Consider the following 53,355-nt stretch of genomic DNA (forward strand, 5'->3'; position numbering starts at 1 on the left):
TTATAATAGACAAGCTCTTTTGCCCGTCAAAGGACGAGTGTATATTGCAGTAAATGTGAAATACTCAATAGAAAAATAGTTCAGCTCATGATTATTAATGAGGGGGGGGGGGTTGCCCCATGTGGAGTGACGTCACCCGTTAATGGTTATTGTGGAGGGCTGCGGCATGTGGAGTGACATCACCCGCTCAGGATTATTGAGGGGAAGGGTGGGCATGTGGAGTGCGCGACCTTGTGCGTTAGTGTAAATTTCCACACAGGCATGAATATTAATGAAAGGGGGGGCCTCTTTTGCAGTGACGTCACTCACTGTGCTGCGTATTAATTTTTTACCGTCACTTTCTGTAAAGAAAAGTCATATTTGAAGCGACTTTGCGTATTATTTAATTCAGCTCGACCTTCCTCTGCGTTAGTGTAAAAACCCACCCACTCATGAATATTAATGAGGCGGGGGGTGGGCCTCATGTAGAGTGACATCACGCGCGGGACACACATTATTGGCTGATTACACTGGTCAACAAAAAATTGTTTTTCTGGCCTCGACTTTTGCAGCTGTTTTAGACTAATTTCAGGGTGCCGATTCCAAATCTGATCTCAGATTTGCTCTATCACATCTAATTTTATGCTATCGGCATACCCCATTTTCATTGATTTTACCCGAAATTAACTCTGTCACTTATGATTGCAAGTTGTTGCGAGTCAGTGACTGCTTTAGTGTTAAAATTTGGTGCTGTATTTTTAGGATAGTGTGTTTATAATATCATTTTATGTAGATATCCACATTTCGTTAATATTTTTCTTCTGCAGTTTTTATTGAAAATGCAATATTTGATTTGATAGACAAAAAGTGATGCCAGATTTGGAATCAGCACCCCAACATTACCTTAAAACCGTTGGAATACCTTATGCCAGGAAAAGTATGTTGACCAGTGTTATAGTAGTATTCAAGCAAACGCAAAGGGATAGAAGAGTGAGATAAAACACGTGTGCGCGCACGATCCAGCACTAGGTGGTACAAAGACTGAGTGGGGGGGGGGGGGCTCGCTGCTGCGGCCGCTGTCACCACTGCCGCCCGCGACGCGCGTGTTGCCTCCTCACCCTCGGGTACTGTACTGTACGCGGGAACGTGGCGGAAAATTTCGGCTTCTGAAAAATCCCACGAACAAGGGTGTAAAATCGTCGAGCGCGGTGATCGGGCGTCTGCCCCTAACTTTGTAAATCGTTTGTGCCAAACGGATTCGCGATACACCGGGGACGACTCGTGCATGCTGATGGTGATTTTGGCCGTAACTTACATAACCATTTGCCGAACAAAAACATTATAATAAAGGTCGCCGCGCTCATTACACACTAAGCGCTTGTCACAAATGAACCACAACAATATATCACTGTTCTCGTCAAGGAACATAAACCAACATCACGCGAATTACGGTCATTCTCGCAGCAGAAGCGGTTTCGGGCTAACCGTCGAACAAAGACGGTCACTGCATCATGCACTTTCAGAAACGCTGTTTCTGCGGCCATCTGGAACGCTCTTCCTTCAGGTCGCCGCGCTCATTACACACAAAGCGTTTGCCACAAATGAACCACAACAATATATCACTGTTCTCGTCAAGGAGCATAAACTAACATCATACGAATTACGGTCATTCTCGCAGCAGCAGCGGTTTCGGGCTAACCGTCAAACAAAATGGTCACTGCATCATGCACTTTCAGAAGCGCTGTTTCTGCGGCCATCTGGAACGCTCTTCCTTCGGATATTAGAAAGCCACTGGGAGCTATGCACTTTTAAATCTACATTGAAAACGAATTTCTTTAGAACTACTTTGTGCGTTTATTGTCCTTCCCCCCCCACACCTCCGATTTGCGTGGTTGCCTACGTACGGTGCGAAAGGAGTTCAACGTACACACACGTACGTACGTTCGTGTACGTGACTTGGCGGGTGTTATGGAACTTTACGTGGCCGGTCTCATTCCACAGCTGTGGGGCAACGGCTGGAGAGGCCAAATTGTTTTTTTGTCACAACAAGTTCGCCACGCGAACGGGCGGTAAGAGGCGGACGCGTGCTGGCATGAAGATGCACGAACTCCGGCTCTATGCTGCTGTGGGATGCGAGCGACATTACCACCGCGTGTCAGCCCAACCAGCCAGCCGGCAAACTGTTTTTCAAATTTTGGGTTAAATATCGTATTTCAGCTCTCCGTGCCGGCATCATTTCTCGAACATGAGAGGCGAGGGACTTCTCCGAACCGCGAGCGCGCTTTCACTCTCGGGGCTTTTCCTCCGCGTGGCTCCTCCTGTGCGTTTTGAGCGCACCCGAGCGCTGGAATGCCTTCTCGCACAGGTCGCACTTGTAGGGCTTCTCGCCCGTGTGCACCATCATGTGGGCGCGAATCCCCCCGGCGCACGAGAACGCCTTCCCGCACGCGGCGCACTCATACGGCTTTTCGCCCGTATGGATCCTGTTGTGTATGCGTAGGGCCACCGGCTCAGCAAAGGCCCTGCCGCAAATGGCACATGCGTACGGCCTCTCGCCCGTATGCGTCCTCTTGTGCCCGAGGAGGACCCTGGCCTGCGCGAACGCCTTCCCGCACACATCGCACACATACGGCCTCTCGCCCGTGTGCCTCCTCCTATGTATCAGGAGGTACTGCGACCGGGCGAACGCCTTGCCGCACACCGAGCACTTGTAGGGCTTCTCGCTCGTGTGGACACTCTGGTGCCGGACGAGGGCGCCCGACTGCGAGAACGCCTCGCCGCACTCGGCGCACGCGAACGGCTTCTCCCGCGTGTGCGTCCGCTGGTGGCTGCGGAGGTGGTCCGAGCGGGAAAACTCCATGCTGCAGACGGTGCAGTGGTAGAGCTTCTTGCTGACGTGCGTGCTCCTGTGCGAGACGAAGCTCGTCGCCTTCGCGAACGTCGCGTTGCAGACGCCGCACCGGTAGGGCTCCTTGCTGGCGTGTGTCCTCTGGTGCTCGTCGAGGTCCTGCGACCGACTGAATGCCAGTTCGCAACCAGTGCACTTGTAGGGCTTCTCCTCGGAGTGCGCCGCCTGATGCTCACGGAAGACCTCGGCGTCTATAAAGACCTTGCCGCACTTCCCGCACTTGTCCGACGCGCGAGCGTCGTGCGTCGCCTGGTGCTCGATGAACACGTTCAGCTTGTCCGTGTTGAACGGGCAGTGGGGGCACCGGAACAGCGTGGGCTCGGTACACCCCCTGTGCCGCTTCATGTGGTCGTCTAGGGCGGGCAAGCTGACCACGAGCCACTTGCAGATAGGGCAGAAGATCTTCATCTTTGCTCCGTCCGTCCTATCAGCACTGGGACACGCAGGGCAAAGCACAAATAAGGAAATCAATTCTCTCCTCGTGTCTTCACGTCAACCCTTTTCCCATGTCCAAGGCGACTGCCAGTTCAGAATCAGAATCAATGTTTAATCTGATGAGCTATAAAGCTATTTTTTCACAGATGTCCAGTAGGAGCACGGGGTCAGAACTTAACAACAAACAATACACAAACACAATAGGAGTGCAAAGTGTAGAAAAGGTGGACAGCCAGATGTGTCCGCCTGATGATGCTCGTTGTTGTAATTACTGGCGAAACGGCACAGTACTCAGATTGTAAATCTTGTGGATTTGCTCTCCAACACACAACCGGTGGAGTACATTATACACTACACTATATACTGCAGACTATACACTACACACTATGCACGACACTATATACTGCACACTATACACTACACACTATACACTACACGCGATACACTATACACTACACACTATACACTACACGCTATACACTGCACATTATACACTATACACTACACGCTACACTATATACTACACTGTACACTACACACTATAATATACACTACACAATATACAGCACACACTATAGTTGTAAATATTGTAGATGTACTCTCCCAACATACAACTGGTGGTGTACTACGCTATACACTCCACTGTACACTCCAATATAGACTACACTACACACTACGCTGTACACTACACACTACGCTATACACTACACTGTACACTGCACTATATACTCCACTATACACTACGCTGTACACTACACTATACACTACGCTGTACACTACACTATACACTACGCTGTACACTAAACTATACACTACGCTGTACACTACACTACGCTACGCTGTACACTACACTGCTCTCCAACACATAACCGCTGTGGTGCTGTACTAGTAACGAATTGGCATGCTCTGTTTGTGTGACAAACCTTACTAATTGGCCGTGTCGGGTGGTGGCGGGTTTAACAACATAACAACATTTATATATTTACGCGATCTAACCCACAAACACATTCCTGTGGAGGGAGCTGGTGGTAGGAACGTTGGGTTGCTCGGTCAATGGCCAGGGTCAACGGCGGCGTGGTGTATTCCGCAAATATGGCCGACTGTGAGGGCGGGCACAAGCCGGCGTGAGTAGGTTAAACGTTGAGTTTTATAAGGGCACCACGGGGTGACCAGCCCCTCCCCACCCAGCCCCACCCCTCCCACCCCCCACCCAGCCCCACTCTCTCCACCCAGCCCCTCCCCACCCTCCCCACCCAGCCCCTGCCTCCCCACCAGCCCCTCCCTGCACGACGGACACAATAATCCCCTGTGGGCTGGTGTAACCAGGAGGTTCCTACCAGTATAACCCTCTATTCTGGACTCCTACTACGTATTAAACCAATTGTTGTTTGTCGAGAAACTCACTCTCCCATTTTTTTTTGGGGGGGGGGGGTGGTTAGATTCGCGTAAATATGTTACATTGAACGTAAATAATATATTTGTTATATTAAGTATAATAATATTTTTTTATTATATTTTATTATAAACCAAATCTGGGGTTGTCCACTCACGCTCGCGTCTGCTTCCGCCTCCGATTCACAAACATCCGGGCGCGACGTCACTGTCGCGATGAGGGGTGACGTGACGTCACTGTCAGGATTAGGGAGAACGTGACGTCACTTGCAGGATAGGGAGGGACATGACGTCACGATCAGAATAGGAAGAGACGTGACGTCACGGGCACGTACAGTTCTGCTTGCGGCCTTACAAAGAATGCAGTACTGTACGGACAGTACGATACATGTAGTACTGTGCATACAGTACGCACAGTACGATACATGTAGTACTGTACATACAGTACGCATAGTGTGGTGCATGTAGTACTGTACATACAGTACGCAGTGTTATACATGCAGTACTGTACACACCGTATAGTGCTGTGAGTAGTGCTGTACAGTACGTGCCGTGCTGTATATACAAGAGGCGACGTTTCGGGCAATGACCCTTCTTCATGGCACGTGATTCGAGGGGGCTGAGGTGGCTAGGAGATGTTGACTACCTCGCCTGGTGTGCAGGAGTGCGTGGGTTCGATCCCAGACCCTGACGATGCCTGCTGCTGCTGTGGAGAGGCTGGTGGAGTTCCCATAACTCAATTGAAAACTAATTTCTTTAGATCTGCTTCTTGTATGTGTTGTCCTTTCCCCCTGCACCTCCGATTATCACGGTGGGCTACGTACGGCGCGAAAGAAGTTCAACATACATACACTGGACTTTACACTGCACAATAATATACACTATACAATAATATACACAACACAATAATATACACCACACTATACACTACACAGAAAAAAATTGAAAACTAATTTTCTGCCTAAAATATTACAAAATTCACTAACACATGGGATGGAGTCTTTATTTATTTTTTTAACAATGTCAGTGTATTGTATTACATTGCTCCGTTTTTTCTTTTTTACCTTTTCTTGTTTCATTGTATGTAATGGCAGAGATTATGGATTAATAAAATAAAACCATAACCACAATCATATTAACATAAATCTATGCATTGATTTATATGAAGTCCAGATATTGTGGCCAAGGTTTAGCAAATTGTTTTATTTACATAGCATAGCAATTATATTTTATAGCAATATATTAGGGGGGGGCATTTTGTGATAGGCAGGGTGGCTTCTAACGAGAGCTACCACATTGCTCAGTGGGGCCTTACCTGGTAACAAAAAATATATAGTTTAATATATGGGTCTCTGTGGGTCTCTGTGTATCTCTATGGGTCTCTGTGTATCTCTGTGGGTCTCTGTGGGTCTCTGTGCATCTCTGTGGGTTTCTGTGTATCTCTGTGGGTCTCTGTGTATCTCTATGGGTCTCTGTGTATCTCTGTGGGTCTCTGTGTATCTCTGTGGGTCTGTGTATCTCTATGGGTCTCTGTGTATCTCTGTGGGTCTCTGTATCTGTGGGTCTCTCTGTATCTCTATGTATCTCTATGTATCTCTGTGGGTCTGTGTATCTCTATGGGTATTTGTGTATCTCTATGGGTCTCTATATCTCTGTGGGTCTATGTGTGCCAAGGTGTCCACTCCATCATTAGACCTCCTTTGCCAGTACCAAAATATAATAATAGGGCTTTTCCCCTTTTTTCTGGCAATAAAACTGAAACCTCTTTACGAGGAATCATGTGTGCATTAACCACAATACTTGTGGTCAAGATGCAAACAAAGAACACTCTGATAATAGATGCACACAGTGTTGGTGTACGGTGCTTTTTCTGCAATATTTCGCTGTCTTTTCTTGGATTTTCTGTTTGCCTCGACGGACCTGGTTTTCACCTGAGGACGGCTGCTTGCGTTGTGGCCGAAACGTCGTGAGAATTGTTTTATTATGTTTTATTTTTATTATTTTATTACTTCCCTTCTACGTGACTTTACCGAAAGAACCAAGAAGATGTTTGCACATAGTCACTTTGTTCATGTTTTTTTGTTTGTTGCAGTTGCACCCGATTCAAGAGCCGAATGGCTCACAGGGCTATACCTAATAAATGAACTTGAACTTTAACTTGATAGGTCCACACCAGAGAAACATTTTTGACGCGGAAGATTGCCCTGGCGGTTTGGGTCTTCCGCAAAGCTGCTCACGGTCCAACCTAAACCGCATCGTCCACTGCACAAGCCATGGCAAGCGGTCGATGTGGACGACACCAGACGATGCACAAATCCTCACACAGGTGTCTTCACATTTCATCGGCACCTCGACGTCGCTTGGAGTCACGCCGCAAGCCCCTTTGGACCCCATGCGCTTCATCTTCAACGGTGCGAAGTTCAACCCCCGATGAATCTTGGAGACCGGAATGGAGTTCAAAAGAACTCGCAATCAAACACCTTGTCGTGAAAGAAACCAACGCAGAAGATCCCCTGGGTTTGATCTTCCACCTTAGCTCATGGTCCACTCTCAAGCCGCATTCCACTGCAGAAACCGTGGCAGCAGCCGATGGGGATAACCTGATGCACAAATGAAAAATTAAAAACTCTCCAGTCTGTAGTGGTGCGACTGTGGTCAGGGGCCGTCCATAAATGACGTCACACACCTAGGGGGGGGGGTCAGACATTTGTGACGAGGGGGGGGGGGTTTGAGAAATGTGACATCACATCAAAATGCGCAACTTTAAATATAGACAACACGTTCTACTTAATTAAATAGACTTTTTAATGTTTTCTCCTACAACATCAGAGTGCAGCAGCACATTAAATACGCACTAGTGACAATAGTTTAAAGCGATTTGAAGCATGTTTTATAATTTTGGGGGGGGGGGGGGGTCAGAGCTTTGTGACGTCATATTTGAGAGGGGGTCTGACTTTTTGTGACGCCGTGTGACGATGGGGGGGGGGGGGTCAAAAATCGCCCAAAATCGCGTGACGTCATTTATGGACGGCCCCAAACACGTAGTAGAGTGCACAATTCTACGTGCGATTCAACACAGGTATGCTAACATCAGCTACACAACGAATAATGAATTAAAGTTTGTCCGTTAAGTTGTATATGATATACAGTGGTACCTCGGTATCCGTCGTTAATTCGTTCCAGAAGGTAGGACTTAAACCGAAAATGACGTACACCAAACGAATTTTTCCCATAAGAAATGAAGGTAAAGTAAATAATCCGTTCCAGAGGAAAATAATTGATATTTTACGTGGCATATTATACATTAATGGGGTTGTATAAAATAATTTAGACACCAATTACTAAAATACGGAAGCCACGTGACCAGCGCTGCTGCCAGCTGCGCTGGTCACGTGGTGTGCCTCAACCCCACACGTCGCGTGCGCCTCGACCCGGGGCTCCACCCTCCATGGGGGCAGCCCCCCACGTCCCCCGCCCCTCTCCCCCACGTCCCCCGCCACTCTCGATTTGTTTCAGTCGTGAACGGGGCATATGCGGGTACTGTACGTGGTGACTCATCCCGACCCATACAAGTTCTAGCAAGCGCGTCGTATCCCAAGCAAGACGTCGTATCCCAAGCAAGACGTCGTATCCCAAGCAAGACGTCGTATCCCAAGCAAGACGTCGTATCCCAAGCAAGACGTCGATCCCAAGCAAGACGTCGTATCCCAAGCAAGACGTCGTATCCCAAGCAAGGCGTCGTATCCCAAGCAAGACGTCGTATCCCAAGCAAGACGTCGATCCCAAGCAAGACGTCGTATCCCAAGCAAGACGTCGATCCCAAGCAAGACGTCGTATCCCAAGCAAGGCGTCGTATCCCAAGCAAGACGTCGTATCCCAAGCAAGACGTCATATCCCAAGCAAGTGCGTCGTATCCCAAGCAAGACGTCGTATCCCAAGCAAGACGTCGTATCCCAAGCAAGGCGTCGTATCCCAAGCAAGACGTCGTATCCCAAGCAAGTGCGTCGTATCCCAAGCAAGGCGTCGTATCCCAAGCAAGTGCGTCGTATCCCAAGCAAGACGTCGTATCCCAAGCAAGTGCGTCGTATCCCAAGCAAGACGTCGTATCCCAAGCAAGGCGTTGTATCCCAAGCAAGTGCGTCGTATCCCAAGCAAGACGTCGATCCCAAGCAAGACGTCGTATCCCAAGCAAGACGTCGATCCCAAGCAAGACGTCGTATCCCAAGCAAGGCGTCGTATCCCAAGCAAGACGTCGTATCCCAAGCAAGGCGTCGTATCCCAAGACATTTTTCTCTCTCGAAAAAAAACACGTGTACCAAATTCGACGTATTCCAAAGCGGTCGTATACCGAGGTTCCACTGTACTATATATATACACTTGGCTCTGCATAACTCTCGGGTACTTTATGGCTCTTGGTCTGTTACATGTTGGCCACCGCTGCTCTAGACAAGCGATTATGGACATTTGTTGAAAAAGGACATTCTGCGTTCCAAAAACTGCCGCTGTCAAAGCATGGAACGCCTCTATTCATACTCGCCTTTGTACTTCCTCTGCATAGCCATAATGATGAAATGCGAATGTAGAACTGCATTGCGGAAAGAACAAATTACTGGCTTTCTTTGAAAGAGCTGTATTTTAGAGATCAACCATACAGACTACGAGCATTGAATGGGTGCGAGGTCAACCTGACAGACCACGAGCATTGGGTGTGAGGTCAAACCTACAGACCACGAGCATTGAATGGGTGCGAGGTCAAACCTACAGACCACGAGCATTGAATGGGTGTGAGGTCAACCCTAACAGACCACGAGCATTGAATGGGTGCAAGGTCAACCCTAACAGACTACGAGCATTGAATAGGTGCGAGGTCAACCCTACACATCACCAGCATTGAATGGGTGCGTGGTCAACCCTACACATCACCAGTATTGAATGGGTGCGTGGTCAATCCTACACATCACCAGCATTGAATGGGTGCGAGGTCAACCCTACACATCACCAGCATTGAATGGGTGCGAGGTCAATCCTACACATCACCACTATTGAATGGGTGTAAACCCCAAAAAATGAACCGTTCCACCCCAACTCTATACGAGTTCTGCCCAGGCCTATGTGTTGCCTCTGGCGGCGTCAGCCTGCCCGCGCGCATCTGCCCGTCGCAAGGCTCCACCGACTCTGCCAGGGCCTTTTGCCGCCTCTAGAAGTCCACCCCTGCCTCTGAGCCATCTGTGTTTGCCCGCCACAGTACTACTCCCCCGCCTGCAAGTGTAGTTCTGACAAGCCTGCTACACGGGGTGCCTCCACAGCCGGTTTTCATTTTGACGATGGACACTGCCATCATCGGAACGGAATCGTAAGGAAAAATAATCCAATGAGCGATGAAGCTCTTTTTCACATATACAACTAGTACTATTTTGTTTATTTTACCAGGTAAGGCCCACTGCACGAAATAGCTATTTTTCAGAAGCAACCAATCACAAACTAGGTTGTGCGGGGGCGCCAACCACAACCTGTAGCGTCCCCGAACAGCCACAGCGTACGGCGGCCCCAAACAACCACAGCCTGCGGCGCCCCCTAACAACCACAGCGTACAGCGGTCCCAAACAACCACAGCCTGTGGCGCCCCCCAACAACCACAGCGTACAGCGGTCCCAAACAACCACAGCCTGCGGAGCCCCCCAACAACCACAGCCTGCGGAGCCCCCCCAATAACCACAGCCTGCGGCGGCCCCCAACAGACTGGTCAAGTAAATCCTTACGATCCACTCGCACAGCTTGCGATGGGCCTTCATCCAGCAGTGGATTTAAGCACCAAAAAAACTCGAGTACTAATGTAATGGACAGAGCACGGCTCTCCCTCAGGGCAGCAGTGGACGGAGCATGGCTCTCCCTCAGGGCAGCAGCGGACAGAGCACATCTGGCTCCCTCACGGCAGCAGTGGAGACAGCGCGACTCTCCCACAAGCCAGCAGTGGAGAGCACAGGGGTCCCTCAGGGCAGCAGTGGATGGAGCACGGCTCTGCCTCACTCTCACTCACCCGTCTCCTTTGAGCTGCATGCGATTGTGAGTGAGTGTGTGTGAGTGAGTGAGCCGTATGTGAGTGGATCGACCGTCAGCTTTCTGTGGCTACATCTCCGGCGCTGTGGCCGTCATGTTGCTGCTTCTCGGGCCTCCGAGGTGCGGGGCGCACCACAACACGAAGTGGGCAGCTCGCGGTCATGTGACGCACTTCAACCAATCCGGGGGGGCGCGGTCACGTGACGCACTTCAACCAATCCGTGGCGCTTTAATCACATAATGAAATAAATAATGACAGGACAGATCTGGGCTATTATATACGTGTATGATCGCTCAACGAAGTGGCTTATCATTATGTGGAAATGTACAGCAGCCAAATATTCTCAACGCGCGATGTCGATGCTAAATATGGAGGGAAAAATCGGAGGACCAGGAGAAAAAATCGACGCGCCAACAGGGAGAACATGCAAACTCCAAATATACAGCAAGCGTCAAGGTCGAGATCAAATCCACGGCCTGTATACCAGGCAATGTAGTTAACATCTCATAGCCACCGTGGTTTACACCCAAACTCCCGAACGCCTCCCACCGTGGTGGCTAAACCATCTTCTACCATTTACGTATTCGCCATTAAGAGACATCCAAAACAAAGTCAAAGACCCCCCGTATAGCCTTAATAGACAATTGGGGCAAGTGCTGTTAGCAAGAAGCACCTATGAAGGCCGGAACAGTACGAATTTGGGGGTGGGTGGCCAGCACCACGCCTCGACCACCTTTGTCTCCCCAGCGGCGATGTTTACTACTACACACTCATTAGCAGCCGAGTCGACCTAGGAGAGGCCCAGGACCGGTTCAGATAATCGCTGTCACCGGTGGCGGTGGTGATGGTCGTGAGTGGGAATTTGAACTCGGGGTCTCTGTGCTGGTACTTAATTTTGAGCTTTCGTGACTGCAGGAATTACTCTTTGGTTCTTTCGGTAAAGTCACGTATGCTAAGTATGCTTGTATTTAATTTATTATTTTCTCTTTATACGTGACTTTACCGAAAGAACCAAAGAGTAATCTCTGCTGGGTTCGTAGCGCAGCGCACTCAACGCTGCGCTACCGCTCCACACAACAACAGCAGCCATTCGCCACTAAGTGGCAGTGACGTCACCACGGTGCTTGTGCCAGGCTAGGTGCACTTTGAGGCCACGTGAAGTGTGGAAGTCTCTCGCTGCTGGCAGGTCACAGGACCCAGGTGGGTTTACTGCTGTGCCAGGCTAGGTGCAGATGCACCAACCGTGCTCCCCACTGTACCACCTCGCTGCGCTTTACCCACCTGGCACTCTGCACCAGGTACTAATTTGAGGCCGAGTCGACCTAGGGGAAGCCCAGGACTCTTTCAGGTAATCATCACCGATGTTGGCCGTGAGCGGGAATCGGATTCGTAGCACTTTGCGCTAACCGCTGCACTGCCGCTCACTATTAGACCCACGTTCTTGAGCTCCAGGCTGCTAACCGAAGGTCTGGTTCCAACTCTCACTTATCCCTTCTGTACAGAGAGTAATATACAACTTTTCCGAACCAAGTTCCCTGACCTTCTTGACCCCATCATCGTCTGCGGTGAACACCACTTCATACTCTTTGGTTCTTTCGGTAAAGTCACGTAGGTAGAAAAATAATAGATCACGACGTTTCGATCGCAACACAAGCAATCGTCATCAGGTGGGACAACCACAGCAAGAAAAAACTGATGACGATTGCTTGCGTTGCGATCGAAACGTCGTGATCTATTATTTTTCTACCTACGTGACTTTACCGAAAGAACCAAAAAGTATGGATTCCTGCAGTTTTGAAAGATTAAAATCAAGATTGAACCACTTCATACGTTTTCCAGATTGCCAAGTTCAATCCCTGCTTTGTTTTAACAGATACTGCGTCTTCTTATTCTTTCTTCTCGTCGCACGGTCCCTGATGTAGATGCAGAAGAACAACTACAATTTCACATTCGGATGGTCAAGACCGATAACGGTCAGGAGCAGCGGAGTGTGTCGCCATGATGTGTCCTTCGTATTTGTGGATCGAGGCATTGCGTCGTTGTTATATGTTGTACGGTCCTTTCCTGGATGACCAGTCACAGACTGGAGAGTTTCTAATTTCACATTTGTGCATCAGGTATCCGCATCTGCTGCTGCCGTGGTTTGTGCAATGGATGCGGTTTAGGGTGGACCATGAGCTTCGTGGAAGATCAAACCCCAGGGATCTTCTGCATTGGGTCTTTCACAAGGTGTTTGCGAGTTCTTTTGAACTCCATTCCGCTCTCCAAGCTTCATCGGGGGTTGAATCGCATTGAAGGTTAAGCGCATGGGTTCAAAAAGGGCTTATGGCTTGACATCAAGCGACGACGCGGAAAGTTATTGAGGTCCCGATGAATGGGAAGATACTGCGTGAACATTGTATACTTGTATCTGTACTTAAATTGTATTTCTTGATGCATACGACTCATCTATATTTTCCTTCAGCCTTATCCCTCGTTTTTGTGATTATCACTTCGCTATTAGGTTCTGCGGCCATCTGGAATGCTCTTCCGATATTAAGAAGCCACTGGAACTGTGCACTTTTAGTTTGTCGTCCTTCCCCCGCACCTTCCATGAGCATGGTTGGCTATACACGGTGCGAAAGAAGTTCAACATATGTACACAACAGTATTGCTTAGCCGGTTCCATTTGCTTTCATGTCAAATGTTTGTCTCCCGGTCAAATATTGCGCGTCAGAGGTTACTTTTCGGCATGTTATAGATCGTCGTTTGGGTTGGTTTACATCAGGGCCTCCGGATCGCGAGTGCATTTGAAAGAGGCATTTTCACCCCTTTAGGCCTTTTCCTCCGCGTGGCTCCTCCTGTGCTTATTGAGCGCCCCCGAGCGCTGGAACCCCTTCCCGCACAGGTCGCACTTGTACGGCTTCTCGCCCGTGTGGACCATGGTGTGCGTGCGAAGGGCTCCCGTGCACGAGAACGCCTTCCCGCACACGGCACACACGCACGGCCTCTCGCCCGTGTGGACCCTGTTGTGTACGCGCAGGGCCACCGGCTCGGCGAAGGCCTTGCCACACACGCCGCACGCGTGCGGCCTCTCGCCCGTGTGCGTCCTCTGGTGGCTGCGCAGGTGATCCGACCGGCCGAACGCCCTCTCGCACACGGTGCACTTGTACGGCTTCTCCTCCGCGTGGGTCCTCGTGTGCACGAGGAGGGCCCACGACCGCGCGAACGCCTTTCCGCACTCGACGCACTTGTACGGCCTCTCGCCCGTGTGGATCCTCTTGTGCCCCAGGAGGGCGCCCGACTGCGAGAACGCCTCGCCGCACTCGGCGCACTTGTACGGCTTCTCGCCCGTGTGCGTCCGCTGATGGCTGCGCAGGTAGTCCGAGCGGGAAAACTCCATGCCGCAGACGGTGCAGTGGTAGAGCTTCTCCCCCGTGTGGATCCTCTTGTGCGACAGGAGGCTCGCCGACCAGGCGAACGTCATGCCGCACTCGTCGCACCGGTAGGGCTTCTCGCCCGCGTGGCTCCTCTTGTGCGTGAGGAGGCTCGCCGACCACACGAACGTTACGCCGCACTCGTCGCACCGGTAGGGCTTCTCCCCCGTGTGGGTCCTCTGGTGGCTGCGGAGGCAATCCAGCCGGGTGAACTCCGTCCCGCAAACGCCGCACCGGTACGGCGCCCCGCCGTGGATCCTCTGGTGCGCGCGAAGATCTTCCGCCCGGCCGAACGCCTCTCCGCACGCGGCGCACTTGTGGGGCTTCTCCTCGTCGTGCATCGCCCGGTGCTCGCGGAAGACATCCGCGTCGACGAACACCTTGCCGCACTCGGCGCACTTGTGGGACTCCCCCGCGTCGTGCGTCGCCTGGTGGGCGATCAGGACGTTGAGATTGTCCGTGCTGTACGGGCAGTGGGGGCACCGGTACATCACGGGCTCGATCCGGCCCTTGTGGCGCTTCATGTGGTCCTCCAGGGCGGGCAGGCTGACCACCACCCAGTTGCAGACTGGGCAGCAGATCCGCTTCACTTCCTCTCCTTCTTCTTTCATGTTTCCCTCGGCGCCAGGGCACAAAGGGACAGTCAATCCACTTCAATTCTGCGCGCAGAGTACCGCCGATAGCTACGAAACCTAGAGGAGAAAACACGGACGCTCCCTATAACATACCATGCAGCAATACCGGAGAGTTTCGGCGCAGGGCACACAGTGACGCACACGGAGGGAGCGAGAGCTGATGCCTTGTCAATCCGCCGCTGTTATGTGTGCGTGCTGAACTTCTTTCGCACCGTACATAGCCCACCGTACTAAATCGGAGGTGCCGGGGGAAGGACAACAAGCTAATAACAATCAGTTCGAGAGAAATGAATTCTCAATGTAGCGTAGTGGTGGTGTATATTGGTGAAGTGTGTATTGGTGTAGTGTGTAGTAGTGTCGTGTATAGTCGTGTAGTGGTGTAGTGTATAGTAGTGTAGTGTATAGTGGTGTAGTGTATAGTAGTGTAGTGTATAGTGGTGTAGTGGGTAGTAGTGTCGTGTATAGTGGTGTAGTGTGTAGTGGTGGTGTGTAGTGGTGTAGTGTATAGTGGTGTATAGTGGTGTGGTGTACAGTAGTGTACTGTATCGTAGTGTAATGTATATAAGTGTATAGTATTGTATTGCATAATAGTGTAGTGTATATTATTGTGTAGTGTATATTATTGTGTAGTGGACAGTCCAATGTATGTATGTTGAACTTCTTTCGCGCCGTACGTAGCCCACCGTGATAATCGGAACAGGGGTGAAGGACAACAAATACAAAAATCAGTTCTAAAGAAATTAGTTTTCAATTGAGGTGTGGGAACTCCACCAACTTATCCACAACAGCAGCAGGCATCGTCAGCATTGGGTTCGAGCCCACGACCTCCTGCACACCAGGCGAGGTAGTCAACATCTCCTAGCCACCGTGATTATGAGAGACGCAGACTCCAAATATACAGCAGCAGGCGTCAGGGTTGGTGATCGAACCCACGACCTCCTGTAGACCAGGCGAGGTAGTTAACATCTCATAGCCACCGTGATGATAATGAGAGAGACGCAGACTCCAAATATGCAGCAGTAGCAGGCGTCATCAGGGTCGGGATCGAATCCACGATCTCCTGTATACCAGGCGAGGTAGTCAACATCTCCTGGCCACCGTGATGATGATGATGAGAGGGAGACGCAGACTCCAAATCTACAGCAGCAGCAGGCATCGTCAGGGTCTGGGATCGAACCCACGCCCTCCTGTAGACAAGGTGAGGTAGTTAACATCTCCTAGCCACCGTGATGATGATGAGAGAGACGCAGACTCCAAATATACAGCAGCAGCAGGCGTCGTCAGGGTCTGGGATCGAACCCACGACCTCCTGCACACCAGGCGAGGTAGTCAAACATCTCCTAGCCACCGTGACAATGATGAGATAAAGAAACGCAGACTCCAAATATACAGCAGCAGGCATCGTCAGGGTCAGGATCGAACCCACGATCTCCTGTATACAAGACGAGGCAGTTAACATCTCCTAGCCACCGTGATGATGATGATGAGAGGAAGACACAGACTCCAAATCTACAGCAGCAGCAGGCATCGTCAGGGTCCGGGTTCGAACCCACGACCTCCTGTAGACCAGGCGAGGTAGTTAACATCTCATAGCCACCGTGATGATGAGAGAGAGAAACGCAGACTCCAAATATACAGCAGCAACAGGCATCGTCAGGGTCAGGATCGAACCCACGACCTCCTGCACACCAGGCGAGGTAGTTAACATCTCATAGCCACCGTGATGATGATGAGAGAGACGCAGACTCCAAATATACAGCAGCAGCAGGCGTCGTCAGGGTCTGGGATCGAACCCACGACCTCCTGTAGAAAAGGCGAGGTAGTCAACATCTCCTAGCCACCGTGATGATGGGAGAAAGAAACGCAGACTCCAAATCTACAGCAGCAGCAGGCATCGTCAGGGTCCGGGTTCGAACCCACGACCTCCTGTAGACCAGGCGAGGTAGTTAACATCTCATAGCCACCGTGATGATGATGAGAGAAACGCAGACTCCAAATATACAGCAGCAACAGGCGTCGTCAGGGTCTGGGATCGAACCCACGACCTCCTGTATAAAAGGCGAGGTAGTCAACATCTCCTAGCCACCGTGATGATGATGGGAGAAAGAAACGCAGACTCCAAATCTACAGCAGCAGCAGGCATCGTCAGGGTCCGGGTTCGAACCCACGACCTCCTGTAGACCAGGCGAGGTAGTTAACATCTCATAGCCACCGTGATGATGAGAGAGAGAAACGCAGACTCCAAATATACAGCAGCAGCAGGCATCGTCAGGATCCGGGTTCGAACCCACGACCTCCTGCACACCAGGCGAGGTAGTCAACATCTCCTAGTCACCGTGATGATGAGGAGGAGAGGTGGTTCCTCACCACCGCTCACCGCAGCGAGCCTTGCGGGTGACGTCACTCATTTGCACCCCCACCGAGTGCGTGACGTCATCGCATCCGACTATGACTGGATGACGTCACTCCTTTGCAGCCCCACCGCGCGCGTGACGTCATCGCGCCCGAAGATGGCTGGGTGACGTCGCGCGCGGGAGGGGTGCGGGGCGGGGGGAGGTTTCAGGGGTTGTGGTTAACAAGGGGTTGACGTTGTCGCTCGCGCGTGCGTGCGTGACGTCATGTTACCACTCCCCGAGGGGGGGGCGTGGACGACTTGAGTGACGTCACGCACGGACGAGGCTGAGTGACGTCACGCACGGAGACAGAGAGTCGAGGTCTCCGTGTTTCTGTGGTGTGAAGTTGGGAGAGACAAAGGCGGCCGGGCGTGGTGCTGGATACCGACCCCCTTCATAGGTACTGCTACTCGCTACTAACAGCAGCACTTGCGACTGCAGCCTGTGTGAGGCTACCTGGGGCATCTTTATCTTTGTGTGCGGGCTTGCTCCTGTGGGGAGCGGTGGTGCAGCGGTTAGCGCTACGAACCCGGCGACCCGAGTTCGATTCCCGCTCACGGCCAACACCGCCAGTGACGATTATCTGAACCGGTCCTGGTTCTCCCCTAGGTCGACTCAGCCTCAAATGTGTGCCTGGTGCTGTGTGTGTGGTAAACATCGCCACTGGGGGAGAGACAAAGGCGGCCGGGCGTGGTGCTGGCCACCCACCCCCTCGTGTGCCGCTCTGGCCTTCCGTAGGTGCTCGCTAACAGCACTTGTCCCTACAGTCTGGTAAGGCTACACGGGGGATATTTAAAATTTTCGACACTTCACGTGACGGCCTCAAAGTGCACCTAGCCTGGCACAGGCGCCGTGGTGACGTCACCGCCACTTCGTGGCGAATGGCGGTTGTTGTTGTTGTGTCTGCGCCGGTTTACAACTTGCAGGCCGGCCATGCCCACGATCCATCGTGGGTTTAACCTGTCGTCTGAGTCGCAGTGTGAGGAGCTCACAAATCCTTGAAGGATCGGGACAGGGTCCCTATCATCGGCGAGCTCCTCCAAGGCTGCTTTGGCTGGGCCATGTAGCCCGCATGCCCAGCCACGGCATTGATCGAGGGGGGCTAAACGGGCGCGGCACGGGCTGGAGATGAGATGGCGCTGATGCGGTACGGGAGGATGTGGAGCTGAGTGGACTTGACGATGACTGGTACCAGCGGTGTCAAGATCGGCCTCTGTGGAGGAGGAGGCTCGTGAAGGACGCTGCTACTGGGCAGTTGGAGGCAGTCGCCCTCCAGCAACAACGTAACGCAGAGGAGCGACGCTCAAAACAACGAGCAGAGCGCTGGGCTACTAAGAGCATCAAGTTTGCACAGTAGGGGGCACAGGTGGTGCATCTGCCAGTCATCTCTGTCAGAATCAGAATCTTTATTGGACTGCAGGAGGAATCCGATGAGCTATTAATCTCTTTTCTACAGATGTCCAGTATAGGCATGGGGAGTCAGTGATTTTCAACGGCAAACACACGATACACACAAACACACTATACACAAAAACACGATACACACAAACACGATACACACAAACACGATACACACAAACAAACGATAGGAGTGCAAAATAGAACAAAAGGTAGGAAAGTTGCAAAATGGAAATTCATTGTTTAAGTTCGATTTATCAAGATTGGGCAAGGCAGCAAGAATAACAACAGAACAAGTAGCCAACCGCGCTAATCGGAGGTGCGGGGGAAGGACAACAAATTAAACACAACAACAAGCAGCAGTTCTAAAGAAATTAGTTTGTCAATCTAGAATCTAGATGATGATTTAAAAGTGCATCGTAGCTCCCAATGGCTTCCTGATACCGGAGAGGAAGAGCGTTCCAGACGTCCGCCACAAGCAGCAGCATCTGAAAGCGCCACGCGACGCAGCGACGACCACTGCCTTTGTTCTACAGTTAGCAACCGGTGTCCGTGGTTTCAATCTTCACGCCTTGTTTGCGATACTTCACAGGGGTGGGGCAAGGGAGATTCATTTTCCTTCGTGTGCCTCACTCTTTGCCCCAGTCCCAGGACGGGAACGGTGAATGAGGGAGGAGAGATCAAGATCTACTGCCCGATCTGCAACTGGGTGGTGATCAGCCTGCCCGCCCTGGAGGACCACATGAAGCGGCACAGGGGCCTGACCGAGTCCGTGCTATACCAGTGCCCCCACTGCCCGTACAGCACGGACGAAGCGGCCACGCTGATCAGCCACCAGAGGAGCCACGCCGACGAGAAGCCCTACAAGTGCTGGGTGTGCGGTGAAGTTTTCGCAAATTCGGGAGACTTCTGCTCCCATCAGAGCGTGCACATGAGGCCCTTCGCGTGCCCCACGAGCGGGAAGGCCTCCTCCGCGTCGGGGAGCCTCCGGGCGCGCCGGCAGGCCGGCGTGGGTTCAAGCGTGTCGACGTCGCCGGCCCGTCCCCCCTTCCTCAGCCACTGCACCCGCGGGATGGTAGGGGGCGTGACTGCCACTGGGCAGGTCATGTCGAGCCTCGGGGGCGAGAGTCCCGCGGCGATCCCCTCGGTGACCCCCTCGGCATCGCTAACATCAGAACACAGAGAGACCCTCAGCTTCGAGACATGGCCGGGGGTGAAGATGGAATGCGACGGTGAAGAACCTTCCACCACACTGCGGATCGTGAAGCGGGAGCACGGAGGGATCGCCAGCTCTGAGATGTGGCCAGCGGTGGAGGTAGAATGTGGGGGGGAGGATTCTTCCTTTAAGTGCTCGGTGTGCAATGAAGTTTTCGTGAATTCGAGAGACTTATGCTTCCATCAGAGCGTGCACATGAAGCAGGCGCGAAGCGGGAAGGCATTCACCCCATCACCAGGAGACATCTCACCGGACGAGAGGAACCACGCGGGTGAGAGGCCCTACTGCTGCAACGTCTGCGGGGAGGACTTCACTCAGTCACACCACCTCCTCAACCACCAGAGGATCCACACAAGCAAGAAGCCATACGCGTGCACCGTGTGCGGCAAGACGTTCGCTCACTCGGCCGTCTTCCTCGCCCACAAGCGGGTCCACACGGGCCAAAAGCCGTACAGGTGTGCCACGTGTGGCAAAGCATTCAAGCAGTCGGGGACGCTCTTCAACCACGAGAAGACCCACGCGGAAGAGAAGCCCTACGGGTGCGCGGCATGCGGGAAGCGATTCGCGCAGTCGAAGGGCCTCGTCAGACACGCGAGGACCCACACGGGCGAGAGGCCTCACAGGTGCGCCACGTGCGGCAAGTCCTTCGCCCAGTCGGACACCTTGCGCATCCACAAGCGCACCCACACGGGCGAGAGGCCGTACGCGTGTGACGTGTGCGGCAGCTCGTTCACGCACGTGGGCACCCTCCACGTGCACAAGAGGACGCACACGGGCGGGAGGCCCTCCGCATGCCCCACGCGCGGGAAGGCCTCCTCCGGGTCGGGGAGCCTCCGGGCGCAGCGGCAAGCCCGCGTGGGCTCGAGCGCATCGACGCCGCCGGCCCATCCCCCCCTCCTCCGCCGCTGCACCGGCGGGAGGGCCAGGCTCCACGAGGGCGTGACTGCCGCTGGGCAGGTCGTGGCGAGCCTCGGGGGCGAGGGTCCCGCGGGGACACTCTCGGCGACCCTCTCGGCGACCCCCTCGGCGACCCCTTGGGCATCGCGAACATCAGAACACGGAGAGACTCTCAGCTTCGATACATGGCCGGGGGTGAAGATGGAATGTGACGGTGAAGATCCTTCCACCACCCTGCCGATCGTGAAGCGGGAGCACGGAGGGATCGCCAGCTCTGAGACGTGGCAAGGAGTGAAGGTAGAATGTGGGGGGGAGGATTCTTCCTTTAAGTGCTCGGTGTGTGATGAAGTTTTCCTGAATTCGAGAGACTTATGCTTCCATCAGAGCGTGCACATGAAGCAGGCGCCACGCGGGAAGGCATTCGCCCCACCGCCAGGAGACGTCTCACCAGACGAGAGGAACCACGCGGGCGAGAGGCCCTACTGCTTCAATGTCTGCGGGGAGGACTTCACTCAGTCGCACCACCTCCTCAACCACCAGAGGATCCACACAAGCAAGAAGCCGTACGCGTGCACTGTGTGCGGCAAGACGTTCGCTCACTCGGCCGTTTTCGTCGCCCACAAGCGGGTCCACACGGGCAAAAAGCCGTACAGGTGCGCCACATGTGGCAAGGCATTCAAGCAGTCGGGGACGCTCTTCAACCACGAGAAGACCCACGCGGAAGAGAAGCCTTATGGGTGCACGGTGTGTGGGAAGCGATTCGCCCAGTCGAAGGGCCTCGTCATACACACGAGGACCCACACGGGCGAGAAGCCCTACAAGTGCTCCACGTGCGGCAAGTCCTTTGCCCAGTCGGGCACTCTGGGCATCCACAAGCGCACCCACACGGGCGAGAAGCCGTACGCGTGTGACGTGTGCGGCAGCTCGTTCACGCACTTGGGCACCCTCCACGTGCACAAGAGGACGCACGCAGGTGGGAAGGCTTCCTCTGGGTCGGCGAGCCTCCGGGCGCGCCGGCAGGCCCGCACGGGCTCGAGCGCGTCGACGCCGCCGGCCCGTCCCCCCCTCCTCCGCCGCAGCGCCCGCAAGAGTGCCGGGCTCCACGAGGGCGTGACTGCCGCTGGGCAGGTCGTGGCGAGCCTCGGGGGCAAGGGTCCCGCAACGACCCCCTGGGCGATCCCCTCAGTGACCCCCTTAGCGACCCCTTCGGCATCGCTAACATCAGAACACGGAGAGACCCTCAGCTTCGAGACTTGGCCGGGGGTGAAGGTGGAATGCGACGGTGAAGATCCTTCCACCTCCCTGCCGATCGTGAAGCGGGAGCGCGAAGGGATCACCAGCTCCAAGACATGGACAGGGGTGAAGGTAGAATGTGGTGGGGAAGATTTTTCAGTTCCCCTCTCGATTGTGAAGCAGGAACGGGAAGAAAGCCCCGGCTGTGAGACGCGGCTGGAGTGAAGGTGGCACACTGGAGGCCGAGTCTCTGTTTTAGGAATGGATGTTGAGGTCTACGTGGGAAGAGTGAAGGAGGAGGCTCCAAGCAAGCATGTCGAGTGAGAGCGAGTCCTCAAATGGGACCTTTGTTAATTTGGTGGCTCTGGTGGAGGATGTGGGCTAAGCAGAGTGGGCAAGCCTCATGGAGCAGAGATTAAACACTCGAGAAGCTCATTGTTGTATATATTCCTTTTCCAAAAACATATTAAGAGTGATATTGCCTATTTTTTATTTATTAGATTTTCTTATAAAAATGGATTCAGCGCGTTAAAAAATGCAGTGATGCATACCTGGGAACTCCTCCCTCGAAAAAAAGGCCAAAAGGAACCACACTTAGGGGAAATTAAGAGCATCTGTGTCCACAGGCCATGAGATGACTGCTGGAAGAAGGGGAAAGGGGTCGGGCCTTGATGTGATTTAGGGAATGACTTCAAAAAATTAGAACAGACAGACACGCACGTACACCGGACAAACGGTCACAATCAAATGGACAGTTCTTCCGTCGTCAAAGGAAACCGACCAATCACAGACCGAGGAGCGAAATGAAAGGAATTCCGGTCCTTTGTGAGAAGACGAGCCGAGGTGAAACATTTCGGAAATAACAAAGAAGCCGAACCATCCAAATCAGTCTTGCAACGGCAAGCTACGGGGTATGGTCCTCGATCATACATGGGTGTCGAGTCTTGCAGAGAGGGGCAATGTGTTGCTAAATATTGAGTTCGGCGCTGACAGACGGAGTATCGCTGAAAGTTTTATTCTACATTTATCCTTGTTTTTAGTCGCTTGCAGAGTCAAGGACTGCGATAAGTTGTATTGTACTAAGCTATAAGAGTTGTGAGAAGCTAAGAGGTGTAGAAATACATTTTATGAGTTTTGGAGAGTGAGGAGCAGCCGACGAGCAGCTCACAGCAGGATCCCTCCTGGGGCAAGGGTGGGGGGCACAAAGGATGCTCGCGCGAAGCAAGCTGCCAAGACGAGGAGCGACGGGGCCACAGGCATTCCAACTGTTAATCGATCTGGGCGCGCAGTTAATCCTTGGGCGTGCTTAATCGGAAGCCCCGAGCACACTCCAGCAAAGGTCGAGCTCAAGGATCAACAGTGTCTGGAGCCAAGGGGGTGACGCGCTGCCACCCAGCGGAGGAGCTGCGAGCGCTATCTTGCGACGGGACCATCGCGCACATCAACGCAGTAGGAGCCGGACCCATCATTTCTGCCAGCACGGGCACTGCCGCCAGCATGAGCAGCGTAGCGACTCAGCAACCACCCCAGCGGTGGAGAGAGACTGACGGCGCAGCCGAGAACGCCGTGTGTTCGAGACACACACGCTGGGAACCTGACGTATTTTCGGTACAAGGAACGCTGCACTACGAAGTTCACCTTTGACCTCAGCAGGACAGTTAGCAGGAATAGTATGTGGATAACTCAAACCATACTGCCCGCTATAATTATTGGACCTCGTGGTGACTGTGGTCCAACACACACATACAACGCGCATATCGGTATGAATAAGATTGTTCCAAGAAGTTTTGTTTCGAAAAGGGTTGCCATCCCCAGGTGGTGTGTTAACTATTCGCTAGTCGTGAAAAGCATTGTTCTGTCCTTTGAACCGCATGAATACGGTCGTTTAGAAGTATTTTGGTCATTATGAGAATAGGTTTTCCCCTTTTTCTAGCAACAAAACAGGGGTTAAGATGTTAAAACACCAAACTGAAACCTTTTACAAGGAATCATGTCATGCAAACAGAAAACACTCTCATAATATATGCATGAATACGGTCATTTAGAAGTATTTTAGTCATTAGTTTTCTTTTATCACGTAATATTACCAATGAACTCATTGATGACACACTAAACATTTATAAGCATCTATGTTACGAATCTACACACACGAATACTATTGTTTTGAGATATTTATTTTAATCACGGAATTTTGCCCGCGAATTCATTGATGTCCCATTAGTCAATTGATAAGCATCTGTTAGCCAAACACACACTCATAATCTTACCAATTAATTCATTGATGTCCACTTTTGCCATTGGGCACATGTTTTTTTCGCGCGGTTCCGTATGAATACTGTTATTTTTAAGGACTTATCCTATCGTGTATTGTCGCGCTACTATGAAGAGTTAGCCTATTGTTTTATTGCTCAGTCTAACAGAAGTGACCTGGCCATCACAAATGATACCTCAACGAAGTGGCCTATCATCACGTGGACACTTATATCAGCAGCCAAATACTCTCTAAACGCCTGGTGATGTTGATTCTAAATGTCGGGGGGGGAGGGGGGGGTGGAAACCGGAGGACCTGGGGATAAATCTACGCGAACCACGGGGAGAGAGACACGTGCAAATTCCAAATATACAGCAGGCCATGTCAGAGCTGGGATTGAACCCACGACCTCCTGTATACCAGACGAGGTAGTTAACATCTCGCCACCATGTCACCCAAAGGCGGAGAAGGCACCAAACCAAATTTTGAATCAACACCTTTTTGGGACCTTTGGCGATCTGGAGGTGTGGGCGACGCAACAGGCATGGATGGATAACGTGCAACGCACTTTAAACTTTGGTAAACACTCTAGAGCGGTGGTTATTAACCTTCACTGCACCCCGTTGGTTCTCAATGGTAAAAAAGTATGTTAATAAATATGCAGGGCTTGATGGAACAAAGTTGTTTACTTACGTGCCCGTGCTTAATTTGTGTTTTTGATTATTTACCGTCTAAAAATAAACCTGCCCATTTCTCGCACACCCCCAACAAAGGGAATCTCGCACCCTCAGGTGGTGCGTGCACTCCAGTTTAATAACCACTGCTCTCATGGGATTGGACAGGGGAATAGGTGAGTGGGTGAATGAGTGTTAAGTCTGTAGACAGTGTTGAGTCTATGGGTAGTGTTGAGTCTGTTTCGATGATTTACCCTTCTTAAAAAGATTCTGCCATGTCTCGCTACCCCCAGAAAAGGGCATCTCGCACCCAGGTGTGCACCGCAGGTTAAGAAGTAAAACCACTGGTCTAGACTCATTAGAACTTACACGATTATGGTAGCGTATGTGTATTCGACGAGTAACCGGTGGTGCACCTTGGGGAGGCTTCACATCACGCACTTCAGGGGAAGGGAAACAACAACAAATACTAAATAAGTTCTCAGAAGCTTGTGGCAGAGCCGGTTGAGATTGCAGCTTGTCCAGCGAAGCAAATTTGCTGCCACTTAATTTTTCTCGGACGACTCCGTTGGTAATTCACAAACGGCGCGGTCTCGCGGGCGGGAGGAATGCATTGTGGCCACGTTCGGTCGTGCTCGACCATCGATAGAATGTCCTACTCCACGCAAGACGCCCGTCCCCCCCTCACTTCACACTCAACGGGGAGACGGTCGAATCTCGACCTCCGCTTTTTAGTTTCACGCCCGCGCCGGTCTCACAGCCGGCGCCTTCCTCGGTTTGCTGCTTCGCGAGCGACTGGGTGAGAGGCCAGGATCTTCGCCGCAGGATTCCATCTTCACGCCCGGCCACAGCTCGCAGCCTGAGCTCCCGGCTTCTCGCAACAGGGGGAAGAGGCGCATGCACAAACGTCCGTGACATGTCGGGTTCCACCGAGTCACCCCTCTGCCCACCACCTTCACGAGCTCCATCTGACCCCGCCCTCCGTTTGTAACATTGCACGGTTCGTAAGTCGTGTACAGCGCCATATTTCAATGCCCGCATGGTCGGTGTTGTGAAACGTGTTACGGTTCAACGCAACAAAAAGGTTAATGCACTGTTAACACCTCGTAAATTAAGAGGAAACGTCGTACATTTGCATGTAATACTGAACTGTAACAAATACGATCAAGTCAATTGTTTTGGCTGTCTGTCTCTCTGTGTCCATGCCTGCCATGTAACGCTTTTTAACTGACAAACTATTGGGTTTACGTTTCAAGAAAGTACACAAATACAACAAACTAAGCCACCGGATGAACACTTGCTATTTGTTTTTGCCCTTGGTCCAATCTAAACTAAGAAAATCACACTTTATACAACATATGCTAATCATCACAACGTTGAGCCGCGTGCCAAAGCACCCATTTATAGAGTCACCTATCTAGCCAGCACAGGAGGTCATAAAGGTCATGTAAACTCATCAGCGTTGACTGATGTTCATCTTTGTTGGGCGTAAGTCACCACCACCATGTCTTGCCTCCCATTGATGAAGAAGCAAAGCCCACAGTAGCCTGGGGTTCACAGCTTCCCACACCTCACCGCCATGCCCCAATGCCCCCATCATTCTAAGAGCCACTCTCTGTTATTTTGTCCACCCCTCAAGTGCTTGGAGGCACAACCTGGCCACTGACGTCACTGACGTCGTGTCGTCAATCGCGCCTGTGTGCGTTACGTCATGTTACCACCGCCCGGGGGGAGGGGCCTGTGGACGCAATGAGTGACGTCACGGACTGGGTTGGGTGACGTCACGCACAGATACAGAGAATCCAGGCCTCCGTATCTCTGCGTGGTTGTGCGTCTTTTGTAGCGTTGTGAAGTTCAACATCGCCACTGGGGGAGAGACAAAGGCGGCCGGGCGTGATGTTGGCCACCCCCCCCCCCCCGTGTGCCGTTCTGGCCTTCGTAGGTGCTCGCTAACAGCACTTGCCCCAACAGTCTGGTAAGGCTACACGAGGGATATTCTTTGGTTATTTCGGTAGATACAAAATAAAGATTTAAACAATAAAAACACAAGCGGTCTTCTTTTCTCTCCGCCTGATGAAGACTGCTTGTGTTGCGATCGAAACGTCGGGGGTTTTTTGCTTTTATTTTTAGTTACATTTTTAGGGGCCGTCCATGAATGACGTCACGCGATTTTGGCCGATTTTTGACCCCCCCCCCCCGTCACACGGCGTCACAAAAAGTCAGACCCCCCTCAAATATGACGTCACAAAGCTTTGCCCCCCCCACAAACCATCTTTACATTTTGATAATAAAACATGCTTCAAATCGCTTTAAACTATTGCCATTGTAGTGCGTATTTAATGTGGCGCTGCACTCTGATGTTGTAGGAGAAAACATTAAAAAGGAGGCGTTGGGAAGCTGAAATTTAGCATAAAATTCACTTGAAAATATTCAACGTCTAACTAAAACTGCAGATGTTCAGAATATGATATAGAAATTCTCTTATTATAAATTATTAAAAATAATTATAACTATAAAAAAATACTTGAAACTTTGTGGTAGAACGAAGCAAAATGGAGAGTACAATTATAACAATCACACTAATTCCACAGAATGAAAAGCCCTGGTAGAATAATTTAAATCAAAATGTTTAATTACATTCATTAAAAAAAATTACAAAATTTATGCTTCTCCATTCTCCCATGCAGAAGCAAAATGCTCCTTCATGGAATAAATAAAAGGTGACCTTAGTAAATGTAAATAATCAAATAGTTAATAATGAAAATTAATCTAAATTAGTGTTTCGATTTAAAGCTTTCGTGACTGCAGGGATTCATCTTCTTGTTTCTTTCGGTAAAGTCACGTAGAAGGGAAGTAATAAAATAATAAAAATAAAACATAATAAAACAATTCTCACGACGTTTCGGCTACAACGCAAGCAGCCGTCTTCAGGTGAAGAATGAGACACTACCAAACTAGGAGCTTATATATAAGCTGCATTGGGGGTTGAAGAGCGCCTTAACAAAAAGAATGTGCATGTGAAGAGGGATTTAGCATATTCATGGAAAATGCGTAGGCGTTGGGCGGGGGGGTGTCAAAGTCATATTATGCCCATGCATTATGCAGGATCAGCAGCAACCAAGGGGGGTGCAGGGATTAGCAGTAACAAAGGAAAGGAATGTTAATGATATGTAGCTGCAGTTACTCAACAACCACGTAGAAAACTAAAGTATAAACTACATAAAAAACTAAAGTATAAACTGCATCGCACCATCAGTATACTTACTATACTCTATAATAAGCTGAGTTACTAACAGCAAGTAATACATTACAATTTTACCTCGTAAAAATTCTATAATACGCTTCCATCTAAACCTTATTCTCTTACATCACACGAGCATATACCGTACTATATACTGCCATAGATAAACCCAACATTAAATTATATACTGTATTGCTGTAAACCAACCTATATCTTATACATTCAATATCACACTATGTATTATTCTACACACCCTAATGTGTATCGAAATGGTTTATTACGTCCTTCCAATGATTGCTGAGCCAGAATCCATCTTCTCGGTTAAAGTTGTCTCTGTGTTTGTATATGTGGATCGCCTCATGAACGAATCTCTCATGATAGCCAGATGGCTTGCAGAGAACCTCTGTCTTGGAGAAGTCAATATCATGTGAGCCCACTGAGTTGTAACAGTGATCTGCCACGGCTGAGGTGTTAGTCCTACCGTGTTTCAGGTCAGCTTTATCATGGACAAAATAGAATACAACAACAAAATTCAAGAACTACTAAACGATGGCAGCTATACAAAAATAAAAAGAGACCCCACCAACAGCCTCGTCTCCAAAACCAACAACATCATTTCTGCTTCAACCGCATTAATTGATCAGACCAAACAGTTCTCGTTGAAACCTTCTGCAGCCAGACCACCAAGATTGTACGGTGTTGTATATGTTGGGTATGAAAATTTGTTATGTTGTATGCGTGCGTGGGTGAAATTATTATGTTGTATATGTGGGTTATGAATATTCAGTGGAAATAATAATAATTAAATGAAATTTGGCCAAATGTGTAATTACCCGGAAATATGTTAATTTATGTAATTACGCACATTTTAATTATGCCAATTCGAGAGGTAATCGTATTAATTATGCGAGTGGGTGTAATTATGATAATGCAAGTCGTTATGATAACCAGACCCCGGTTCACCCCGTTATCGCTTTAACGTTTACTGAGTATGTATTAGTGTGTTTATTAAGGTCACCAAGTTCAAATCTCAACGCAGAAACAGATCTTATGCATAGATTTCAGGAAAGAATCACACAACCACTTCTGTATTGATCAATTTATTACTAATTCAACTATAACTATGATATAGTATGCGAACTCTCAATCCCGGAACGTCAATACGGCATCAATACAGTATCATCAACGATTGTCTGATTTCACTTTGACAACGGCACATGGATCCCGCATAACGCGATGGTTCTTAGTGAGAGAGAGTCGTTAAAACATGCAAATATCATGCTAAGAAAACCTTAACGTTAATGAATGATTATACTCAATATTGTTCACGCAGTACCGCACTCCTTATTGATCATACGCAACCCTTATCACGTTGTTAACACCTTGGGTCACGGAACAGTTGAATATTCTGTAGAGGATGCGAGTACGTGCGGCGATTATGACTGAAGGATACTTGAAAGATTATACGGCGAAAAAAAAAAAACACAATCAAAACAGTTACTATTCTTAAAGGCACCAATCTCAACAGATACATCGGCAGGTTATCTGACAGCAGAACGGCTCGGAGTAAGGGCCTGCGACGGTGCTCCTTTTCCGAAGATCGTTATCTTATACCAAGTTTACTAATTGGGGACCAGATCACCTGATAAGGATCCGGTGGGCCACCACTCCCCACGTGAGCGTGGCTCGGCGGAAGGAGGTGCCAAGAATCAGTTCGTATTGATGGATCTGTTGGGAATTTATGCGATTAAGAGTACAGCCCACTAAATATTAAAGATAAAAATTAAGAATACTCTTATACGACGGATGGCCACCACTCGGTCTCGTTGTGATGCCTTCCCAGCCACGGATGACTTATGGGTTCGAGTGTTTGAGTGGTAAGAGTTGTCTTGAATAGTCAGTGTTCGGAGTCGATTCTTTATGTCAAACAGACGCCTGGTGGTCGTGTGGTGAGGGGGCGGTGCGCGTCATACGTATCAGGCGCTCCCCTGTCACCGTGGTGAATTGCTCGGATGGCTGTTGATACGCTGTCGCAGTTCGGAACCCGGTCGGTAGGTGGCGCCCACAACTCGCTCGTAGCGTGCAGCGCTGGATCGTCGCCAAGTCGCGACGCTCACCACCGGCGGCAGCGGAGATCTCCGGCGGCAGCAGAGATTGACGAGCTGAAGATGAGTCGAGCCGACCCGCTGGTCGCAGCTCGCTCCTGAGTCGACCCTCCCGGTCGAGCTCGCTCCTGGGTCGACCCGCTGGTCGCCCTCGCTCCTGAGTCGACTCTCTGGTCGCACTCCTGAGTGGACCCGCTCTGGTCGCACTCGTTCCTGAGTCGACCCTCCCGGTCGAGCTTCTGAGTGGACCCTCCCGTCGCACTCCTGCTGAGTCGACCCTCCCGGTCGAGCTTCTGAGTGGACCCTCCCGTCGCACTGGTTTCCAATGTTCAGGATCCGTTCCTTTATGCTGAAAAATCCCCCTGGATCCCGCCCACAAGGCGGGGCTTCCGATTTTTGCTGTGTCAGGATCTGTCCGTAGGCAGGTGTGTCCATGTGTGTGTCCGTATGTCCTTGTGTGCATCACTGACGGTATATTCCGTTGTCAACTCCCTCCATAAAACCCACGAGCAAACAACCAGATGTTACAAATTGTCTCGAAGTCGTCTCTCTGTCTGGGTGCAATTTATCTCTTGTCTGGCCTTCTTCATGAACCCAAAACACAGACGTTACAAATCGTCTCATAGGCGTCTTTGTTCGTGTTGCACAACCTGGGGGGAGGGGCAACACTCTCTCCGACCCGGCGCACAAAGAAATGGTTAAAAGTTTTAAGTTAACATTTGTCCCTTACTATTTCACAGTTATGATTCTGTATGTAACCTAAGGTCTGTCGTTTCCCATCGTGGTTCCCGACCCAAGTGTAGGTGTTTCCCCGAGCGTACACACACTCCTATCCCGCGCTGCGGGGATACAAAGACGGCCGGGATCTCCCTTTCTCTCCGACCCTGGGTTTAACATTGTTTTTTTTTTTATTATGTATTTATATTCGACCTGGTGGTGATTCATCCCGTTATCCTGGCTTTTCCATAAGTTTAACTTTTGTCTTTCATGCATATACTTATTACTATTAATTTATTTCCGATATCTTAGGTTAAGGGGTAAGTTTCTTGATCCTAGGAATTCGTATTCCTTGGTGCCTGGATGGTTATATAAGCGGAATATAGTTTACGGTGAATAGCGTTAACATTGATGTTATGTGCGATATTATGTATTGTGATGTCTTTAACTTAACTTGTTTGTCAGGGCTTTACTGACACGAAGTTGCATTCCCTAGCCCGCAGTCTTTGCCCCACCCTATCTCTGCTCGCCGTTGTTGTTGCCTGCCGTTAATTCAAGGCCTCATTAATTTCCGTCACCCCTGAGTAGGTGAGGGCGGTTGAACCTTGGAGTCAGTTCTGGTTTTTGTCTGCCTGCTTCTTCTTGTGTCCCCTGACCCCGGGAGTTATTATTCTACTTTATGGCCTGTCGAAGCCCCACTCGCTGTTGCTGGGCTGGTGTTGTTCCCGGCTTTTTGCTTACGTTTGCAGTTCGCCGTGCTCTTGATTTCCTTCCCTCTTCAACCTTATATTGACTATTCGCTCCTGTCTGGGTGCGATTCAATTTTGACTTAGGAAGGTTCTGATTGTCATATGCTTCGGGTCGAATTGTATAGAAAGTATTGAAGTATGGAAATAACATTTCATATTGACTTAATAATGGTGATGGTTCAGTAGGCGTAACTGTGACCTGGTTTAATTGGAGTGGGTGTGAATATCAAACTTTAGCCTACCCTGTTGTTAAATTCCGACTTTAACGTTACTTTAATAGCAATACAGAATAATTGAGCTTTTTGTCTTAACTAGGCGAATGCGAACTTCTGGTGACCCCGCAGCCTTGTTGTTCAGCTGGGTCTGCCTCCTTGAGAGATATACACCACTCTTATTCTCGTCTCACTGTGGTCATCCAACCTTCTGCTCTGGGAGTGTTATTCTTACTTTCAGGTCAAAGGCCCCCTCACATCCAGACGCGCAGGGTTGTTTACATCAGCTCCCCCCCTGTGCACGTGTTCTAACTAGCTCGGAATTCCTGAACACACAATCAGTGATGATTCCTGGCTTTCTGTGGTTGTGATTTAGACAAAGGCGCCTCTGTTTTCTTCCATTGCCTTTGAGTCGACACTGCCCTATTATTTGCCCATGTGCTGAGGTCATAGAATTCGTTTTGACTTCAGTAATATTAACATTCAGTATTGGATTAGCAAATGGGCAATGGTTCATTGATGTAGCTCGCAGCCTGGTCTCCAGTTTGAGCGAGCGCGAGGATCGATAATTTAGCCTACTCTGTTGTTGAATTTCGAATTTTGACGTTACTTTAAAACCATGCAGGATGATTGGGCTTTTGCCTTAACTATGTCTGGCTGACACTCCCACTGTCTCTGCCGCCTGCACGGGTGACATGTGCCCGTTCATCAGGCCTTATCTTCCCTTGAAGCAACGTTGTAAATTCTGCCATCCTAACCCTCCTCCGGTTCATTACTTAACAACACCTGGTGTTTTGCAGTTTGCTGCGCTTGGTGTGTTTCACTCATTAAAAAAAACAAGTAAAAAGATAATATATAAAAATCATCAAATATTATTAATCTCAATTATGGAAGAAGGGTTAGTATACAACATTCCGCCCTTTTAAAAATGACCAGTGGTCAAATGGCCACGGGTTATTTTTAAAAAAATGTATACCCTTCTTCCATCATGAACCATCGATTGTCCTCAAGTTTTGCTGCTATTCCTTACAACGCGCGCGTACGTGTCACAACTTAACATGGTTATTTTGAATTGAGCAAAGAAAATTAAACAAGCGTTAAACATCGATATTGCGTTACATCGGTTCTGATACATCATGACTCCGACGAATATTCATTTTTGTTTTTGTTAAATCCTGGGAAACGCTAGGTAGCGGTTTCGAACGCATTTATGCGTTACTTTCCTCATGTTGCCTCGTTCACCACTTATCACTTCGATAATTCGATCACGGTTTTCGGGGTTCGTTTTTGTAGTTTCTTCTCTCACTCTCTGTGTCGTGGGAGTGTGTGGTGAAAAATTGTGCTGCACATAACCAGAATTCGCGCACCCGACCCACTTTGACCCTTGGTTCGAGGCATTCGCTCTCTCTGCGATTACATGCACATTTGCCGAGTCCGTGTGTCGATTTAATTCTGTCCCTCGTAATGTTGCCCTCTTTGTTTTTACTAGTGTGTTGGATTTCAACACCATTCCCGATACGTCATGGACATTCGTCTCCATTTTAGCACTCCGATCCACATAATTTTTGGTTTCCCTTGGATATTTTCCATTCAAAGGCTCATGCCTGCGCTCCTCAGGGCGTGTCCCTGCTGTCTGTTTTTGTACTGTCCGATCACGCTTCAATGCAACCCTGTCCTTGTATTCGATCCGCGCGTCATTTACGGGAGTACTGTCCACGTTTTTGCCCGCCCTGTCACTTGCAGCCTGCCTGTATTTCACATTGAGCGCCGGGTTTAACACCTCGGCGGGTGTGGCGCGTATGGGCTGCCCGCTCTCAATCACTGTGGATGGTTCATCACGTATTTGGACCGTATTCTGTGTTATTCCTCTATTCCCTCCTGGTATAGCCGGTGGAGGAATTGGTCGGAATTGTATCGATTGTGTTTGACCTCCCATCCTGCGATTCTCGTGAATGTTCGCATCCATACCTCCGCGGTATGTGTAACACCTTCCCGCTAGGTGGTTATCTTCCCATCTCTGTGCGTAATTTGAACCTTGCGTGTGTCGTGGGATGGGGTGTTGATATGGTTCTGTTCTGAACCTCCCCCTCCTACGATTCTCCTGCACCCTTGGCCCAGTGTTTTTCCCATTTGGGTGCCAAATTTTTCCTGGATTGTTACTTCGCCATCCCTGTGGGTAATCTTGACCTTGCGCATGTCGGGGCATGGGGTGTTGGTATGGTTCTATTCTGAACCTCCCCCTCCTGCGATTCTCCTGAATGTTCGGCTTTGTGCCGCTCTCATTCTCGTGCCAACCTCTCTCTGGGTTATTTTGCCATGTGTGCGTGCGTTTCTGCTGCTCTCTGCATGGTGGGACTGCTCGGTGATTTTTATTCCTCTCTGAGAGGCTGGGTTCCTCATCCCTCTCCCTGTGTTCTGGATCCGAATTATGATTCTTAGCTCTGTATAACCATGCCATGTACGCCTTGCTCTCTATGCGGCGTAAGGATGCGGTTTCTGGATTCAAAACCATTCTCACCCTTTCTGTAATCTCTGGGCTCAAGGATTCAAAAAACATTATTTTGAACATTTTATCCCCTTCGTGGTATTGATTCACATCGCCTGCGTAATACGCTCTTTTAAATTGGACGAGGTAGTCACGTGGATCTTGGTCCATGCCCTGGGTCATCGATTTTACAGCATAAAACCCCTCAGTGAGTGTCGAATATTCTCCAAACTTCCGAATCACTGCCAGGCTCAATTGTTTAAAATCATTTCTAACCTTGTGTGGTAGTGACTTTACCCATGGAATAGATTCTTTATGTAAGGTCCGTTTCAACAAACTCGCTTTTTCATCCCGTCTCCTCAGCCCTCTAATCATTGCCTCCTCTTCCACTGTCGCGATATGTGTGTGGATATCCATAGTCTTATTGTGGGGGTCAAAATCGGGAATTCTGACTAGAGCCTTGTCCATCAACTTAAGGGTTTTACTGGTGAACAGGTATTCCGAAAGTTGATTGCTGACAGCGTCATCATCAAACAAGTTATCATCAGGCAATCTGTCACTTTGGTCTGTGCTGTGTCTCTTGTGTTTAAGTGGTGTGCATTTTCTGTGTGCGCGCCCAGGGCCGTGTCGCTCGTGTTGCCATTTCCCTTCAGTTTTTGCCTCTGCCCTTAGTGTACCATGTCCTGGCGATTTTACTTTAACTTTTGTGCGATCAATCCCTGGACTCTGTCCACGTACCCAAGAGAGTGATTTGATGTTACTTCCATATTTATTTTGTGGCTCAACGTCTGTGAGTTTCGCTGGTGTCGCGAGCTTTGACTTCTCCTCCCTCTCGAGGGCGTCTGCTGCTTCAATTTGTTGTTCTATTTGTTCTTCTATTGTAAGGACTCTTCCCTCTTGGTTTGGATCTAGGGCCTTCGTGGTTTCGGGCGGCTCAATTGAAAGTTCCTTTTGCGTTACTATCGGTTGAGTTGCCTTGGCTTCATCCGAGGGTAATACGCTCTTGCCCTTGGGTTCTCCTTCATCAGTTTGCAGTTCGTCGGTTTGGCCTCCAGGGGGCGGTATATACTCCATGAGGGGACGGTCTTTCGGTGATACTGACTCTAAGTCGGCTTCCTTTCGGACTTCTCTCAGTCTGTTAGTCATTAGCTGAGTGATTCGAATTCCTGCGGGGAGCTTGTCTTCGTTCCTGATTGTCGTTGATAGGTCGTCGAGCTCTTGTGTTATCACTTGGATTCCCGTGGAGTCTCTCATAACGTCTTCATCTTCTGAGTCCCTTTGTTTCTCCGGCATTGACTGTGCCCAAATTTGTCGGGATTCAAGGTTCACAATGGGTTTCAGGCGATTCAGTAGTTCGATCCCAAAAATCAGTTCTTTACCTGGGTATTGTACGACATATAGTGGATGGTTCATGTTGATTTTGTTGAACGTCAACTTCGTCATAACTTTGCCCAATGGTCGCATGTGGGTCCCTTCACATCCTGAGTAGGTAAGTTTACTTGGCATCATTTGTAGTGTTTCATTCTTCCTCTGGAGGGCAGTCTGGAGTTCGTCAAATAATTCTCTGGATATCATGGATATTTCTGCTCCAGTATCACAAAGGCCCTGGCTGGTCAGGGTGTCTTGCAGTATTACTTCCACGTGGACTCGTCCGACTGGTCCTACGGGAATCAATTCCCCCAGATGGTACCCTTTTCCCTCTGGTACCACTTCGGTGATTGCTTCGAGGCTTCTTGTCTTCTCTACGTTCACTTGGGCTACCTTTGTTCTGGGTGTGTCCTCCTCCTGTGTGGGTATAGTTGGTATTCTTCCCTTCGCTACTTGCATGGAAGTCTTCATACTCCCTAGGAGCTCTTTTTCCATCCTAATGTGGTGAGCATATCGATTCCTGTTAGCTAACGGTGGTCTATGCTCTATTGCTGGTGGAGGCGGCAGTAGGGGACGATATGGTGACTGGTTTGGTGGGTGTCGGCCTCCGCGGTGTAGGTATGGCCCGTCACTCTCTCCTCCTCCTCCATAATTCCAGCCTCCGCCCTCTTCTGCATTCCATGGTGGTGGCGGCTGTGGGTGCCATGTTCCTCTGGCCTCGTTCCTCCTCTCACGTGGAACGTTATTCAGCGTGTTGTGGACGGGTGTTGATTCTATTGGGTTAGGCGCCCTCTCCTGGGGGAATTCATGTCCACCCCGTGTGGCGCTAATATTATTCCTTGGAGATTCGCTTCCCTCCAGATCGAGGCATTCTTTATCTCTGGTGACGATGTGGGTTTTGGCTATGCCAGTGGTTTTCCGTCCGTTCACCCAGGCCGTGTGGGCCTTGCTTTCAATCTGGCGTAGGGAGGCAGTCTCGGGGTCCAACATCATTCCTACTATTCTCACTATTTCAGGTCTCAATGATTGGAAGAACATCACTTTTAAGACTGTCTTATCTCCCTGGGCATTGTCCACGTCCCCTGCGTAATATGCTTTCTTAAGGCGCAGGAGATAATCTCGTGGGTCTTCGTCTACACGCTGGGTCATCAACTTTGCCGCGTTCAATCCCTCGGATAGTGTGGAGTATTCCCCAAATCTCTTAACTACTGCTCGGCTCAATTGTTTAAAGTCACTCTTCACCCTATTTGGCAGGGAGGCTACCCATGGTCTGGCGGGTTCATGTAGGCTCCTTGATAATAGACATGCCTTTTCTGTTGATTTACCCAAACCCCGGATCTTAGCCTCCTGTTCTACTGTAGCTATGTGAGTGTGGATATCCCTGTTCTTGTTATGTGGATCGAAATAGGGAATTCTCACGAGTGCTTTGTCCATTAGTTTTAGTGTCTTACTGTTAAAAGTGTGTTGTTCGTCATCAGTGGTGTCGGTTCCTGAGGAGTGCTCCCTTGAGCTACCCTTGTCTCCACTATCACTGTTGTCATGTGTCCCGTGTCTGTGTCGTGATCTCCCTCTGTCCGAGGATTCGTATCTGTCCCGTTGCTTGTGTCTCTTGTTTTCCTTATGTGGGTCTTGTGATTCGTGCTTGTGGGTTGGTGTGCGTGATCTCCTTGAGCGGTGTCTATGTGGTGAGTGTTTTTGTCCTCGACCTTCATGCTGCCTACTACGTGAGTGGTGCCTGCTAGGTGAGGTGTTGAATTTATGTTTGTCTCGTGCTTCATGGTTATCGGGATTCCTGTCTCTGTGATTTTTGGTGCGGGTGGTTTTGCGTGGGTGATTTTTACATGTCATGCGTCCCTCTGGTGAGCTCTCTCTGGTACCCATGTCGTGTTGGTCATTGTCAGAGGAGTCAGTGTTAGATGAGCCGTCACCATCACGGTGGCTCTGCTTAACATAACTTTTGTAGTGCCTTTTGCACCTGTTACGTGGGTCAACTTGGCTCGGTGATTTCTGCTTATCCCATGGCTCATGCTTGTGTGATGTGCGTCTCTCTGGTGAGCTCCTGTTATCCGTGTCGTGTTGGTCATTGTCAGATGAGCCGTCACCATCACGATGACTCTGCTTAACATCACTTTTGTAGTGCCTTTTGCACCTGTTACGTGGGTCAATTTGGCTCGGTGATTTCTGCTTATCCCATGGCTCATGCTTGTGTGATGTGCGTCTCTCTGGTGAGCTCTTGTTACGTGTGTCGTGTTGGTCGTGTTTGTGCGAGGTGCGTTTCTCTGGTGAGCTGTCTCTGTCATCTGCATCATGTCGGTCATACTTGCGTAGCGTGCGTCTGCCTGGTGTTCTGTTTATGTCATGTTTCCCGTCTTGCACCAGCTCCGCCCTTTCCCGCTCTATCATTACAGTGTATCCTGATGACTTAGGGTTAATTATTTGTCTCTCTCTAACGTTGGGGTGGTCGGCCTCATGTTTTCCCGTTTGTATTATTATTTCCTCTTCTCTCTCCTCGATTTGCGAGGGTGTTACTTTATCAAAATTGCTTTGCATAGTAGCCACACTCATTGTGGGATCTGGCCCTGGGCTACGTCCCCGTGGCTCGGAGTGTGGTAAATTGTTACTCCCGTATGTGTCCTGTGTATCAACGTCTGGGTGTTTCACTGGTGCATTTAGTGCGGATTCTTTCTCTCTCACGAGGGCGTGCAGACGCTCTACCTGCACCATTAAGGACAGTTTCTCTTGTCTCTCCCTTTCAAATTTTTCCTCATTCCATAATCTTTCTCTGTCTGTCTGTGCGATGAGATACGAGTCTACCCTCGCTATTTCTGCAATTTTTACGTCACGTTTGGCTTTGCCACATTTCATCACGTCCTTAAGTAGTTTCCTTCTATGGGCCTTAACATCTTCTGTATGGCTCCCCTCCCATATATCTCTCTGCTCCGTCTGCTGGCTAGCAGTCCGTCCAGTACGTTTTAACACAAATTCCCGATATTGTTTTTCCATAGATTCCATCTCCTCCTCAGAGGTCCACTCTGTATCAGTGTTATGCGTTGGTGTGTCAAACTCAGAATGTTGTGGATCCTGTGCCATCTCTATTATGTAGTGTGGTTAATAGACTTAAGAGTGTATCTTAATTCTAACATCTCATGTGCGTCGTGAGTTACTCTAGAATTCCCTTTCAGAGCACATATAAACAATTGTATCACAGGATGCGTCAGTTTAACTCGAGCAAATAATCTCAGCCCAGCTGTCTTTGTTATACTCTGCTACTCTGGTATTTCCCTTCAGAGCGCGTTTTGTTTGTATACCCCCGTTTACAATCACAAGGCAACGTTAGTTCACAACACTTTGATTAACACATCAGTGATTCGTTCCTGAATTCATGCATAAACTGTCTGCGAGAGATCCCGGAAGACGAGCCCCCATTATGTTGTATATGTTGGGTATGAAAATTTGTTATGTTGTATGCGTGCGTGGGTGAAATTATTATGTTGTATATGTGGGTTATGAATATTCAGTGGAAATAATAATAATTAAATGAAATTTGGCCAAATGTGTAATTACCCGGAAATATGTTAATTTATGTAATTACGCACATTTTAATTATGCCAATTCGAGAGGTAATCGTATTAATTATGCGAGTGGGTGTAATTATGATAATGCAAGTCGTTATGATAACCAGACCCCGGTTCACCCCGTTATCGCTTTAACGTTTACTGAGTATGTATTAGTGTGTTTATTAAGGTCACCAAGTTCAAATCTCAACGCAGAAGCAGATCTTATGCATAGATTTCAGGAAAGAATCACACAACCACTTCTGTATTGATCAATTTATTACTAATTCAACCTATAACTATGATATAGTATGCGAACTCTCAATCCCGGAACGTCAATACGGCATCAATACAGTATCATCAACGATTGTCTGATTTCACTTTGACAACGGCACATGGATCCCGCATAACGCGATGGTTGTTAGTGAGAGAGAGTCGTTAAAACATGCAAATACTATGCTAAGAAAACCTTAACGTTAATGAATGATTATACTCAATATTGTTCACGCAGTACCGCACTCCTTATTGATCATACGCAACCCTTATCACGTTGTTAACACCTTGGGTCACGGAACAGTTGAATATTCTGTAGAGGATGCGAGTACGTGCGGCGATTATGACTGAAGGATACTTGAAAGATTATACGGCGATAAAAAAAAAACACAATCAAAACAGTTACTATTCTTAAAGGCACCAATCCTCAACAGATACATCGGCAGGTTATCTGACAGCAGAACGGCTCGGAGTAAGGGCCTGCGACGGTGCTCCTTTTCCGAAGATCGTTATCTTATACCAAGTTTACTAATTGGGGACCAGATCACCTGATAAGGATCCGGTGGGCCACCACTCCCCACGTGAGCGTGGCTCGGCGGAAGGAGGTGCCAAGAATCAGTTCGTATTGATGGATCTGTTGGGAATTTATGCGATTAAGAGTACAGCCCACTAAATATTAAAGATAAAAATTAAGAATACTCTTATACGACGGATGGCCACCACTCGGTCTCGTTGTGATGCCTTCCCAGCCACGGATGACTTATGGGTTCGAGTGTTTGAGTGGTAAGAGTTGTCTTGAATAGTCAGTGTTCGGAGTCGATTCTTTATGTCAAACAGACGCCTGGTGGTCGTGTGGTGAGGGGGCGGTGCGCGTCATACGTATCAGGCGCTCCCCTGTCACCGTGGTGAATTGCTCGGATGGCTGTTGATACGCTGTCGCAGTTCGGAACCCGGTCGGTAGGTGGCGCCCACAACTCGCTCGTAGCGTGCAGCGCTGGATCGTCGCCAAGTCGCGACGCTCACCACCGGCGGCAGCGGAGATCTCCGGCGGCAGCAGAGATTGACGAGCTGAAGATGAGTCGAGCCGACCCGCTGGTCGCAGCTCGCTCCTGAGTCGACCCTCCCGGTCGAGCTCGCTCCTGGGTCGACCCGCTGGTCGCCCTCGCTCCTGAGTCGACTCTCTGGTCGCACTCCTGAGTGGACCCGCTCTGGTCGCACTCGTTCCTGAGTCGACCCTCCCGGTCGAGCTTCTGAGTGGACCCTCCCGTCGCACTCCTGCTGAGTCGACCCTCCCGGTCGAGCTTCTGAGTGGACCCTCCCGTCGCACTGGTTTCCAATGTTCAGGATCCGTTCCTTTATGCTGAAAAATCCCCCTGGATCCCGCCCACAAGGCGGGGCTTCCGATTTTTGCTGTGTCAGGATCTGTCCGTAGGCAGGTGTGTCCATGTGTGTGTCCGTATGTCCTTGTGTGCATCACTGACGGTATATTCCGTTGTCAACTCCCTCCATAAAACCCACGAGCAAACAACCAGATGTTACAAATTGTCTCGAAGTCGTCTCTCTGTCTGGGTGCAATTTATCTCTTGTCTGGCCTTCTTCATGAACCCAAAACACAGACGTTACAAATCGTCTCATAGGCGTCTTTGTTCGTGTTGCACAACCTGGGGGAGGGGCAACACTCTCTCCGACCCGGCGCACAAAGAAATGGTTAAAAGTTTTAAGTTAACATTTGTCCCTTACTATTTCACAGTTATGATTCTGTATGTAACCTAAGGTCTGTCGTTTCCCATCGTGGTTCCCGACCCAAGTGTAGGTGTTTCCCCGAGCGTACACACACTCCTATCCCGCGCTGCGGGGATACAAAGACGGCCGGGATCTCCCTTTCTCTCCGACCCTGGGTTTAACATTGTTTTTTTTTTTATTATGTATTTATATTCGACCTGGTGGTGATTCATCCCGTTATCCTGGCTTTTCCATAAGTTTACTTTTGTCTTTCATGCATATACTTATTACTATTAATTTATTTCCGATATCTTAGGTTAAGGGGTAAGTTTCTTGATCCTAGGAATTCGTATTCCTTGGTGCCTGGATGGTTATATAAGCGGAATATAGTTTACGGTGAATAGCGTTAACATTGATGTTATGTGCGATATTATGTATTGTGATGTCTTTAACTTAACTTGTTTGTCAGGGCTTTACTGACACGAAGTTGCATTCCCTAGCCCGCAGTCTTTGCCCCACCCTATCTCTGCTCGCCGTTGTTGTTGCCTGCCGTTAATTCAAGGCCTCATTAATTTCCGTCACCCCTGAGTAGGTGAGGGCGGTTGAACCTTGGAGTCAGTTCTGGTTTTTGTCTGCCTGCTTCTTCTTGTGTCCCCTGACCCCGGGAGTTATTATTCTACTTTATGGCCTGTCGAAGCCCCACTCGCTGTTGCTGGGCTGGTGTTGTTCCCGGCTTTTTGCTTACGTTTGCAGTTCGCCGTGCTCTTGATTTCCTTCCCTCTTCAACCTTATATTGACTATTCGCTCCTGTCTGGGTGCGATTCAATTTTGACTTAGGAAGGTTCTGATTGTCATATGCTTCGGGTCGAATTGTATAGAAAGTATTGAAGTATGGAAATAACATTTCATATTGACTTAATAATGGTGATGGTTCAGTAGGCGTAACTTGTGACCTGGTTTAATTGGAGTGGGTGTGAATATCAAACTTTAGCCTACCCTGTTGTTAAATTCCGACTTTAACGTTACTTTAATAGCAATACAGAATAATTGAGCTTTTTGTCTTAACTAGGCGAATGCGAACTTCTGGTGACCCCGCAGCCTTGTTGTTCAGCTGGGTCTGCCTCCTTGAGAGATATACACCACTCTTAATTCTCGTCTCACTGTGGTCATCCAACCTTCTGCTCTGGGAGTGTTATTCTTACTTTCAGGTCAAAGGCCCCCTCACATCCAGACGCGCAGGGTTGTTTACATCAGCTCCCCCCCTGTGCACGTGTTCTAACTAGCTCGGAATTCCTGAACACACAATCAGTGATGATTCCTGGCTTTCTGTGGTTGTGATTTAGACAAAGGCGCCTCTGTTTTCTTCCATTGCCTTTGAGTCGACACTGCCCTATTATTTGCCCATGTGCTGAGGTCATAGAATTCGTTTTGACTTCAGTAATATTAACATTCAGTATTGGATTAGCAAATGGGCAATGGTTCATTGATGTAGCTCGCAGCCTGGTCTCCAGTTTGAGCGAGCGCGAGGATCGATAATTTAGCCTACTCTGTTGTTGAATTTCGAATTTTGACGTTACTTTAAAACCATGCAGGATGATTGGGCTTTTGCCTTAACTATGTCTGGCTGACACTCCCACTGTCTCTGCCGCCTGCACGGGTGACATGTGCCCGTTCATCAGGCCTTATCTTCCCTTGAAGCAACGTTGTAAATTCTGCCATCCTAACCCTCCTCCGGTTCATTACTTAACAACACCTGGTGTTTTGCAGTTTGCTGCGCTTGGTGTGTTTCACTCATTAAAAAAAAACAAGTAAAAAGATAATATATAAAAATCATCAAATATTATTAATCTCAATTATGGAAGAAGGGTTAGTATACAACAACGGCTTGCCAAAGATACATAAAGAAGATACACCTCTTCGTCCCATTGTCTCTACTATCAACTCCCCCACTTACAAACTGGCTCGTTTTTTGTCCGAAATCCTACGGCCTTTCACTGGAAAAACCACCTCTGCAGTACTAAACTCTACTGACCTGGTATCGACAATCAAGGGGATTGCCCTGTCCCCAGACGACCTGCTTGTCAGTTTTGATGTGGTTTCCTTGTTCACCAAGGTACCTGTGCCTGACACCATCGCAATCATTGAAGACTTGGTTCATCAAGGACTGAATGCTGGGGTACCCCCCCTGGTGAGACACTGCTTAACCAATACATACTTCACCTGGAATGGAACCTTCTACAAGCAAATTGAGGGCACCCCAATGGGCTCCCCCCTATCTCCGGTTGTAGCCAACATCTTCATGGAGAAATTTGAGACGGACGCCATCCAGACTGCCACTCTACGCCCGACCTTATGGAAGAGGTACGTAGACGACACTTTTGTCATCTGGCCACATGGCCGGCCTGCTCTAGACCAATTTCTCGACCACATCAATTCCATACACCCAGCCATCAGATTCACCATGGAAGTCGAAAATGATGGCAAGCTACCCTTTTTGGATGTCCTAATCAAAAGGAGACTTGATGGTTCAATGAGCCACTCTGTCTACAGGAAAGCCACCCACACGGATGCTTATCTAAAACCGGATTCCCACCACCATCCATCTCAGAAGAATTCCCTCATCAAGACTCTATATCATAGAGCCCAATGCATCTCCGACCATGAACACATTTCCAGTGAACTCAAACACGTACGCCAAGCTCTTAAGGCAAATGGTTACTCCGACTATACAATCCGCAAAGCCATCACTCCAACCATCAAGAAGGATCCTGTTGAGGAGCCTTTCAAGACCATCACCTTACCCTACATTGCTGGGGTCACAAAAAAGATCTCCAAAATCCTGATTAAACACAAGATCCAGGTCCGATTCAACACAGTACATAAAATCCGTGATCTGGTACCGTCTGTAAAAGATGTGGTTCCAGACATACAGTACCCTGGCGTCTACAAACTAAGTTTCCTCTGTGGTAGCAGTTACATTGGGGAAACCAAACGACATGTCTCGGACCGCATCCGTGAACATAAAGCTGACCTGAAACACGGTAGGACTAACACCTCAGCCGTGGCAGATCACTGTTACAACTCAGTGGGCTCACATGATATTGACTTCTCCAAGACAGAGGTTCTCTGCAAGCCATCTGGCTATCATGAGAGATTCGTTCATGAGGCGATCCACATATACAAACACAGAGACAACTTTAACCGAGAAGATGGATTCTGGCTCAGCAATCATTGGAAGGACGTAATAAACCATTTCGATACACATTAGGGTGTGTAGAATAATACATAGTGTGATATTAAATGTATAAGATATAGGTTGGTTTACAGCAATACAGTATATAATTTAATGTTGGGTTTATCTATGGCAGTATATAGTACGGTATATGCTCGTGTGATGTAAGAGAATAAGGTTTAGATGGAAGCGTATTATAGAATTTTTACGAGGTAAAATTGTAATGTATTACTTGCTGTTAGTAACTCAGCTTATTATAGAGTATAGTAAGTATACTGATGGTGCGATGCAGTTTATACTTTAGTTTTTTATGTAGTTTATACTTTAGTTTTCTACGTGGTTGTTGAGTAACTGCAGCTACATATCATTAACATTCCTTTCCTTTGTTACTGCTAATCCCTGCACCCCCCTTGGTTGCTGCTGATCCTGTATAATGCATGGGCATAATATGACTTTGACACCCCCCCGCCCAACGCCTACGCATTTTCCATGAATATGCTAAATCCCTCTTCACATGCACATTCTTTTTGTTAAGGCGCTCTTCAACCCCCAATGCAGCTTATATATAAGCTCCTAGTTTGGTAGTGTCTCATTCTTCACCTGAAGACGGCTGCTTGCGTTGTAGCCGAAACGTCGTGAGAATTGTTTTATTATGTTTTATTTTTATTATTTTATTACTTCCCTTCTACGTGACTTTACCGAAAGAAACAAGAAGATAAATTAGTGTTGTTATAATAATTATATTTATATTTATTTAAAGTTGTGCATTTTGACGTAACATCACATTTCTAAAACCTCCCCCCCCCCCCTCGTCACACATCACCACAAATGTCTGACCCCCCTCCCCCCCTTAGGTGTGTGACGTCATTTATGGACGGCCCCTTATTTTCTATCTACGTGACTACCGAAAGAACCAAAGAATGTGAATTCCTGCGGTCTCGAAAGTTTTAAGTCAAATTCTATACCAGGGATCTTTTTAATTTTCGGGTCTGCATCTCTGTCCTCCTGCCAGCAGTGAGCCCTCGACACTTCACGTGACGGCCTCAAAGTGCACCTAGCCTGCCACAGGCGCCGTGGTGACGTCACCGCCACTTTGTGGCGAATGGCGGTTTTTGTTGTTGTGTCTGCGCCGGTTTGCAACTTGCAGGCCGGCCATGCCCACGATCCATTGTGGGTTTAACCTGCAGGCTGAGTCGCAGTGTGAGGAGCTCACAAAGATCTGGACAGGGTCCCTATCATCGGCGAGCTCCTCCAAGGCTGCTTTGACTGGGTCATGTAGCCCGCATGCCCAGCCACCGCACGCCCAAGCAGCTTCTCTTTGGCGGCCGGATAGAGGGGGGCTAAACGGGTGCGGTACGGGCTGGGGATAAGATGGCGTTGATGCGGTACAGGAGGATGTGGAGCTGAGTGGACTTGCCGATGCCTGGTACCAGAGGTGTCAAGATCGGCCTCTGTGGAGGAGGAGGCTCGTGAAGGACGCTGCTACTGGGCAGTTGGAGGCAGTCGCCCTCCAGCAACAACGTAGGGTAGAGGAGCGACGCTCACAACAACGAGCAGAGCGCCGTGCGACTAAAACGCAGCAAGTTTGCACAGTAGGGGGCACAGGTGGTGCATCTGCTCATCATCTCAGTCAGAATCAGAATCTTTATTGTGACTGCAGGAGAAGGAATCCAATGAGCTATTAAGCTCTTTTCTACATATGTCCAGTATGAGCATGGAGAGTCAGCGATTTTCAACGGCAAACACGATACACACAAACACACGATATGAGTTTAAGTCCGATTTATCAAGATTGGGCAAGGCAGCAAAAATAACAACAGAACAGTTGCTAACCGCGCTAATCGGAGGTGCTGGGAAAGGACAACACATCAAAAAGCAGCAGTTCTAAAGAAATTAGTTTGTCAATTTTTATGATGATTTAAAAGTGCATCGTCGCTGCCAGTGGCTTCCTCATACCGGAGAGGAAGAGTGTTCCAGACATCCGCCACAAGCAGCAGCAGCAGCATCTGAAAGTGCCACGCGACGCAGCGGCGACCACTGTCTGTGTTCGACGGTTAGCAACTGGTGTTCGTGGTTTCTAGCTTGTTTGCGATATTCATAATAATGAATTAATATTGGTCGCGAAAGCCTACGTGTTAAACTTGTTTACGATACTTCACAGGGGCAGGGCGGGGGAGATTAATTTTCCTTCGTGTGCCTCACTCTTTGCCGCAGTGCCAGGACAGGAACGATGAACGAGGGAGGAGAGATGAAGATCTACTGCCCGATTTGCAACTGGGTGGTGATCAGCCTGTCCGCCCTGGAGGACCACATGAAGCAACACAGGCGCCGGACCGAGTCCGTGCTGTACCAGTGCCCCCACTGCCCGTACAGCACGGACAAAGCGGCCACTTTGATCGGCCACCAGAGGAGCCACGCTGACGATAAGCCCTACAAGTGCTGGGTGTGCGATGAAGTTTTCGCGAATTCGGGAGACTTCTGCTCCCATCAGAGCGTGCATATGAAGCGGGCGCGACGCGGGAAGGCGTTCTCCCCACCGCCAGGAGACGTCTCACCGGACAGGAGGATCCGCGCAGACGAGAGGCCCTACTGCTGCAACGTCTGCGGGGAGGACTTCACTCAGTCGCACCACCTCCTCAACCACCAGAGGATCCACACAAGCAAGAAGCCGTACGCATGCACCGTGTGCGGCAAGACGTTCACTCACTCGGCCGTCCTCGTCGCCCACAAGCGGATCCACACGGGCAAAAAGCCGTACAGGTGCGCCACATGTGGCAAGGCATTCAAGCAGTCGGGGACGCTCTTCAACCACGAGAAGACCCACGCGGAAGAGAAGCCCTATGGGTGCGCGGCGTGCGGGAAGCGATTCGTCCAGTCGAGGGGCCTCGTCATACACGCGAGGACCCATACAGGCGAGAGGCCGTACAGGTGCTCCACGTGCGGCAAGTCCTTCGCCCAGTCGGGCACCCTGCGCATCCACAAGCGCACCCACACGGGCGAGAGGCCGTACGCGTGCGACGTGTGCGGCAGCTCGTTCACGCACTTGGGCACCCTCCACGTGCACAAGAGGACGCACGCGGGCGGGAGGCCCTTCGCGTGCCCCAAACGCGGGAAGGCCTCCTCCGGGTCGGGGAGCCTCCAGGCGCGCCGCCACACCCGCGAGAGGACCGGGCTCCACGAGGGTGCGACTGCCACTGGGCAGGTCGTGGCAAGCCTCGGGGGCGAGGGTCCCGCGACGACCCCCTCGGCGATCCCCTCAGCGACCCCCTCGGTATCGCTAACATCAGAACACGGAGAGACTCTCAGCTTCGAGACGTGGCCGGGGGTTAAGGTGGAATGCGACGGTGAAGATCCTTCCGCCTCCCTGTCGATCGTGAAGCGGGAGCACGATGGGATCGCCAGCGTCGAGACTTGGCCAGGGGTGAAGGTAGAACTGGGGGGGGAGGATTCTTCAGTTCCCTTCTCGATCGTGAAGCAGGAACGGGAAGAAATCCCCGGCTGTGAGACGCGGCTGGGGTGAAGGTGGCACACGGGAGGCCGAGTCTCTGTTTTGGGAACGGATGTTGAGGTCTATGTGGGAAGTTTTGTTTCGAAAAGGGTTGCCATCCCAAGGTGGTGTGTTAACTATTAGCTAGTCATGAAAAGCATTGTTCTCTCCCTTGAACCGCATGAATAGAGACAGCTTTCTTTCAAGCCTAGTCTCAAACGGTGTCTCTGGTGTGGACCAATCTGTTTTTGCATTCTGACCACTATTAGCTAGTCGTGTGGTTAATGCAGGCACGATTCCTTGTAAAAGGTTTAAGTTTGGTGTTTTAACATCTGAACACCTGTTTTGTTGCCAGAAAAAGGGGAAAACCTATTCTCATATTTTGGTACTGGCAACGGAGGTCCCATAATCATATTTATTTAATTGCATAATCTTGCCAATTAATTGGTTGATGCCCCCTTTTTGCCATTGGGCACATGTTTATTTAGCACGTTTCCATATGAATATTGTCACTTTTAAGGACTTTCCTATCGTTGTGTATTGTTGCTTTACTATGAAGAGTTAGCCTATTGTTCTATTGCTCAGTCTAACAATGTAACCATTGAGGGTAAATTGGACGGATTGATGAGTAGGACATCTTCAGGAGTACTGTTGTGGCAATTCCGATCATAAGTGTGTTCGCATATTAGAGTGTTTTTAGATGTTCAAGTTACTTAACACAGCAGAGTCTGAGTGGTTCCTTCCTAAGTTCATGCATATTAATTTTAATTATATGAACTGTATCCTGCAGCGAGCTCTGAGTCCCAAGACTGGAAATAATTACACTAAAACATAATCAGTAAAAGTTGAAGCGAGAATCATGGCATTATCACGATTGGTAATACACCCATAGACAACGAAGCCTAGCCTAATTTACATAATTACAAACATTTGCATAATTTCTTAAATTTGCATAATTTCTTGAAATGGCATTTATTATTTATATGTTTCTTTTTCAAAATAATATATACAACATAACCGAGAGAGATAAATGTTGAGAAAATGCCGCGCGATACATCGGCCGTTCGAAATGGCGCAAGCGCGTCTGCACGACTGTTAAGGTACACAACGTGGAGGCAATATCTTTTCCTCTGAACAGATACACGTGAAGTGAAAACTACGTAGACTCTTTGTTTTACTTTACCAGGTAAGGCCCACCACTGAGCCATGTAGCTCTTTTTCGCAAGCGACCTGACCATCACAAATTATACTCCATAAATGACGTCTATCGATTTTGGACGATTCTTACCCCCCCCCCCCTTCGTCACACGGCGTCACAAAAAGTCAGACCCCCCCTCTCACATATGACGTCACAAATTGCCTCCCCCCCCCCCAAAATCCTAAAATAAAACATGCTTCAAATCGCGTTAAACTATTGTCATTGTAGTGCATATTTAATGTTGCGCTGCACTCTGATGATGTAGGAGAAAACACTTATAAAAAAGTATTTAATTAAGTAGAACGTGTTGTCTATATTTATTTAAAGTTGTGTATTTTGATGTGACGTCACATTTATTAACCCCCCCCCCCCCTCGTCACACATCACCACAAATGTCTGACCCCCCCCCCCCCCTAGGTGTGTGACGTCATTTATGGACGGCCCCTTCTAAACGCCTGGTGATGTTGATTCTAAATGTCGGGGGGTGGGAAGGGGAAACTGGAGGACCCGGAGAAAATCCACGTGAACCACGGGGAGAGAGACACGTGCACCACGGGGAGAGAGACACGTGCAAATTCCACATATACAGCAGCCCGTGTCAGAGCTGGGATTGAACCCACGACCTGTATACCAGACGATGTAGTTAACATCTCACCACCCTATCATCCAACGGTGGAGAAGACACCAAACCAAATTTTGAAACAACGCCTTTTGGGGACCTTTGGCGATCTGGAGGTATGGGCGAAGCAACATGCATGGATGGATAACGTGCAACGGACTTTAAACTTTGGTAAACACCAGAGGTGTGGACTCGAGTCATGTGACTTGGACTCGAGTCAGACTCGAGTCATGAATTTGATGACTTCAGACTCGACTTGGACTTGCATAACAATGACTTTGTCCCACCTCTGGGGTGTGGACTCGAGTCATGTGACTTGGACTCGAGTCAGACTCGAGTCATGAATTTGATTACTTCAGACTCGACTTGGACTTGCATAACAATGACTTTGTCCCACCTCTGGGGTGTGGACTCGAGTCATGTGACTTGGACTCGAGTCAGACTCGAGTCATGAATTTGATGACTTCAGACTCGACTTGGACTTGCATAACAATGACTTTGTCCCACCTCTGGGGTGTGGACTCGAGTCATGTGACTTGGACTCGAGTCAGACTCGAGTCATGAATTTGATGACTTCAGACTCGACTTGGACTTGCATAACAATGACTTTGTCCCACCTCTGGGGTGTGGACTCGAGTCATGTGACTTGGACTCGAGTCAGACTCGAGTCATGAATTTGATGACTTCAGACTCGACTTGGACTTGCATAACAATGACTTTGTCCCACCTCTGGGGTGTGGACTCGAGTCATGTGACTTGGACTCGAGTCAGACTCGAGTCATGAATTTGATTACTTCAGACTCGACTTGGACTTGCATAACAATGACTTTGTCCCACCTCTGGTAAACACTCTAGAGCGGTCGTTCTTAACCTTATCTGCAGCCTTGCACCCCGTTGGTTCTCAATCCTTACAAAAAATGTATCATGTTAATAAATACGCAGGGCTTGATGAAACAAATTGTGGACTTACGTGCCCATGCTTAGTTTGTGTTTAAGATTTACCTTTAAAAAAATCTGTCCATTTCTCGCACACCCCCAACAAATGGAATCTGGGTGAATGATTGTTAAATCTAGGCAGTGTTGAGTCTATGGGTAGCAGTGTTGAGGCTATGGGTAGTGTTGAGTCTATGGGCAGTGTTGAGTCTATGGGTAGTGTTGAGTCTATGGGCAGTGTTGAGTCTATGGGTAGCAGTGTTGAGGCTATGGGTAGTGTTGAGTCTATGGGCAGTGTTGAGTCTATGGGTCGTGTTGAGTCTATGGGCAGTGTTGAGTCTATGGGTAGTGTTGAGTCTATGGTTAGTGTTGTGTCTATGGGTAGTATTAGTCTATGGGTAGTGTTGAGTCTATGGGTAGTGTTAGTCTATGGGTAGTGTTAGTCTATGGGTAGTGTTAGTCTATGGGTAGTGTTGAGTCTATGGGGCAGTGTTGAGTCTATGGGCAGTGTTGAGTCTATGGGTAGTGTTGAGTCTATGGGCAGTGTTGAGTCTATGGGTAGTGTTGAGTCTATGGGCAGTGTTGAGTCTATGGGTAGTGTTGAGTCTATGGGGCAGTGTTCGGGAGGTTAAAGGCGAGGCCATGTCATCTATCCAGCGACCAAATTGTCTACCGCATCGCACGACGTCACGTCTCACTGTTTGCAGACACGTCACGCCCTTCGTTGCCATTGACGTCACGTCTCTTCGCCCCCACCCCATCGGTCGTGACGTCACGTCACCTCGTCCTCCACCGGTCGTGACGTCATCACCCCAACCGCTCGTGACGTCACGCCGGCGTTGCTTGCTCCCACTTTTCCTCCCCCCCCCCACGTCATTCGCACGCGACGGAAGGAAGCCGACGGGGAGGGAGCGGAGGTTGTGGGTGAGAGACCGTGGGGGAGAGGCCGTGGGGGAGAGGCCGTGGGGGAGAGACCGTGGGGGAGAGGCCGTGGGGGAGAGGCCGTGGGGGAGAGACCGTGGGGGGAGAGACCGTGGGGGAGAGGCCGTGGGTGAGAGGCCGTGGGGGAGAGGCCGTGGGGGAGAGGCCGTGGGGGAGAGACCGTGGGAGAGAGACCGTGGGTGAGAGACCGTGGGGGAGAGGCCGTGGGGGAGAGACCGTGGGGGAGAGGCCGTGGGGGAGAGGCCGTGGGGGAGAGACCGTGAGGGAGAGGCCGTGGGGGAGAGACCGTGGGTGAGAGACCGTGGGGGAGAGACCGTGGGAGAGAGACCGTGGGGGAGAGGCCGTGGGTGAGAGGCCGTGGGGAGAGGCCGTGGGGGAGAGGCCGTGGGGGAGAGACCGTGGGAGAGAGACCGTGGGGGAGAGGCCGTGGGGGAGAGGCCGTGGGGGAGAGACCGTGGGAGAGAGACCGTGGGTGAGAGACCGTGGGGGAGAGGCCGTGGGGGAGAGGCCGTGGGGGAGAGGCCGTGGGTGAGAGACCGTGGGGGAGAGGCCGTGGGGAGAGGCCGTGGGGGAGAGGCCGTGGGGGAGAGACCGTGGGGGAGAGGCCGTGGGGGAGAGGCCGTGAGGGAGAGGCCGTGGGAGAGAGACCGTGGGGGAGAGGCCGTGGGGGAGAGGCCGTGGGTGAGAGGCCGTGGGAGAGAGACCGTGGGGGAGAGACCGTGGGAGAGAGACCGTGGGTGAGAGACCGTGGGGGAGAGGCCGTGGGGGGAGAGACCGTGGGGGAGAGGCCGTGGGTGAGAGACCGTGGGGGGAGAGGCCGTGGGGAGAGACCGTGGGGGAGAGGCCGTGGGGAGAGACCGTGGGGAGAGGCCGTGGGGGAGAGGCCGTGAGGGAGAGGCCGTGGGAGAGAGACCGTGGGGGAGAGGCCGTGGGGGAGAGACCGTGGGTGAGAGACCGTGGGGGAGAGGCCGTGGGTGAGAGACCGTGGGGGAGAGACCGTGGGGAGAGACCGTGGGGGAGAGACCGTGGGGGAGAGACCGTGGGAGAGAGACCGTGGGTGAGAGACCGTGGGGGAGAGGCCGTGGGTGAGAGACCGTGGGTGAGAGACCGTGGGTGAGAGACCGTGGGGGAGAGACCGTGGGGGAGAGACCGTGGGAGAGAGACCGTGAGGGAGAGGCCGTGGGAGAGAGAGACCGTGGGGGAGAGACCGTGGGGGAAAGACCGTGGGGGGAGAGACCGTGGGGGAGAGACCGTGGGGGAGAGACCGTGGGGGAGAGACCGTGGGGGAGAGACCGTGGGAGAGAGACCGTGGGGGAGAGGACCGTGGGGGAGAGGCCGTGGGTGAGACCGTGGGGGAGAGACCGTGGGAGAGAGGCCGTGGGGGAGAGGCCGTGGGCGAGAGACCGTGGGGGAGAGACCGTGGGAGAGAGACCGTGGCCGAGAAGACCCGAAGCTTTGTGTGGAGCAACAGACCAGGTAGCTTCCACACAGCGTTGCACAGCCGATGAGAAAATAATGCCACTCGACTGATTCGAAGTGAGACCACTGCCCAGGTATGGAAAATTCTCCACTCTCTCCACAACTGCCCCATCACCAATTTTGAGTTGTGGGGGTGGAGTGTCCGATGGTACAA

General features: G+C 50.1%; 3 protein-coding genes across 3 annotated transcripts; 2 read left to right on the plus strand and 1 right to left on the minus strand.

Annotated features, from left to right (window-relative positions):
• Positions 1-538: 538 nt before the first annotated feature.
• Positions 539-16,757, minus strand: LOC133359952 (zinc finger protein 91-like). Its single transcript, XM_061578516.1, has 3 exons — positions 13,591-16,757; positions 4,873-4,916; positions 539-3,320 (listed from the first exon to the last, which is right to left on the minus strand). The coding sequence occupies exons 1-3, from the start codon at positions 14,797-14,799 to the stop codon at positions 2,264-2,266; spliced, it is 2,310 nt and encodes a 769-aa protein (XP_061434500.1). The 5' UTR covers positions 14,800-16,757; the 3' UTR covers positions 539-2,263.
• Positions 16,758-17,498: 741 nt separating this feature from the next.
• LOC133359891 (zinc finger protein 271-like) lies at positions 17,499-22,287 on the plus strand. The gene is made up of 2 exons (XM_061578451.1): positions 17,499-17,616; positions 19,260-22,287. Exon 2 carries the CDS (start codon positions 19,357-19,359, stop codon positions 22,183-22,185), a length of 2,829 nt encoding a protein of 942 aa, XP_061434435.1. The 5' UTR covers positions 17,499-17,616; positions 19,260-19,356; the 3' UTR covers positions 22,186-22,287.
• A 36-nt stretch (positions 22,288-22,323) lies between these two features.
• On the plus strand, positions 22,324-49,274 carry LOC133359892 (zinc finger protein 664-like). The gene is made up of 2 exons (XM_061578452.1): positions 22,324-26,860; positions 46,758-49,274. Exon 2 carries the CDS (start codon positions 46,774-46,776, stop codon positions 48,061-48,063), a length of 1,290 nt encoding a protein of 429 aa, XP_061434436.1. The 5' UTR covers positions 22,324-26,860; positions 46,758-46,773; the 3' UTR covers positions 48,064-49,274.
• The last annotated feature ends 4,081 nt before the right edge of the window (positions 49,275-53,355 follow it).

The sequence above is a fragment of the Lethenteron reissneri genome, chromosome 66 (genome assembly GCF_015708825.2).
Source record: "Lethenteron reissneri isolate LAM-NWPU_2019-01 chromosome 66, ASM1570882v1, whole genome shotgun sequence".
NCBI classification, from domain to species: domain Eukaryota; kingdom Metazoa; phylum Chordata; class Hyperoartia; order Petromyzontiformes; family Petromyzontidae; genus Lethenteron; species Lethenteron reissneri.

Excerpts from the sequence above, each read along its gene's own strand:
- LOC133359952 (XM_061578516.1), bottom strand. The coding sequence starts at position 14,799 with ATGAAAGAAGAAGGAGAGGAAGTGAAGCGGATCTGCTGCCCAGTCTGC. Across the intron at positions 4,917-13,590 it reads GGAGCCACGCGGAGGAAAAG|CGCGCCCGGATGTTTGTGAA; the intron begins GCCTAAAGGGGT and ends CGACAGTGACGT. Across the intron at positions 3,321-4,872 it reads AGGCGGAAGCAGACGCGAGC|TGCTGATAGGACGGACGGAG; the intron begins GTGAGTGGACAA and ends TGCGTGTCCCAG.
- LOC133359891 (XM_061578451.1), top strand. The coding sequence starts at position 19,357 with ATGAAGCGGCACAGGGGCCTGACCGAGTCCGTGCTATACCAGTGCCCC.
- LOC133359892 (XM_061578452.1), top strand. The coding sequence starts at position 46,774 with ATGAACGAGGGAGGAGAGATGAAGATCTACTGCCCGATTTGCAACTGG.